The sequence below is a fragment of the Panicum hallii genome, chromosome 4 (assembly GCF_002211085.1).
Source record: "Panicum hallii strain FIL2 chromosome 4, PHallii_v3.1, whole genome shotgun sequence".
In the NCBI taxonomy this organism is placed as follows: Eukaryota; Viridiplantae; Streptophyta; class Magnoliopsida; order Poales; family Poaceae; genus Panicum; species Panicum hallii.
In genome coordinates, this window is record NC_038045.1 from 48,316,045 (window position 1) to 48,384,033 (window position 67,989).

The 67,989-nt window shown below is 48.6% G+C and overlaps 7 protein-coding genes across 9 annotated transcripts; 3 read left to right on the plus strand and 4 right to left on the minus strand.

The window, feature by feature from the left end:
• Window positions 1-7,621: 7,621 nt before the first annotated feature.
• Window positions 7,622-11,921, plus strand: LOC112890678 (3-oxoacyl-[acyl-carrier-protein] synthase I, chloroplastic-like). The gene is made up of 7 exons (XM_025957526.1): window positions 7,622-8,155; window positions 9,623-10,054; window positions 10,308-10,481; window positions 10,949-11,062; window positions 11,141-11,242; window positions 11,349-11,415; window positions 11,501-11,921. The coding sequence occupies exons 1-7, from the start codon at window positions 7,724-7,726 to the stop codon at window positions 11,566-11,568; spliced, it is 1,389 nt and encodes a 462-aa protein (XP_025813311.1). The 5' UTR covers window positions 7,622-7,723; the 3' UTR covers window positions 11,569-11,921.
• An 877-nt stretch (window positions 11,922-12,798) lies between these two features.
• LOC112890091 (flocculation protein FLO11-like) lies at window positions 12,799-16,229 on the plus strand. 2 transcript variants are annotated; one of them, XM_025956944.1, is made up of 4 exons: window positions 12,799-13,275; window positions 13,919-15,329; window positions 15,685-15,768; window positions 15,880-16,229. In XM_025956944.1, the coding sequence occupies exons 1-4, from the start codon at window positions 12,886-12,888 to the stop codon at window positions 15,927-15,929; spliced, it is 1,935 nt and encodes a 644-aa protein (XP_025812729.1). In that variant the 5' UTR covers window positions 12,799-12,885; the 3' UTR covers window positions 15,930-16,229. The 2 variants fall into 2 exon arrangements, with proteins under 2 accessions (XP_025812729.1, XP_025812730.1); XM_025956945.1 differs by having other exon boundaries at window positions 13,919-15,308.
• Window positions 16,230-32,336: 16,107 nt separating this feature from the next.
• Window positions 32,337-35,699, minus strand: LOC112888834 (nucleolar GTP-binding protein 1-like). Its single transcript, XM_025955177.1, has 3 exons — window positions 35,569-35,699; window positions 32,712-34,767; window positions 32,337-32,629 (listed from the first exon to the last, which is right to left on the minus strand). The coding sequence occupies exon 2, from the start codon at window positions 34,735-34,737 to the stop codon at window positions 32,734-32,736; it is 2,004 nt and encodes a 667-aa protein (XP_025810962.1). The 5' UTR covers window positions 34,738-34,767; window positions 35,569-35,699; the 3' UTR covers window positions 32,337-32,629; window positions 32,712-32,733.
• A 129-nt stretch (window positions 35,700-35,828) lies between these two features.
• Window positions 35,829-38,701, plus strand: LOC112888835 (2Fe-2S ferredoxin-like). Of its 2 annotated transcripts, none has more exons than XM_025955179.1 (8): window positions 35,829-35,993; window positions 36,087-36,183; window positions 36,426-36,514; window positions 36,838-36,902; window positions 37,196-37,302; window positions 37,583-37,632; window positions 37,727-37,809; window positions 38,366-38,701. In XM_025955179.1, the coding sequence occupies exons 2-8, from the start codon at window positions 36,117-36,119 to the stop codon at window positions 38,478-38,480; spliced, it is 576 nt and encodes a 191-aa protein (XP_025810964.1). In that variant the 5' UTR covers window positions 35,829-35,993; window positions 36,087-36,116; the 3' UTR covers window positions 38,481-38,701. The 2 variants fall into 2 exon arrangements, with proteins under 2 accessions (XP_025810964.1, XP_025810965.1); XM_025955180.1 differs by having other exon boundaries at window positions 35,829-35,979.
• A 3,840-nt stretch (window positions 38,702-42,541) lies between these two features.
• Window positions 42,542-43,495, minus strand: LOC112890055. The gene has a single exon (XM_025956885.1). The coding sequence runs from the start codon at window positions 43,390-43,392 to the stop codon at window positions 42,733-42,735; it is 660 nt and encodes a 219-aa protein (XP_025812670.1). The 5' UTR covers window positions 43,393-43,495; the 3' UTR covers window positions 42,542-42,732.
• Window positions 43,496-44,620: 1,125 nt separating this feature from the next.
• Window positions 44,621-46,167, minus strand: LOC112888418 (peroxiredoxin Q, chloroplastic). The gene is made up of 3 exons (XM_025954628.1): window positions 45,813-46,167; window positions 45,588-45,725; window positions 44,621-45,160 (listed from the first exon to the last, which is right to left on the minus strand). Exons 1-3 carry the CDS (start codon window positions 46,017-46,019, stop codon window positions 44,852-44,854), a joined length of 654 nt encoding a protein of 217 aa, XP_025810413.1. The 5' UTR covers window positions 46,020-46,167; the 3' UTR covers window positions 44,621-44,851.
• Window positions 46,168-57,265: 11,098 nt separating this feature from the next.
• LOC112888528 (chaperone protein DnaJ-like) lies at window positions 57,266-59,550 on the minus strand. The gene is made up of 6 exons (XM_025954752.1): window positions 59,197-59,550; window positions 58,985-59,078; window positions 58,787-58,857; window positions 58,626-58,688; window positions 58,225-58,506; window positions 57,266-57,678 (listed from the first exon to the last, which is right to left on the minus strand). The coding sequence occupies exons 1-6, from the start codon at window positions 59,323-59,325 to the stop codon at window positions 57,502-57,504; spliced, it is 816 nt and encodes a 271-aa protein (XP_025810537.1). The 5' UTR covers window positions 59,326-59,550; the 3' UTR covers window positions 57,266-57,501.
• Window positions 59,551-67,989: the final 8,439 nt, after the last annotated feature.

The window sequence follows — 67,989 nt, forward strand, 5'->3', positions numbered from 1 at the left end:
ATGATGGTGAACAACGCGCACCGCGTGTTAACTAATCCATACTGTCATAAGAGCAGTTCCAACCAAAAAAACTATATAGTACTAGTGTCTATGATATACCATATTATGTAGATACCATTTAAGAAACTATAGTTCCCAATGCATAATTTGCAATTGTGGTTACACAGTAAATTCCTTCAATGACCTTTCTCCTCTCTCCTTCCCACTATTTAATTCTATTTTGATATTTATAATATCCAGGTATTATGTAAATTTCTTAGACTTTGATTTTTTTTCAAGAAACCATTTCACCCAGTTTCTTGATCTTTTCCTCTCTCTTCTTTTTAATTGCATTGCCAAATCAGCAAAACATCCAACATGGCACCATATTAAATGTTATGGAAACCATCCTAGTCACTGTATTGGGACTGCCCTAAGCATCATGAGGGTATGTACAACAGTTTAGACAGTTGTTGTCTATTTGACACACAGCTAAATAGACAACTTTACAATGGGTTATATGTTTAGCTGTCTATGTGATATTTAATACGTGTGTTGTTTTGCATGGGAGCACGGGCCAAAACAGTAAACGAGATTGTCAGAGGATTTCTCCAGCCAGGTGGCGGAGTGCGCCCGCCTAATCCTAGTTTAGGATGAGTTTGGGGAAGTCAAGGAACGCTAGATCAAAAGGCGTATGAACACGGAAAGCACACAAGGGATTTAGAGTGGTTCAGGCCGCCGGAGCGTAAAACCCTACGTCCACTGTGTGTTGTATTGCTTGTGAGTCTGAGTGTCTCTGGGACCTCGGAAAGCTTCTGTGTTCGTGAAACTTCCGCGAACCTGTGTTCTAGCATGCGCACTCTCCCTTTTATAGGCTCAAGGGGAGCGCAAACACTGAACGGGGTCCCGACAGGTGGACTCGGCGATATATTAAATAATGTACACATTGGAACCTTAAATGCTACGGATTTGGAAATCTTCCTCTTCGACTCCCGTGCGTATCCTCTACCAGGGTATTGTCATGTGCCGTCTCGCTAGCACAGTATCTGCTGTCAGTGACATGCGTTGTGAGAGACGTGCTGTCACTGTAGGGTCGATTCCCGCTGACAGGTGAAGGGGCTATGTTGTCCCGCTGTGCTGTAGCTTCCGCGCACTGTAGCAGCGCACGCCGCGGCCCTCCTGCAGCAGGTCATAATTACCCTTCGCTCACGCGCGCGGCGCTGTGATGTGACTACACGCCGCCCGCCTACGTACGCAGTGTGGTGATGCGACGTGCCGCCTCGGTAACTGGCGGGCTTACCGTAGTGTCAGCATACCTACCCAACGTGACAGTGGGCAGCCCATGCTCTGTCTCGGGCACGCGCACCCCACCTACCCGTATTTAATGCGGTAGTTGGGCTGGCTTCCCACAGAATGCTGGCTGCCACCAGACACGTGGCGGTGCTGGTTTAGCGGCTGCTTCCTCAGGGGCACGCGGAGGTACCGGACCTCTTCCCCGGTGGGCAGGGAGGTCCGGGTCGACAAGGCTGGCACAGGCGCGCAGGCCCCCTGGGGGTCCAGCTTCTACACGTAAGGGTTCGGACCACCCCGCGGTGGTTCGGGCCCGCGATAGCCGTTCCTGAGCACCTTGTCCACGTGGGCACGTGGAGGCGCCGGATCTGCTAGAGCACGGGGTGAGGTTCGGAGACCGTGACCCCAACTGTCAGGCCCGAGCCGTACGTCCCGTCACCCAAAGGCTTAGTGCGAAGTTACGAATAACCTCGCGCCTCTCGTGTTGGACACACTAGCAGGAGGTACTCCTATCTGTATCTGTATGTACCGACAGAGATAGTAGATAGCAACACGCTCTTTCCTCTTTCCTCATTTTATAATAGTTACGTTAGCTCATTTTGCTTACGTGGACTTGTATAGAAACTATTGTAGTCCCCCCTAAATTAAAGAGGTAACCCGCCCGACACATGATGATTTTTATAGCCACCCCTGTACCGCGCCTGTAGTGGAATCTACCTACACACCCACAAAATGGGCGTTTAATTAGTTTGCCAAAAGCTACCTTGATCATCAGTTGATTGTTTACTTGTCCGGCCCCCCAAAATGGCTAAACTTTCAGCACAGTCCCGAGTCGAAGAGCGCGCGCGCGCACACATGCAACGATTCCTGCCTGAAGGCTACGCACTGTGCACGTCCGAGGAGGATCCCGCTCCGCGGCAGCGAGGAAATCCGCGCGCGCGTGTCCGGCCGCGACCCCGCAGGGCGCTCGGAGCTCGGAGGCCATGTTCCGCCCGTCCCCTTCACCTCCGTGCGAATCGTTAGTTTGCCCCGCTGTTCCACGGCAAAAACAAAACTGTGCTGGGGAAAGCCGTGCTGTGCTGTGCATGCATCTGGATTCTGGACCTCAATGGGCAAGCAGCAGGCTAGCAAGCTGGTTCGCCGATCGAGCTGCTGCCGTACGTGCCGAGGCGCGGCGGCGGAGCAGGGCCCCGGCAGCGCATGTGCGGCGCCAGAGGCCGGAGTCGCCGGAGGGATCGGGAGGCGCTCGACTCGACCGCCGGTAGCTAGATCGATCATCGATGGCGCGCACCATGTGCCTGCGCGCGGACAGATCGATACGACTATACGAGAGCGCTCGTGCTCGTGGATGCGTGCGCTCAGCCACTTGGACCACGCGGCGGTTAGCTTAATCGAGCTGCGTGCTCTGCCTGGTGGTCCCTCCGCTGTCCCGCGGCTGCTACGCGCTCCCACGACCTCGTGCCGCCGCCCGCCCGCCGGCCGGCCGGTTGCGGCAAGAGCCGGGGCCAGCTGGTACCTTTGCAGGGGGGCCGGCCGGGCAATCTCCGTGAGCTGTGACATCGCTCGCATCTGGGATCCGACCGTTCATTTCCGATATAATCTCCGTATGCGAAAAGCGGATGGTACGGCAGTACGTGCGGGCATGAGCCCACGTACGTGACGTACTCTTCTCCTTCATGCAGCCAACGTACGTACGCCTTTTTCTCGTTCCCCTTTTACAACGTCCTTGCTGACGAGGGATGATTGCTGTACAGGGGACGGTACGTGTCCGCTGGCTTTCGAAGATTGCATGTACATACAGGAGGCAGCATGATCGACGCGGAAAATCGTATAAAATCCTCTGCATCCCTACCGGTATCTACCAACAGTGCGCTCACTGCTCGGTAGCTAGCTGGCTGGCTGTATTGGTTTCCGTCGACGAGACGGCGGATGAGCACGCTGCACCGTTAGCTGTTGACTTTGACCGGATCGATCGGCATGCGTGATTGGATCTTCTGACACGGTGAACAGTGAGTGGCGCAGGGCGCGGGTCAGGTGGTAGACGCATTGACGCGTCATGTGCCATGTGGAGGCGGTGTACGTGGGTCCGTACTCGCGCCTGTACCCATGCATCCCGCTATACGAGTCCACAAAGCAGGTGGCCCGGCCCGGCCGGCGGATCGAATGCTGCCGGCAGGTCGGACGGTCGGATCGACACGACGGCAAACGCGGGGTAGATGCAGTGCAAGCGCGCCGCCCGGCCTAGATGGACCTGCTGCCTTGTGCTAAAAGCTTGATCGATCTTCGGGCCTTTCGTGTCGACGAACTAACGTTGGTGCATACAAGTTAATATAGTATCAAAATCAGATATCTCAAGTTCGAATCTTAGCGGATGTGAGAAAGCCTGCATCTGAAGGGAGTATTGGAGTACAAGTGAATTGACTTTTTCCTCCCATCAGTTTAAGATTTTAGATTAAATTAGTTGGTGCATGCAACTTAATAATATTACGAATCCGTCGCTGGCATCGTCTACTACCTCCGTAGCTCGATTGGTCGATCTGCTTGTAGCTAGGCCCCAATGCGAGCTGCTGCCTTTTGAGTCCGGCCGGCTACACGTTTAGGTTCGGGACCTCTAAGCCACGTCCTGCAGCTCCGTGCATGCATGGGCTGTCGAGAAGATGGCTCGTGCCCAGCAGGCCAGCAGCGACATCTGAGCGACTCTCTCTCTCTCTCTCTCTCTCCCAGTCTCCCTCCAGACGCGTCTGTTTCAGTGGTGTGGACGCTAAAGCTAGGTAGTCGACTAGCTGCAGTACTGGTCGGCTGAATCTGAAGTGCCACAGGACGGAGCAGCAGGTCGGTTTGTGGCGATCTCGTAGGGCCTAGAGAGCTAGAGGGGATCGGTCGGTCCTGGTTCGACGAACAGACACGATCGTGAAAGGTTGAAAGCTTGCTGCCCTGCTTCGGGTCCCGGCCGGAGATCTCGAGTCTTGTCAGAATCAGTTTCGAGCTCGAGCCGCCGTGAGTCTGAAAACATGAGCTCGTTCTCAGGAGAGGACTTGGGCGGGGCGACACGCTGTGTGATCTGGGATATTTTCAGCCTGGCTCAATGCCTTCAACCACGTCCACCGGGATATTTTCGGGTCCGATTAGCAAACGCGCAGAAGCGCCGCCGCCAGTTTGTGGGGCCAAATGCTCCGTTCTTCTCGGGCCGCCGGCCGGCCGGCCGGTGGGGGAAACAAAAAATTTTTGTTGCATCGCAGACCAGAGCTGGGAAAAGATGTAATTGGAACTGAAACTTTTGTTGCATCGCAGACGAGACTAAAAGTTTTCCATTGGAACAAATATAAATTTTTTTTACAATGGAATAAATTTTAGAATTTGTTATTTGAATTTGTTGCATCCAACTGGACCATTGGAACAAATATTAGAATTTATTCAATTGGATCCAATCGTAGCATTGGAACAAATTGTTCCATCGGAACAAGTACTAGAATTTGCTCAATTGGATCCAATCTTACCATTGCATCCTAGTGGAAAGAAAAAAAGGTAAAAGAAACAAAAGAAAATGAAAGTAAACCTGGAACCCACGGCATGACCAGCAGGAATCTGTCACGGTGTCAGTAGAAGCATCCGAGCCTCCGGAGAGCGCACGACCTCATGACGATGTGGGCTTGGGAAAGAATAAATGGGCCAAAAATAACAGATGAAGCCTGGTAGCGCTGTCTCTCCCACGCGCGCGACTGGGAATATTACCGGATATTTTCAGCCCAGAGAGACAGGGGGGTTTGGGCGGCGGCGACACGCGGTATGATCTGGGCCGGATGTAACCGGTGGCGCATCCGCCTGCAGCCCACGAAGTTAGAGCTGCCGCAACCGGTCCAGGCCCACCATGCGTCCCATCAGTAAAAACCGGCCCGCCGTGCGATGCGTGGTGGTGCCAGCAGCCGGGCAGAGCTCCCTCAAAAAAAAAAAAAAAGCAGCCCAGCAGAGGAGGAACACTGTGCTGTGCTGTGTGCAGCGCAGCGGCGGCACGCTAGCACCGGAGCAAGCAGGTTCGCGGCGGCAGGCTGGCAGGATCGATGCCCGCCGGCTGTCACGTGCTGCTGCGGTGCCTGGAGATCCAACTCTCTGATCTGAAGTGCTGTACCGTCTGCACTGGCGGGCTGGCCCAGTGGCCCGCCCATTCAAAAGGCGCGAAATCTGGGTGGCCTGCGCAAGGTATGGACGTGGGGGTCTGCTCGTGCGCTCTGGTTACGGCTAACCCCTCGCCCGGATCGAGCCACGCAGTGGCAGGGAAGATCAAGATCAGATCGATCCTCGGAGCCTCAGGGCTCAGGATCCGGCGAGATCGGCCTGCTCTCTATTTAATCTTCCTTTTATTATCTGTGGAGGTGGAGCTGCTGCTGCACGGTTCCAAGGATGCCCGGCACGCACTTTCCAGTTCGTTCCGCCGAACTCACCCCATCAACACGGCCCCCGTAGTAGCGTGCTGTGCTCCTTTTCCGGCCGGCCGTTCTTGCCCGATCTGTAACAAAACTCCGTTCCACCCAACCTGCGGTAGTATTCACTCGTTCAGTACCCGTTCCTCTGGCAAAATTCCTGCCAAACCCACCCAACATTTCCTGCCGTTGGTTCACGAGCCATGACGCGCCGCCGCCGCCCCGGATCACCCCTGGCCCTGCTGCTGGCCAGGTGGCCGCCGGCCGGCCCAATTGAATGCCGCGGCGCAGCGACGGACGACGAGGCCGACTGGCCCCAGGGCAGCTCACCGGCTCGCTCACGGCTCACCCACCGCGAACGCGGCAGCTAGCGTCGCCGATGGGGCTCGGCGTCGAGGTTTCCAATTGCGGAGAAACCGAGGGAACCCGGGTGGTCACGTGCACGCCTGTCGTCCCGTGTGATGTGGCCGCGCCCTCTGCTCGCGCGACGTGGCAGCTGCCCGAGCTCGGCGCCGAGACGGCGGTCGGGGAGAGAGAGTCGGAGGCGAGGTATAAATTTATCTGATTTTGACAGTCAATATGTTTTCTCTTAGTTTAATGTTGAAAATCAATTTTTACAATAGTTTAAACATGTAAATCAGATTTTTTCCTAAATTATAATAAAAAAGGCTTAAATATCAAATATTTCGATGAGAAAGGAGAGACATCATGTACTAACTTTTTAACCGATGTCTTCTTACTTCTTCAGTAAAGCATCGCACCCTAATAGAGTATTGTGGTGTAACTACGGCTGCGCTGAACAGTTACAGCCACAGCACAGCAGCTCGGCTGCAGCAACCTCAAACATCCACCATGCTGTTTTGCTAAGGACGTCTATTCGTCGCATTTAGCGAACCGCGGAAGCCTTCCCCCACCTCCCCTAGCTCCGCCGCCTCCGCCGCCGTTGCTAATCACATCCGATCCGATTTCCCCCGTCCGGTTCCCAACCCACCGGTTATCAAGCCACCCCCTTCCCTCTTCGCTAGCGGTAGCGTCCCCGCCGCCGACCATCGCCGCCCTGCAATCCGCCACCACCGCCAGTCTTCCTACCACCCTCTCCCCCTCTACGTCCGGCGGACACTGTCACCCCACGACAACCACTCTCCCCTAGCCCCGTCGGCTATCACCATCACGAGTGCGCGCCCAACACCTTCTGCGTTATTGGTGGCCAGCAACATATGCGGTGAATAGAATTTTACCGTTTTGCTGGTTGCTGCAGCTATTGGCGTTGTTGTAGTGCTGCAGGCGAGCATCTTGTTAGATTATCCGAATTCGTATGTGTAGTGGTGATGGGCCATGATTAGGGTTGATTTTTCTAGGTTGAAACGAAAACAATTTTATGGTTCAAAAGTAGTTAGAGGTACCCAGTTCCTTTAGTTCCTCACGCAATAGGGACAAACATAGGTTTAAAAAAGCAATAATTAATTTCAAACCATTTAGCTCGGTTATACTTTGCTTGAGTACCGATACACAATTATAACAATTATAATGATCATAAACTCTAACCAATAAAATCGACTCATCAATAGAAAATTCAAGTTAATTTGGACTCAATCAAAACCTCCGCAAATATCACTGCTTGCAAAATGCATTGAGAAATAAAAAAGAGAGGCTCGAGAATACCGTTTTTCACTAAGGGCAGCCATAAGCTCTGCAACAGTGCAACATTGATCGATGCAATACGTGCTCTCGTGGCAAAGAAAACATTGATCACAAGCGCAAACAAGAAGCACCATTGCAAAGTCCGCCCCCGTTCCGTTGAGAAAGAGGTAAACCCGATGCCCGTCTCCGGCGCCTCCAAAGCCCCACAACCCCCCAAACCCCCTGTGGCCCCCACGACCCCACCCTCCATACATACACGCGGCCACGGGCACCCCTCGCACCTCGCGGCCAGCGCACAGCACACCACTCGAACCCCTTCTTCTCCCCTCCCCCCTCCCCCTCCGCCTCGATTCCATCGCCCGCCACCCTCTCCGCCGCCAGACGCCGCCGTCGCCATGCAGAGCCTCCTCCTCCCCACGGCCGCGGCGGCCCCGGTGGCGGTTCCGCGGGGCCGGCGGCACCCTCCCAGGCGCGTCTCCGTCCGCGCCTCCGCGGCGGCGGCGGCGGCGGCCCCGCGGCGGGAGACGGATCCCAAGAAGCGGGTGGTGATCACGGGGATGGGGCTGGTCTCCGTGTTCGGGAACGACGTCGACGCCTACTACGACCGCCTGCTCGCCGGGGAGAGTGGCATCGGCCCCATCGACCGCTTCGACGCCTCCAAGTTCCCCACCCGCTTCGCCGGCCAGATCCGGAGGTTCTCATCCGAGGGCTACATCGACGGCAAGAACGACCGCCGCCTCGACGACTGCCTCCGGTACTGCATCGTCAGCGGCAAGAAGGCGCTCGAGGCCGCCGGGATCGCCCACGGCTCCAAGCCCATGGAAAAGGTAGCTAGCCCTGGAAACACATCTCGATTGTTGTTTAAAATGCTGCAGCTTTTCTGGCAAGTAAACTTGTCAATTGGCAATTAAAGCTGGGGGCTTTTCGACAGATAAAGTGTCCCGGGGTCTTACACTCTGGATAGATCAGGAGACGTTGGTTTGTTGATTGTGTGCTGGTAACCGCTTTTTCCTTCTTCTTTTTTAGATTGGTTGTTATCTATGGGGATAGTGAGAGTCATTACCTTGATGGGATACAGAGACGTGAGTAGATTAGTGAGAGTCATTACCTTGATGGGATACACAGACATGAGTAGTGGTAGGATATGGCATCTTAGCTTGACCAGAGGAGGAACACATGCTCAATCTAGATTTGCGAGAGTAACGATCTCGATGACACAGGTAGGTTTTAAGTTGCAAGAAAGTAAATGTGCCATCCTGGATCATTGATTATAGTTGGAAGTGAATGTGGGTCTTCTAGTTGTGCTCTTTGATGCAGAACAGAGGCTGAAGCTTTTCTTATGGATTGAGCGGGTGAATATTAGTATCGGTTTGCATAGTGTTCGATTCTTTAATCAGGTCTTCTGGTCTTGTAGGGCCTAAAGGAGAATAATTTGGTTTTGGTTGTAAGGGTTGGTTGAATTAAATCTTGCTTGCGACATAGGAACTCCTGAACTCTGTGAGCATTGCTAATTTAGAAAACGTGATGGCTATCAAATTTAGCAGAGCCACTCGCGTCAGGATTTGTACAACAGTACAAATGTATAGTGTATTCTATATTCTTGGGTTATTAGGGTGTGGGCCATGCTACAGTTTGTTTGTACTAGCTAAATCATAGATCAATTTACATTGCAACCATTCTGGATTAGAGGCCAAAAGTCTTCAGTTGGAATGGCGTTACATCTGCTTTGTCTTTTGGTGTATGTCTGATTAAAAAACTTGGTGTTGGATGGCAAATATAACAAAGGGGTGTGTTCATATCAGTCAAAACCAACTGTCATGTATTTGGAAGCTAGGCTTGTGAGAGTAACGTGCTTTGGGTTGGTTCTAACTTTCAAGTTTCTATAAATGGAAGGCCACGTGCTTTATGAATCATGACCCACTATGATGCCTTTTTCCCCAAACTACATTTAGACTTAGTTGGGCTCAGGATGATATGTCTGTAACTGGTTGAATTGGACCAATGGAGCACTTCAATTAAAAGAGTGATTTGGCATAACTGGTGAGACTGTAGTAACACATGAGCATTGCAAATACCTGTTGTTTCATTTGATTATTCCCTTGCATTATTGTGACTTCTCCGAATAAATTAACTTGCCCTTTAGCACAGAAAACTAATTTGGTCTGTACAGTATTGATAGTTGTTTCATTAGCTAGTTTTAGTATATTTACTAATCCTAAAAGATTTGCTTTTGTTGTTGATATTATACTTGGCGAAAAGGAGGGTTCTAATTGGTAAAACATTCTCTCTGGCAGATTGACAAGGCCCGGGCTGGCGTGCTTGTGGGCACTGGTATGGGTGGCCTCACGGTGTTTTCTGATGGTGTTCAGAATCTTATTGAGAAGGGACACAGAAAAATAACTCCTTTCTTCATCCCATATGCTATAACAAACATGGGATCCGCCCTGCTTGGAATGGACATTGGCTTCATGGGTCCAAACTACTCCATCTCCACTGCCTGTGCTACCTCGAACTACTGTTTCTATGCTGCAGCAAACCATATTCGCAGGGGCGAAGCTGATATAATGATTGCTGGTGGCACCGAAGCTGCAATTATTCCCATCGGTGTTGGTGGTTTTGTTGCATGTAGAGCACTATCACAGAGGAATGATGACCCCAAAACAGCATCCAGGCCTTGGGACAAGGACCGTGATGGTTTTGTCATGGGTGAAGGAGCTGGAGTGCTGGTATGATCTATTAACATTATCTGATATTTTTGTGCCGCCTATGAACTGTAAAATAGTTTATTCTGTCTCAACTCCATTAGAATGCCTTTTAGTGATTTCCATATGCTCAGGATCAATCTCTAGTTACTGTAATCCTTCTTTTGGTGATAAATATTTTCTGGCATTCGATTTTATCACATTTATTTTTGTCAAACATCTTCTGCCATGCCCTGAATGTGATAATCTAATTCCTAATTCTTTCGACTTGAACAAGGTCATGGAGAGCCTAGAGCATGCAATGAAACGTGATGCACCGATAATTGCGGAGTATTTAGGAGGTGCTGTGAATTGTGATGCTTACCATATGACTGACCCAAGATCCGATGGCCTTGGTGTTTCATCATGCATTAAGCAAAGTCTTGAAGATGCTGGTGTGGCGCCAGAGGAGGTAATACAATTTTTCAGACCTTAACATATACTCCTATTCATATTTGTTCTGTTTATGCATAAGCTTGTATTTCTAGTGTAGCACCTTGTGATCCTTAAATAACTATCCATAGTTGATTTTACTAGTTTTGTATTAGGATTGCCACCTTTTTAATTCAATTATAATTTTTACTTATTGAGCTGGTGCATTTTTTTTTTGATAAGGAGCTGGTGCGTAGTTGTACACTATAAATGCTAATTTCTGATACATTTCGTAGTTTACATTTTTAAGGTTGGTAAGTTTTTTTCTGTAAGTTATAAAACTAATTCTTTTGGTGTCAGAATTATAATATTTTAACAATAAACTAAGATTGTGTTTTAAAATTTGATATACAATGTTTCTGTTTTCTAAGTGCTGTTTTTGAGTTTTGACTTGGCAAGTCCTCTGAAGAAATCCTAATTAAATGGATTATTTACATCTATTTGCAGGTCAACTATATCAATGCTCATGCCACATCCACCCTTGCTGGTGATCTGGCGGAGGTGAATGCCATCAAACAAGTCTTTAAGGACCCATCTGGGATCAAAATAAATGCAACCAAGGTACTTCATCCTCCTATGTTTTTTTTTTTTACCTCGGATTGATTCATCGCCCATCCTGATTTGATGTTCCATTTGCAGTCCATGATAGGACACTGCCTTGGTGCAGCAGGTGGTTTGGAAGCCATTGCTACTGTTAAAGCCATAACTACTGGATGGGTGCATCCAAGCATAAACCAATTTGTAAGTGTTGGTTTACCACGTCACAGTGAATTTAGCCGACAAACTAGTAGAATCCGCCAGGTAAATAATCACTAGAAAAACTGATCACATTCTCTCTTGATTCCAGAACCCGGAGGAAGCGGTTGAATTTGATACTGTACCTAATGTAAAAAAGCAGCATGAAGTGAATGTTGGTGGGTATCAGTTTCCACTCACATTACTCCCAGCCAACCTCTTTCTGTCCGTCCTCTCCTTATGGTTGTTTGTACTGCTATGCAGGTATCTCAAATTCCTTTGGATTCGGAGGTCACAATTCGGTGGTTGTATTTGCGCCATTTAAGCCATAAGGTGTTACTTGCTTCACAAATCTTGGTCAGAACAGTGAAGGTGGTTCTAGGAATTATCATGCGTTTTCTTTGAGGGCAGATTTGTTAGCCGGCAATGTTACAAATGAACTGAGTACTGAGGCACATTGCATTTTAGATAACTCCATGTTCATTTAGATTGAGAGCGGCTGTATAACGTTGTCTGAATCATTTGTAATTGGTTGTACTCTTTTTTCATGTAATGGAAGGTGTCCTGTAGAAGCACATTGGACCACCTTAGTTCAATACCACACAAATGTATTCGAGGGCAGGTTTCTTGGTAGTTGGTACTGCAGTATCTAGACTGTTCTGTGCAATCGCAATTCTTTTTTTTATTCGAGGGAAAGAAAGGAAATATCCGAACAGTTTAACAGATCCGTAAAGATCATATTCAGAAGAAATGCCTATACATTTGAATTAAATGTGCATGAACTCAAGACATGACGTGCGATTTGAGATGATATATATAAGCTTTACATGCGCGAAGTCGTGAATGGTAGATCCTCAGCAGATTATGTTCATGGCGTGCTGCATGCAGATTCCATGGACTTAAAACGCACCCAAAGTAACAAATATTTGAATTCGAAAATAAGAAAAAAAAATTAAGTTCGTGGTGTCTTGCAAACTTCCGATTTTCCGAGGTACTATACGCCACCACACCGGTGGCACTAGCTACCGTGCTAACTGTATCTTCGTCGAATTTATTAAAAAAAGGCTCATCTTCCATGTGATCTCGTGCTGGCTCCTACTCCACTCCATCGTCCAACCATCTCGAGATACATTTGCTACGCATGCACAGGCGGCACACAGCTAGACAAATCGATCGATGGCCAGCATGAAGCAAGCCCTCTGCTGCTGTGGCAGTTTGGCACCGGTGAACCCTCCAGATCGGCTACTACAGTTGGTGGCTAGGCTCATTTTAATCTGCATCAATCGGCCCATACCGGCGCTCCACTGACAAACAAATTGGCCCAAAAACAGGAACGTGCACAAAATAGATGCGGCCCAGTTAATGCCGGCCGTTTCCACACAAGCCCATATTTATAGCCGACGACCACACGACCCACCAAACAGAACAGCCGACCCAGCAGCAGCCACGCGCGACACGCGGCGACCCAACTCGCGCTCGGCGAGCGTGTTCTTCCGCCCGGCGCCGGCCGGCTCGAGCCCACGACCGCGTCCAACTCCAAGCACAAAACCGACTCCTCCAACTCCAAGTGCCCCCGCCACGTCGCTCACGTAGCCCCGCGCTGCCACCGGTATCATCGCCGCGAGCAAACGCGGCCGACGACGACGACCATGTCGTCGCGGGCGCCGCCGGCAACCGCCGCAACGCGCGGAGCCGAGGGCGCCACGGACCACCTGTGGGCGAAGGCGGCCGAGCTGGAGCGCGACTTCGAAGGGTACAAGCGCCGGCTCGCCGAGCGGATGGCGCAGGCCGCCGCCGAGGTCGCGGGCGGCCGCGCCGACGAGGAGGAGCGCCGCGGCCCCGGGGACGCGGCCGGCAGGGGGAAGAGGTACGAGGAGTACGTGAGGAGGAGGGACGAGCGGCTGCGCCAGGAGTGGCGCGCGCGCATGGAGCGCAAGGAGGCCGAGGTGCAGGCGCTCTGGGCGCGCCTCGACCGCACCGGCTCGCGCCGCCGCCGCGGCGGCGACGGCGAGCTCGCGGCCGCCATCCACGCCAGAGAGGTAACCTCCCGCATGCTTTCTTTCCGACGCTTTCGCTCCCTTCCTTGCAGCTGCAGCTGACATCGAATTGTTTTCCCATCACAAGTTGTGATTCACAACCTACCTTTTCCCTGCGTTTCTTGTGTCAATTCTTTTTTTTTCCAAATGGTCGATCTTCTTTTTTGCTTTTCATGTTTCTGGTACCGAAAGTTGGAAATGGTACGCTCTAGACAAATTTTCACAAAATGATCTTCTTTTTTTGCTTTTCATGCTTCCAGCTTCGTCTTAATCCTTGCGCTGTAGGCATACTTTTGTGCCTTTCTTGTGATCCGTTATGTTTAGTTGAGCTTTCGTATTACACAAGACTTTTAGGTGAGACCCATAACATGTTACACGCCATATACTCCTTTTTAGTTCATCTGTGACTATCCGGTGAAAACTTAGCTAACAGTAATTTGTACTTGCATGGTTAGTCTTATACTATTCTAATCTTGAGAGGTATATATGATTGTAATGTAAATCTTTCGACGAAATTTACTTGAACTTTGTTCAATATTTCCAAAAAATCTTGTTCTCGGAAAAAAAAGAGATGGTAATTGAAGTGTTGATTATCATGCAGTAATAATTGGACTACTAGCTTACATAAGTATATTCACTTACTCAGGATCATGGTCATCTGCGGCAAAAGACCGGGAACCTGGAGGTGAAAGTGAAACCAGCCGCCCCTGTCACGCCAAGATGCGGCCCGGCCACGAAGCTCTCGCGCCCGCGGACCAGCATGCCGTCGTCACCGGCGGCGGCCAGCTCGAGGCTGTCCACCCCTGACCCCAGGCGGCGTCCGCCGCACCTGCACCGGGAGCAGCCGCAGGCGGAGCCACCCGCCACGCCACGGAAGGAGAACAGGCTGCCGCCGCCGTCCACCGCCACCGTGGCATCACCCGGCACGCCGAGGCCGAGGACGATGCTGTCACGGAGCAGGAGTATGTTCAAGGACCGCGGCTGCTCGTCCGTCACCGTCAGGGAGAGCCCCAGGCCGCCGCGGTTCCAGTCCCCTCGGTCGAGCTACGACAGTGCCGGCAACCTCAATGAGCCGTCTCTGCCACTCCACGCCGACGCTATTGCCGTGATGCAGAGGAGTAGTTCGTGTTCCAGCAAGCAGCCTGTTCTCGCCGATCTCAAGAAGTCTTCTGCCGTTGCTCCCGAGCCGTTTCATCCTAGGAGATCAGGCCATGGCGTCGAGCCCGCGTCACCACCTCCGGTGATTCCGAGGGACGAACCTGGCAGCAGCGAGATTGCTCCGGCCAGTGATGGAAATGCTGACAACGAAAGCAACCACGAACACGCGGATCAGTCTTCAGACAAGTTCGGGAGTGTAGAGATCACCGGTGACTCTGACACCGAGCCGAGCTACGTGTACATCAAGAAGGATAGGGATGAGCAAACTCCACGGCCCTGTCAGGCATCGCCTGGTCTTGGGACATGTCCAGGGTCCGAACAACCGCGGTCTGATAACAGGAACAGCGACAATGTCGACGACACCATGGAATCAACCGGCAGCGACGACGTCTCTGGAGAAACCACGGTGACAGACGCAGAAGAAGCTTCCCGGAGGAAGAGCTCTGAATCTCTGTACTCAAACGTTCAGTCTTCGTTCTCCCCAAGATCAGAGCTCGACACATCGGCCACCGATTCCCCGCTACCCAGCGCCACCGAGAAATCGCCGGAATCCAGCGCTTCACCACGGCCACGGACGGAGGTTGAGGATGCCGAGAAGAGCCTACCAGTCCCGACCACACCGAGGAGCAACGTTACCGTTTCCATCACCGTGCAGTCACCGATGGACGCCGTGACCGGGCTCAAGCGGTTCCTGACCTTCGGCAAGAAGAACAGCAAGGGAAGTGAGGCCGCCGCCGTTGTCGAGCGCACTCCGCATTCCATGGCCCCTGCCCCTCCGCATGGTGATGGCTGCATGAGTGGAGAGTGGCCGGCAGGTGACTCTGTCAAGGTGCGATCGGGCTCCTCCGATGTTGTTTCGGCAGATGATCTGGACCACAGTTATGTCATCTCTCCACACGGTAATTCTTGTGGCCTCTGTATCCTAGTCATTAGCACTCAGCAGATCAGATTCAGATGCTGTTGTCTGAACAAGTAAACATCTTTGGATAGTAACTGAACAATTTCCATGTTTAAACAAAAGAGAGTAACTGAACATCAAATTTAAGAATAACTACAAGCTTCCAAAATGTTCCATTTATCTGTTAATAGGCACGCTTATCGCCATTGCACGTAACACCAGGCTTAACAGTTTTTCAATACCGTTTGGTAATCCTCGTTTACAAGAAACAACGCATGCATGCTTAGGAGATTGTTATGCTCCCGTTTGTCAAAATTGTTTTTCTACCAAAAATCTTATGGATGTGATGTATGCAGTTCGGTCTTTGCAAAGCTTTGAGCCATCTTATCCTGCAAATCCTGAACTGAAGGAACCGGTTCTGCACGCTAAGTCACCAAGAGGTTTAGCAAGAATTTCACATGCATCCATTTCATTATGCTAGCGAAAGAGTACGCACTCTGATTCATTTCACCGGCTCTCTAATTGTGCCCTCTTTGTTTTTGTGGTTGCAGTACACCGATCGTTTTTCTCATTTTCATCGTTCAAGTCCAGAGCAATTTGATTTCAGATTCGAGGACTTGTTGATGTGTATTTCACATATCAGAACTTCTTGGATCACCTGATACGGCAATCAGTGATAGATGTTCAGAATTTATTGGTTTAAAGCATTGGAGCAACAGAACAATTGGTCAATATGAAGCCTGAATATTATGCCATGTCTAAAGTCCTATATATGGAGCCTGAATACTGTGCCGCTTCTAAATCTACCTGCATGATACTTCTTCTAGCAAAACAAGCAAAGTACCCCTATCAGTAACAAGAACATGACGTTTTGAACGTTGTTTCTGTCAGATTTATGGAATCTGGCCATAGTACGGTAAAATATTCATAATAAAAATACGAAAATCATATGTGTTGATTTATCTTTTAACGTAGATTTATAATATCATAACTGTATGGTGCTTTACATGCATATGTAAATAGAATAGGTCATGATTTTCATGGCGTCGTCTAGGCGACAAGGCGCTCCCCTTGTTTTGGGCTAAGGCGTCGCCTTAGCCCGCCTAGGCAGCTAGGCTAGTGTGACACCCTGAAAATTTGCAAATTTAAAACTACGCGTTAGAGTACCCTGGCCGAAAATGTATTCGTCGTAAAACCCTGATTCTCTCTGTTTCGCCGTCACGCTAACGCCCGACGCGAGCCTGACCGCCGCATTGCTCGTTCGCTAGGGTAATCCGTAAGAACGGTTCAACGTCGAAACCCTAAAACCCAACCGGAACGTTGTCCCGTTCCGTTTCGCTCAATGGTCTATTACCCACGCGCGACCGCCCGCCGCGATTAGCGCCGGCGCGACTCCTCCTCTTTTTCCTCTCTCCTCGCGCGAATCCTGCGCGCGTGGCCGACCGGCCGCGGTCACCGCCGCGACCGGCGCCGGCGTTTCTCCCTCCCCCTTTTTCTTTCTCTCCCTATTTTTTTTCCCTTTCTTCTTTTCTTTCTTTTTCCTTTCTTCCCTCCCTCTTCTTTCTCCTTTCTTCCTTCCTGCTTCTCCCCTTTCTCCTCTGCTTCCGCGTACCGAGCACCACGCCGGCCACTGCCCCGGCCACGCCACGACGCGCGCGCCCGCGCCGCGCGTGGCCGTGCGTCGCGCCGCGCCGCCCGTCGCCACGACCCCGCCCTGGCCCGCGCCGTGCCGCGCCGCCCGCGCGCACGCGCGCGCCGCCCGACGGCAGCCGCGCCGCCCGCCGCTGCCTTCCCTGCCGCGCGCTCGCCCTGTGCCGCACTGTGCCGCCCACGTGCCCGCACCGTCGCGTCGCCTCGGCCTCGCTGCCCGCACCACCGCTCGGCGACACGGGCGTCACGACGCGGCCGCCATTAAGACCTCCCGAACCGCTCGCCGGCTCCCCCTCACCGGCCACCGCCCTCCGCTGCCCCGGCCGCCTATAAAAGGGGCCGAGGAGCACCCCCAGCCTCCCACAAGCGCCGCCGCACACCTGGCCCCTCCTCTCCTGGCCTCCACCGCCGCCGCGCCGAGCCGCCGTGAGCCGCCGCCGCCGCCCCCGTGGGCACGCTCCCTCGCCCCACCCCGGCCCGAGGTGAGGCCGGGGACCGGTTCCCCTCACCCTCCCCTTCCTTTTCCCCCTACCCAGGGCCGCCCGTGGGCCCTGGCCGGCCGGCGCCACCCGCCGCCGGCGCCCCTGCCCCCCTCCTCTGTTTCAGTCACGGGGAGGAGAGGTGGAAGAAGGGATTTTTGCCCAAAACCCCCCCCTCTTCCACTTTATTGTGTATAGAATTTTTTTTCCGTCTTAATTACTTCCTTTCGCTAAAAGGACCCTGCCCTTCTCGTTAATTCAAACCAAACCCTCCGTAACATAGACCCAAGACATACTCTACACTCTTTAGCATGCCCCGAGTATTTCTGAGAATTACAAAAAGGTCCCTGCTATTTCCAGTTATTTACGAACAAGCCCTCGAACCCCCGTTTGAGCCCTGAAACCACCTTTAGCGCGTCATTTTATGTGCGAAACGACCTCCGATTGACCCGAGACCTTACCACTCCGTTCCTAGTATAGTTTTAGCCCTGCCATTAAGAAATCACCCAGAAATATTAACCCTATCTCCATAATTAAATTATTTCCGACTCAAGCTCAACGATAAAAGCTTTTAGTTCTTGCGCTTGATTGTGTGACTGCTTGTTTGTGACGTAGGACACGGAGTGAACGAGGAAGGTCCCGACTGTGACCAAGCGAACGAGGAGCAGTTCCGCGACTCCGAGCCCGAGGGACAGTGCTACGATCAGGACTTTCCGCAAGAGTTTGACGATGGCAAGTTCAATTCCGCCCTTTGATGCATGTTTCTGTCCTAGTTTTTATAAACACAACCCAGTGGCCTGTTTTATAAAATTGCATTGTTTTGCGTGTTGAAAACATGGTAGGATAGCCACCCTTGCCGTGATAGCCATACCTTGAATACCTGATTTTATAAAGAAAAATGCGTGTGTGTGGGAAAGGGTAAAGTGTGGATTTGAGAAACGAGTCGGACGGGATGGATGGCATTTCTGTGTGAATTGCCGTTGGTGTGCTCGTACCTGTGTGGTTGAGCGAGGAAGGGAGATATCCATCCTGTCACCCCTAAGGACCGAGTTGATGTGACATCTCACCTAGCTTCTTGTCGTGCGAACCACTTGACCGTTGTATGGGCAACGGCTTAGCATAAATCCCACTAGTTAGCCTGATAGCCATCAGGAGAGCTGAGAGCAACGGGTGATCAAGGAGACGGGATAAGCTCTGTGTGACTTATGCCCCGGTTAAACCTCGGTGATAGGTCGAATGACCCCTTGATGGATCCCGTGGTGGCTAGTCAGGTCTAGCTAAGGTGGGTAATGGCTTTGTTGGGATCTGCACCGGCACTAAGGTGTTCGTGCTGTGGTACCCCACCTGTGGGTAAAGTTGCACACCTCTGCAGAGTTAAAACCTATTCGAATAGCCGTGCTCACGGTATTGGGCAAGTTATGGTGTGGTCACATAACTAGTGATTCTCTCTGGGAATGAATGGGCTGGCGTGAGTTGTTTGGAAAGTGTCCGGCAGTTGTGCCGTGTGCTACGGCGGACGGGGAGTCCGGTAGCAGTTTAAAACTTGGATCCTGTATGGATCAAAATCGTGTGCTCCTTGGTATTAGAAAACTCGTTTTGGAAATCGTTTTTAAACGGACCTTTGCATACAGTTGAGTTTTTCACAAATGAACCATAACCTATCCTTGGATTATCCTGTGCATATGATTACTGTTATACCCCCTCCGTGGGTGTGATTGGACTTGCTGAGTACGTTTGTACTCACCCCTCTCTTACTTTTACAGTGGAAGACCCAGACTACATCCCCGAAGACAACGAGTAGGGTTTCGTCCTGCACCCAGTCTTGCCTGTGGTTGAGGCCACCGTTGGATTCCGCATGGCGCAAGACTCTGATGACCCTTTGTTCGTAGCTAGTGTAGTTGTGTGGGTTCTGGTTGTAATCCTCGCGATAATGGCGCTTCACTGCCCATTACCGCGTAGAGTTGTACGGTGATGTACCATCTGATGTAATAAAAGTGTTATCAGCCTCCTGGGACTGATAAATCAACACTTTTAAGTCTTCCCTGATGGGGGACGCTTCAGGTGGTATCAGAGCCGTAGGCTGGCCGTAGGACGTGACCCTAGGAGCGAGACCCCTTTTCAGGCCCTAGAACTTATCCCGATTCAGAAATTTTCTGCACAAACACTCACCACTGGTTTTTGCCTTGTTCCAGATGGCTGGCAATGGATGGGCTAGCGGAGTCTGCCACGTAGAGCCCGGCCTCCCCAAGTTGCTATTGCTCAGCCTGGAACGCGTCGGGGTTATGGAACCACCGGAGTATGCCTACCGTGAGTACATCGCCGGAGGCACCCTTCGGTGCGACATAATGGTTTTTGTGGAGAAAAGCACCCGCTACCCTGATGTGGACCCTTGGTTTATCTCCACCACTGGCTTTCGCTTCCCCGACACCTATCGAAAGGCCGCCCGCAAAGCCCTGCGACGGCTGCGTGTGCTCTACAGGCACCATCTTCAGCGGACTACTATGGGGTTTTTCCCACCCGCTGAGGGACGAGGACGCACTTGGATTGCCCGAATGAGGGGCCTTGGACGAGAAGAAGAGGATCTCGAAGATACGGTTTCCCACCTGTCCATCTACCTCACTGGCTTGGATGCACTCTACCGCGAACAGGCAGCACAACTGAAGCAGCTAATCCATGGGGTTGAAAAGTTAACCCAGGAGCTGGAGGAACAACGGACAAGAGCCGCAAGCGCCGAGTATTCCTTAGCTGCCCTCCAAGCCCAAATGCAAAAATACGAGAACCGCAACGGGATAGGTGGATGGATCGAAGAAGAAGAAGAAGAACCCATGGAAACCCACTGGGATAAGGGTACTCAGACCGAAAACGAGATGGATCGGCTCCTTCCAATAAAGAAGCGCTCTATCAGGACCGAGGAAGAATCCCCATGATAGGATTAGCACCCCTAGCAAAAACCCTACCCTAGTGACCACGTATCCATGAAAACTGTACCACCTTTGTTGTAATAATAAATATCATCTACTCGCTTTTGCACCTGTACCAGGTTGTTTACCCTACTTCTGTTTCAGATGGCTGAGGAAGGATGGACTCAGGGCGATTGCCAAGCTGCGCCTGGATTCCCCAGCCTCTTGATCAACACCCTGGAAGACCTTGGCGTTACGGAGCGCCCAAGGTACTACAGCCGAGAGTACGAGCACCATGGTACCCTCCGCTGCAGGGTGATCCTGGTCATCGCCAGGAGCAACCGCTACCCCGACATCCAGCCTTGGCGAGCGACCGCCACAGGATTTAGACACCAAGATACCTACCCCCTGGCCATCAGAAAAGCACTCCGTTATTTGTGCCGGATTTTTGAAGAACACCTCGCCCCCACGCCAGCGAAGTTCTTCCCGCCGGCCATCAGGACCCCAGTCTGGGAAGCACGCATGAGAAACCTGGAGCGACGACGCCACGAAGAAGGCCCCCTGTACCAAGTGGCCACTTACCTAGCCGCCCTGGACCAACTCTTTGATGAGCAAGCCAACCTTCTAAGGGAGCAGACCCATCGAGCCGAGCAAGCAGAGCTCGCAGTAAGACTGCAGCAGATCCGAGCCGCCCATGCTGAGGCAAGAGCCGCAGCCGCGGTTAGCAGCGAAGCCGTAGCCCAAGAGAGCCTCAGGCAAGCTCGAGACCGGCGTATGCAAGATTGGACCCGAAGCGGAACGCCAGTCCCGGCAATTGGAGAAGACCATGTTTTACTCGGGACACCCGTCATAGGATGGGGAACGCTCTTTGGAAGCACACAAGCCCCACCCGAGAACCCTGAAAGTTCCGCTGCTGCCGCTGAAGAAAATGCTGCGGCGCAACCCTCGACCGATGGAAATCCAGAGGATGGCGACCAAGGATCCCTCACGCTTTCCGCCCCAGAAGAAGGCACTCCCCGCGAGTAGAATGACCGACGCCACCCTAGTAATGTGTCCCCAGCCACTTTTGTTGTGGTACCTGATCCCAGACGAAGTAGTACGATACCTAGCCTTACCTTAAGTTGTAACCCCCCCTTTTGCAGTAATAAAATGGTTTGTGCTTGTTGTTTGTGATGTTGTGTGCTGGTTTGTTGTGTGCTGATTATTTATATGAGTACCGGCAGGAGGTAGATTCTGCCTTATATATATATACGAATTAAACAACTTAAACATCACATAAACGTAACCCCGATTTACCCGATCAACAGGTGACCCCCCGGAACGTCGCGAGGGCCTCCCGTGGCCGGAACCCCGTAGCTGCTAGTGTCGGAGCACACCCCGTTGAACAAGATCCTCCCCAAGGAGAACAAGAAGTAAGCCAGAACCGAGGGGGAAGTCAAGAAGGAGAACAACTACCACCACCCCCACCCCTCGGAGACCTGGCGCAGATCATCCATAACCAGACCCTCATACTGGAGACGCTGGCCAATGCCCTCGTTAACCGGCAACCCCGAGGGCAGAACATGAACGACAAGCTGACAGCCTTTCTGAGGACCAAGCCACCTACCTTCGCCGGATCCTGCAACCCGTTGGATGCTGACGACTGGTTGCGAGTAATTCAGAGGAAGCTCGAACCATTCGAATGCCAGGACCGGGATAAAGTCCTTCTGGCAGCTCACCAACTCACCGGAACAGCATTATCCTGGTGGGAAAACTATTGTGCTGCAGCCGAAGATGCCTCTACCATCACCTGGGGAGAATTTGTAAGGGAGTTCCGCCGCTACCACATCCCTTCGGCCACCATGAAGCGCAAGGCGGATGAATTTCGCGCACTACAACAAGGAAGCATGACGGTGGAAGAGTACACCCACCGGTTCATTGAGTTAGCCCGTTATGCACCAGAGGAAGTGAATGACGACGACAAGAAACAGGATATGTTTAAGAAAGGACTGAGCCCAGAACTCCGGACCCTGCTTACCCCTCAGATCTACCCTGACTTCAACACTCTGATGAACAAGGCCATCCTTACGGAAAGGGCCAAGGCTGAAGAAAGAAAGGACAACAAACGCAAATTTCTGGAAAGCAAGGCCCGCCAGCAGGACCGCTTCCAAAAGCCGAGAAACTCCAACTACACTACACCAAGATCTCAGGCCCCGATGCAGTATAGGACTCAGTCGCAAGTGACAGGACCACAGGCCCCGCCCAGGAGCCAGAATACCACGAGGGCCCCGCAGAGCAATACAAGCCAGGTCACCCCCGACAACAACAATGTTAGGGCCTGCTTCAACTGCCGTGAGATAGGGCATTATATTGCCAATTGCCCTTATGCCAAGAACAAGCCGGCCACATCAGCCTTCTCCAACTCGGTGAATGGACCCAGACCAGCCCTGACCGGTGCCAACCGAGTGCCTGTCCGCAACAACGACAACAGCCAGCAGACAAAGCAGCCCTAGCAATCCTTTGGACGAGCCCGCGTCAATCACATCGATGCGCAGGAGGCTCAAGAAGCTCAGGGCGTAGTGCTCGGTGAGTACCTAGTCAACTCAGCCCTAGCAACAGTATTATTTGATTCTGGAGCATCGCACTCGTTCATATCCTCAAGCTTTGTGGGAAAACACAAAATACCCACAGTACTACTAAATACACCCCTATTAACCCGGACGCCTGGAGGCGACATCAATTGTCAATTAGGCTGTCCATGGGTAAGGATCAATTTAAGTGGGGTAGAATTTCTAGCAGATTTGGTAGTACTTAAGTCTGGGGGAATAGACGTGATTCTTGGGATGGACTGGTTAAGCCGACACAATGGTCTCATAGGCTGTACTGACAAAGTGGTACACCTAACAAACCCTGAAGGAGTACAAGTGATCTGCCATACCCGGGATAGTAAATTTGACCCCATGGTGTTTAGCATGGAAGCCCAGCCCTTAGAAGGAGTCCCGGTAGTGAACGAATACCCAGATGTTTTTCCCGAGGAACTTCCCGGCATGCCACCAGACAGGGATATAGAATTCGTCATCGACCTTAACCCCGGAACCTCCCCTATAGCCAAGAGACCCTATAGGATGGCGGCCTCGGAATTGACGGAATTAAAGAAGCAACTAGAAGAACTACAACGGATTGGTTTTATCAGACCAAGCTCGTCGCCATGGGGAGCCCCGGTTCTGTTTGTCAAAAAGAAAGACGGGAGCATGAGGATGTGTGTGGATTACCGGGCACTGAATGAAGTTACCATTAAGAATAAGTACCCCCTCCCCAGGATTGATGACCTGTTCGATCAGCTAAAAGGAGCCAAGTACTTTTCCAAGATCGATTTAAGGTCAGGATATTTTCAACTCAAGATTAGGGAAAGTGACATCCCTAAGACAGCTTTTGTCACTCGCTACGGGCAATTTGAGTTCACCGTAATGTCCTTCGGACTAACCAATGCCCCTGCCTATTTTATGAACCTCATGAACAAGGTATTTATGGACGAACTGGATAAGTTTGTTGTAGTCTTTATCGACGACATACTTATCTACCCCAAGAGTATTCAGGAACATGAGCAACATCTGCGGGTAGTATTGGAAAAGCTAAGGACACATAGGCTATATGCCAAGTTCAGCAAGTGCGAATTTTGGCTGGAGAGAGTAGCTTTCCTTGGGCACATCCTAACCGCGGAAGGCGTAGCCGTGGACCCAGAGAAGGTCGAGGCAGTCTCCAACTGGCAGCGACCAACTAACGTTAGTGAAATCAGGAGCTTCCTTGGGTTAGCCGGGTACTATCGGAGATTTATCGAGGGATTTTCCAAGATAGCCCGACCCATGACGGAACTTCTTAAGAAGGAGAAGAAGTTCGCCTGGACGGAAGGTTGTGAAAGAAGTTTTCAAGAATTGAAACAAAGGTTGACAACCGCCCCAGTGCTGACCCTACCGGACATTCATCGGGATTTTGTCATTTACTGTGACGCGTCCCGACAAGGATTAGGATGTGTGCTGATGCAAGACGGGAAAGTCGTTGCTTATGCCTCCCGCCAACTCAGGACTCACGAGCAGAATTATCCGACCCATGACTTGGAATTAGCAGCCGTAGTGCATGCCCTCAAAATTTGGAGGCATTACTTGATTGGGAATAAGTGTGAGATTTACACTGACCATAAGAGTCTGAAATATATTTTCACCCAGTCAGATTTGAACCTAAGACAAAGAAGGTGGTTAGAGCTAGTCAAGGACTATAATTTGGAAATCCATTACCACCCCGGAAAAGCGAATGTGGTGGCCGATGCCCTGAGCCGGAAGACTTATGGACCCAAGGATGATAACCTGCGCGAGGAAATGGCACGATTAAATGTGCACATTGTTCCTCGAGGTTCGAGCCATGTGCTGAGCATTCAATCAACCCTAGAGGATAGAATTAGAGAGGCTCAAAGCTCGGATCAAGAGTTAATGAAGATCTGCAAACAAACTGGAGAAAACAAAGCGCCGGGCTTCAGAGTAGATGATAAGGGAACGTTGTGGTACGAGAATAGGATTTGTGTGCCCCAGGAAGGAGACTTCCGGCAATTGATCATGGACGAAGCCCATAGCTCGGTCTACTCCATCCACCCGGGATCCACCAAAATGTATATGGACATAAAGCAAAAATATTGGTGGAACGGAATGAAGGCGGATATTGCAAGATTCGTGGCTCATTGTGACACTTGTCAAAGGATAAAAGCCGAGCATCAAAAGCCGGCAGGATTATTGCAACCCTTGCCTATTCCGGTGTGGAAGTGGGATGAAATAGGAATGGACTTTGTAGTGGGACTACCCCGAACTCAGAAGGGACACGATTCCATATGGGTAATTGTGGATCGACTCACTAAATCGGCACATTTCATACCCGTAAGGACCACTTATGGCGGAGAAAAGCTGGCAAAACTCTACGTGGAAAATATAGTAAAGTTACATGGAGTGCCTAGCAGAATTGTCTCGGATAGAGGGACCCAATTTACCTCTAGGTTTTGGAAAAGCCTGCACAAAGCCATGGGCACAAAGTTAGATTTTAGCTCCGCATACCACTCACAGACGGATGGTCAAACCGAAAGGGTGAATCAGATCATGGAAGATATGCTGAGAGCATGTGTACTAACCTATGGGAATGATTGGGAACAGAGTCTGCCCTACGCGGAATTCTCGTACAATAATAGTTACCAAGCCAGCCTGGGTATGTCGCCATTCGAAGCCCTCTACGGAAGAAAGTGCAAAACTCCCTTAATGTGGTCGGAAGTCGGAGAACGTGACCTAGTAGGACCGGCACTTATAAAAGAAGCAGAGGAAAAAGTAGCGGAAATCCGCGAGAAATTAAAAGCGGCTCAGTCCCGACAAAAGAGCTACGCAGACAAGAAGAGGCGGGAAATGAGTTTCAATCCGGGAGAATTTGTCTATCTCAAGGTTTCACCCATTCGAGGAACACGGAGATTTCAGGTATAAGGGAAATTGGCCCCTCGATACATTGGACCGTATCGAGTTCTGAAGAAAGTCGGAGCAGTGGCTTACCAACTAGAGTTACCAGAAGAAATGTCAGATATACACCCAGTATTTCATGTTTCGCAATTGAGGAGGTGTCTGAAGATACCCGAGGGAGAACATGTGCCGGTGGAAACAATAGATCTACAGCCGGATCTGCGGTACCAGGAAGTACCGGTCAAAATCCTGGACACTGTCACTAGAAGGACAAGAAACTCCGAAGTACGGATATGTAGGGTTCAGTGGAGTAGACATGGAGTAGAAGAAGCGACATGGGAACGCGAGGAGGCTCTCAAGAAAGAATTTCCCCATCTATTTAGGAGCCAGCCGAATCTCGAGGACGAGATTCATTTAAGTGGGGTAGGTTTGTGACACCCTGAAAATTTGCAAATTTAAAACTACGCGTTAGAGTACCCTGGCCAAAAATGTATTCGTCGTAAAACCCTGATTCTCTCTGTTTCGCCGTCACGCTAACGCCCGACGCGAGCCTGACCGCCGCATTGCTCGTTCGCTAGGGTAATCCGTAAGAACGGTTCAACGTCGAAACCCTAAAACCCAACCGGAACGTTGTCCCGTTCCGTTTCGCTCAATGGTCTATTACCCACGCGCGACCGCCCGCCGCGATTAGCGCCGGCGCGACTCCTCCTCTTTTTCCTCTCTCCTCGCGCGAATCCTGCGCGCGTGGCCGACCGGCCGCGGTCACCGCCGCGACCGGCGCCGGCGTTTCTCCCTCCCCCTTTTTCTTTCTCTCCCTATTTTTTTTTCCCTTTCTTCTTTTCTTTCTTTTTCCTTTCTTCCCTCCCTCTTCTTTCTCCTTTCTTCCTTCCTGCTTCTCCCCTTTCTCCTCTGCTTCCGCGTACCGAGCACCACGCCGGCCACTGCCCCGGCCACGCCACGACGCGCGCGCCCGCGCCGCGCGTGGCCGTGCGTCGCGCCGCGCCGCCCGTCGCCACGACCCCGCCCTGGCCCGCGCCGTGCCGCGCCGCCCGCGCGCACGCGCGCGCCGCCCGACGGCAGCCGCGCCGCCCGCCGCTGCCTTCCCTGCCGCGCGCTCGCCCTGTGCCGCACTGTGCCGCCCACGTGCCCGCACCGTCGCGTCGCCTCGGCCTCGCTGCCCGCACCACCGCTCGGCGACACGGGCGTCACGACGCGGCCGCCATTAAGACCTCTCGAACCGCTCGCCGGCTCCCCCTCACCGGCCACCGCCCTCCGCTGCCCCGGCCGCCTATAAAAGGGGCCGAGGAGCACCCCCAGCCTCCCACAAGCGCCGCCGCACACCTGGCCCCTCCTCTCCTGGCCTCCACCGCCGCCGCGCCGAGTCGCCATGAGCCGCCGCCGCCGCCCCCGTGGGCACGCTCCCTCGCCCCACCCCGGCCCGAGGTGAGGCCGGGGACCGGTTCCCCTCACCCTCCCCTTCCTTTTCCCCCTACCCAGGGCCGCCCGTGGGCCCTGGCCGGCCGGCGCCACCCGCCGCCGGCGCCCCTGCCCCCCTCCTCTGTTTCAGTCACGGGGAGGAGAGGTGGAAGAAGGGATTTTTGCCCAAAACCCCCCCCTCTTCCACTTTATTGTGTATAGAATTTTTTTTCCGTCTTAATTACTTCCTTTCGCTAAAAGGACCCTGCCCTTCTCGTTAATTCAAACCAAACCCTCCGTAACATAGACCCAAGACATACTCTACACTCTTTAGCATGCCCCGAGTATTTCTGAGAATTACAAAAAGGTCCCTGCTATTTCCAGTTATTTACGAACAAGCCCTCGAACCCCCGTTTGAGCCCTGAAACCACCTTTAGCGCGTCATTTTATGTGCGAAACGACCTCCGATTGACCCGAGACCTTACCACTCCGTTCCTAGTATAGTTTTAGCCCTGCCATTAAGAAATCACCCAGAAATATTAACCCTATCTCCATAATTAAATTATTTCCGACTCAAGCTCAACGATAAAAGCTTTTAGTTCTTGCGCTTGATTGTGTGACTGCTTGTTTGTGACGTAGGACACGGAGTGAACGAGGAAGGTCCCGACTGTGACCAAGCGAACGAGGAGCAGTTCCGCGACTCCGAGCCCGAGGGACAGTGCTACGATCAGGACTTTCCGCAAGAGTTTGACGATGGCAAGTTCAATTCCGCCCTTTGATGCATGTTTCTGTCCTAGTTTTTATAAACACAACCCAGTGGCCTGTTTTATAAAATTGCATTGTTTTGCGTGTTGAAAACATGGTAGGATAGCCACCCTTGCCGTGATAGCCATACCTTGAATACCTGATTTTATAAAGAAAAATGCGTGTGTGTGGGAAAGGGTAAAGTGTGGATTTGAGAAACGAGTCGGACGGGATGGATGGCATTTCTGTGTGAATTGCCGTTGGTGTGCTCGTACCTGTGTGGTTGAGCGAGGAAGGGAGATATCCATCCTGTCACCCCTAAGGACCGAGTTGATGTGACATCTCACCTAGCTTCTTGTCGTGCGAACCACTTGACCGTTGTATGGGCAACGGCTTAGCATAAATCCCACTAGTTAGCCTGATAGCCATCAGGAGAGCTGAGAGCAACGGGTGATCAAGGAGACGGGATAAGCTCTGTGTGACTTATGCCCCGGTTAAACCTCGGTGATAGGTCGAATGACCCCTTGATGGATCCCGTGGTGGCTAGTCAGGTCTAGCTAAGGTGGGTAATGGCTTTGTTGGGATCTGCACCGGCACTAAGGTGTTCGTGCTGTGGTACCCCACCTGTGGGTAAAGTTGCACACCTCTGCAGAGTTAAAACCTATTCGAATAGCCGTGCTCACGGTATTGGGCAAGTTATGGTGTGGTCACATAACTAGTGATTCTCTCTGGGAATGAATGGGCTGGCGTGAGTTGTTTGGAAAGTGTCCGGCAGTTGTGCCGTGTGCTACGGCGGACGGGGAGTCCGGTAGCAGTTTAAAACTTGGATCCTGTATGGATCAAAATCGTGTGCTCCTTGGTATTAGAAAACTCGTTTTGGAAATCGTTTTTAAACGGACCTTTGCATACAGTTGAGTTTTTCACAAATGAACCATAACCTATCCTTGGATTATCCTGTGCATATGATTACTGTTATACCCCCTCCGTGGGTGTGATTGGACTTGCTGAGTACGTTTGTACTCACCCCTCTCTTACTTTTACAGTGGAAGACCCAGACTACATCCCCGAAGACAACGAGTAGGGTTTCGTCCTGCACCCAGTCTTGCCTGTGGTTGAGGCCACCGTTGGATTCCGCATGGCGCAAGACTCTGATGACCCTTTGTTCGTAGCTAGTGTAGTTGTGTGGGTTCTGGTTGTAATCCTCGCGATAATGGCGCTTCACTGCCCATTACCGCGTAGAGTTGTACGGTGATGTACCATCTGATGTAATAAAAGTGTTATCAGCCTCCTGGGACTGATAAATCAACACTTTTAAGTCTTCCCTGATGGGGGGACGCTTCAGCTAGCCACGCCTTGCCTTACCGCCGTAAGAATCACGGAATAGATGGCACCTTGAAGACCATTGCATTGTTCAAAGCATTATGTACTCGTAGCTGGAGGATGTATGGATGCATGAAGTCAAACATTTCAAAAAATATTAATATCTTTATGAATTTTACACTAGTATGTGTTGGTTTGCTTGAACATCATATTCATGTAATTTTACACAGGTTTGTGAACATATTTCAATATTAATTATATTTGGATTTTGGAGATGAATTAAATGTTCAACGTGTGAATTATTTCAAAATGGAACGTGACATATAATAATGCAAAGTTGGTATCATGGTTGAAGTTGCCAATAGCTTTTGTAGGTAATTTATAGGATGCAAAATATAAAGAGATCGTGAACACAGTTTTCATGAATTCTAGAGAGTTTTTATCACCTTCACATTGTTTGGAAGTTCGGTGGAGAAGAGCATAGAGGAATTCATAGCAGGTGAGTCCAAGGAGTTGGGCTTGATAAGGTGCAAATTCTTGCTATGTTTTATGCAATATTTGGTTTTTATATATATTAGAGTAAAATACATGAATGACCATCGTACTTGTCAACATGTTTCAATTTGGTCATCAGATTTAGAAAAGTGTAAATCGTGGTCATTAGATTTATTGATGTATGTCAATTTGGCCATTTTACTTAGCAAGCTGTAAATCTAGACCACTAAACTTGTCTTTACTAATCTAATATAACAATTGGTTTCTCAATACTATATAATTGGATGATGTGAATTAGGTTTGGTTGTGTCGTATCATCTAGCATGATCAAATCGTGATATGGATTGGGATGTCTTTTTTCTTGTTAGGCAAATAGTTATAGGCCTAAGAATTCTAAGCAATGGTAAAATGATCAGTCTACTAATTGTATACTCTATTCATTGTCCTGACTCTCTTATTTCTATTCAAATAGGGAAGAGCTAAGAGAGCTCAAGTTGTGGTAAAGAATAGATAAATGGGCAGGGTATGGAGGTGAGCTAGAATCATGGTTAGTAAGCATTGAACTTTGCCCCAGGTCACCTACTTCGCATATGGATGTATGTCTCTACTCATCGATCTTAACGCTTGCCAAACACCACCGGCAACACAACCGCCTTTGTTACGGGCCTCCCTCCACAATCACTATAAGAGGCTACACAGAAATATTATAGAAGAAAATTAAAAAGAAGCAGGGAAGAGGATGGTATAAAAGAAAAAATAGATTATCAATAGAAATATGTGAGTTGTGATCCACCACATTGCATGATAAGATACGAAAACCTATCCTACATCATCTAACTATGTGTGATTAACCGTTAAGGAGCCAACAACCATACTGATATAGTCGGGCAAATTTAATGGCTATAATTTACATTTCCTTAAATATAATGGCTGAACTGAAACAGGGTGCCAAGTACATGGCTATTCATGTATTTTACTCTATATATTAATGCAAAAAAGTTTCCTTCCATACTATAACCGGAAGCACTCCATTGGAGAATAAAATCAATATGGAACAAAAGGTAATTCGCTAAAAAAAGTGAATGTATTAGTGGCGTCCTAAGGGATGAACCGATTCTATCTTCACAGCCGGTGAACAAAGAAAACTGGAGACCATGGGCATACTAGTAGTCTGGGCCGAACCAAATGGCGGCAACTGGATCTCCGGCTCGTCGCTTATCTGGCGGAGGAGGACCGTCGGCTCGCCTCGAGTCCCCGTGCTCCATTCGCATGCCGCGGTAATCACCGGTGATCGTGTCGAGAACTCGCTTGGTGCCTCGCGGAAGGACAGGCTCGTAGGCCTCGGCCGAGACCGAGGGGCCCCGGAACTCCATCCACGCTCCCCCCTCCGGCGGCGGCAGCGGCGTGCGCTCCTCCGTCCACCGGCGCGCCGCACCTCGGGCTCCCCGTCGCCGGGATCCGTGAACCTGACATGATCTGTGCGAAGTGTAAAGGCACGGTTTTTAGTAAACGCGTCTCATGGACACGACCTGCTTCGCGGTAAAGAGAAGTCTGACGTGGGATCGATCATCACCTTGACATCCGTCGGGCGGATGACGGGCATCTCGGCGCCGAGCTCGAGAGGCAGGACCTTGTGGCAGGACCCCCGCGCCGCCCCCCGCAGCGCGCTCTCGGGGCCGGCCGCAGTCGTGAAGACGACCACGGTGGCGGCCATGTGCTCGCAGAGCGCGACCGCCTCGATGGCGCACGTCCTCGACGCGTGCGCGCGGCGGGGCGCAGTCGAACAGGACGCACCGGCGGTGGAGGTCGGGCGCGCCGCCGCCGGAGAGCTGGGTCGCGACGGGGGCGAGGAGGTTGCGCGCCAGGGTCACGTTGGCGCCCTCCTCGCCGAGGACACGCCGCATCTTTGCCACCACCGCGCTCATGCCCAAGCCGATCCGATCTAGTGGTACCTTCCTCGTCTCGCCCGTTCGTCTCCCCCGTGCTCGCTCGTTCGGCTGCTCGGTGCCGACGTCACGCCGCGGCTTTCGTTCCTTCCGTTTCGTGGTACCGTCGATGTCCTGTGCTTGGCGCGTATATTCAGAAGTTGAAGGAATACAGGGTCTCCTTTTTATATTCAGAAATCTTTAAAAATCCTCTTGATAATTGTTACTTGCTATAATCAAACTCAAAGGTTTGAAATGGACGGAGTAATCATCATCAGAGTGTCCATATATGAAAACTTCTTCTAGGAAAGTACTTAGTACACAAACTAGACGATCGTATGTTGCCCTAACACGGTACGAGACCTAGGTGCGCATATGGCATTGAATTTTTTTTCTTTTTGATAGACTATAGCATTGACGTTTGCATGAAGACAAAGGCTTATTGATGAGCGCCAAGGGGCACGTTGATCGTGGACGTGGCTCCTAGCTTCCGGACTACGACGGCAGCGAAGGTGAATGATAACAATCCTTGAACACGGCTAGCAACAGTCGCAAGGAAACTGTTAAAGACCGCTAGTAGCAGGCATGCTGGGATGCACGACTGCGTCACTGCAACATCCAAAAATTCACCGTTGTGTTTGAAACGCCAAATAAACCAGACAGGAATCCGACGGCAACAATTTGGTTGAAACCGACTTCGTACGACCCAACAGAATTAATGCCACACGGCAAATAGTAATAGTAACACATCAAATTCACTAATAAAAGTAGTATCTAGCAAAACTATGTCTCAAGAGGGCCACGAGACAGCAAGATAAATAGCAGTATCATCGGAGCCAGTAGGACACTTGAGCTCCCTTTGCCCGATTGCCAGCACCATAATTCCAGGAGTCCTGTATTTCCTGCAGCACTGGACACAGAGCAAATTATCAGCACATAGAAGTAGCATGTAAAGCCAACAGGCATAACATTTGGTTGCAAGAATGACCCACCAGATCCAGTAACGTGCTGCGCTTATCGCCTGCTTGTCTTCCCAAGAGTCCGTTTCCCAGAGAAAAGATGCTTTGGTTTCAAAGTGGGAATGACGCGGTCGGCCTCTCCACGGCGAGCATCCTTGTTCCTCTTCTTCGTGGCATCCTTGGCTTTCTTGATTGCCTTCTTCTTCTGCTCAGAGTCCTTGAATCCTTCACCAGGAACAACCTCCTCAGGGGCCCGTGACCTCGACCTAGATCTTGACCCCAGTCTCAGTTTCTTGTTAGATTGCTGTCCGTCAACCTCCATGGCATCAGCATTAGCAGCAGCTCTGCTCAGTGACCTCTCACGCTTGCGGCCTCTGGACTGGCTGCGAGCTATGGCTGCACTAGGATCCACACCCATGGAGGAAAGCTGCCTTCCCATCCTGTTAGTTGTGAATTTCCTATCTTTGTCAAACTTCCTAGGAACAATAGGACGGCTTTCTGCAGTTCTCTTCTTCATTCTATGCTCTTGGATGAGTAGTGCCTTCTTCTTCCTGATCTGAGACAAAATCTCCTTCTGTTCATCAGTTAATTCATGGCCATCAATCTCAAAAGCATCTTGTGCAGCTTGCTCTTCCAGACGAAGCCCCTCCTCTCGTTCCAACTCTTCACACCTTTCCAGGATATCTGGATCCAGGAAATCAGCAACATTATGCCCATCCAATATCTCAGGGAGAATGTCCTCCTTCCATTCATCATTGGCCAACATATAATGCTTCTTGAGGCTGGCAGAATAGACACCAGCACCTCCATTCTCCTGCTCAAGGTCCTTCTCGAGCTGCTTCTTTTGCTTCGCAGCATCATTCGCTCTAGCTTCCAGAACAGCCGGAGGGATGCAAACAGGCCTCTCTTTGTTGTCGCGAGGCTTTGGAACAGCAACATGGAACCTATTCAGGCAGTCAACCATCTTCTTTGATTTCATCTTCACATCCACCCTCTGTTCAAGAAGCCTCTCGCATGCAGCATTTTTAACAGCCATAACACCATCATCTGTTAATGTGCTCATAGTCAACAAAACACCCTCTTCATTTGGGTCACCAGCCTGGGTTATAGTCTTCATAGCCTCTGCCTTCATCTCCATTACAAGCTTCATGTCATCCTCAGAAAGGCCTTCAAGGGGCTGCAAGTCAGTCTTGTTGCACACAATGACCAGAGGTTTATTCATGAAAAGAGACTTTATACTGTGGAAGAGTGCGGCTTGCTGAGCGATGCTGTACCCACAAGACCCAGAAATGTCCAGAAAGAACAGCACAGCAGCCCTCAAGTGTGCCAGAGCAGTGATGCTGCACATTTCTATGATGTTCCTATCCTCAAAAGGCCTATCAAGGATACCAGGTGTGTCAATAACTTGGTAGCGCAGGTACTTGTAATCTGTATGACCAACAAACAGGGATTTTGTTGTGAAGGCATAAGGCTGGACGTCCACATCTGCCCTTGTAACCTTGTTCATGAAAGAACTCTTCCCCACGTTTGGATAGCCACAAATCAGCACGGTACGGGTGTTTGGGTCAATGGATGGAAGCCTGGCCATGTGCTGCCTGATCTGCTCCAAGTATGCCAAACTAGGACTGATCCTCTTCACAACAGTGCACATGCGACCTAGTGCAGCCACCTTCAGACACTTGCACCGGTACAGGGAGTCTCCATACTTGAGCAGCCTCAAGTAGTCCTTGGATATCTTTGCAATGATGTTCCTAGCTGTGTTGATCTGACCCAAGGCAAGTTTGTAGTGATCCTTGTTGTAGAGCACATGGAGGAGATCACCATAGAAAGGGTGGATGTCATCCAGTCGAGGGAACTCATCGATGATGGTAGACAGCTTTTCATAGAAGTTCTGCTGGGAATACCTAACCTTGCGCATATAAAACTGGCGAATGCGGGAGATAGCATAACCCTTGTGGACAACAGTCGGTGTCTGTCTCTGAGTGCGTGACAGGATAATGTCGATGAAGTCCTTCCCAGGAGGGACAACAGTGATCTTCTTGAAATTGTACTGCACCATCTTGTCGATACAAAGTTCAGCTAACTATTCCTGTAAAACAAAAACACATGTGAATGCTTTACAGCGTAATAACAAGGAATAAGATCATTTCTAATATGACATAACAGAGAAATAATCAAGCAACCATTCGTTTGAAATTATAATCACAAAGCATCAATATGCATCTTCATAAGATATTACAGATTAAGTGGACAGCATGAAACCAGACAACAAAGCCAATAGGATTTTCAGATTAAACTTGAAGAAGTGAGCAACTACAGCTTCAGAATACTCCAAGGCAATGAATTGATATAAACCAAACCACTTCAGCACCTTGCTATGACGTGCAGCAACAATACAACAGAAAGCAAAAGCAAATGATACTAAGCGCCAGCAACAACTTTGGCAGGGTATCACAAACCTTAACCTATGCATTCGAGAACAACTTCAGCACGCAAGCTTAAATTTCCGTTTGAAGCTAAGGCAAGAAAAGCAAGATGACAGTACGAGTCTAAGACATCATAGGCGTCACTTGCACCGCTAAGAACAGTTGCAGTGGCCGTGTTCGAAACACCTAAGAATCCCGACATGGACCTTAATTCTCGCAGGCCACATCAAATCAGCAGCTACTTGGTAACTACAACATCCATCGATCAAACAACTACCGCACAAAACCAAGAATTCATACCTAGCCTGAAACTATGGATTACAGGGGAAAGAACGATATCAGAACTGGAAGACAGCAGATGTCCGGATACCTCAACAAAATTCTAGCCAGCTCCGATCGAATGACGATGAATAAGCACAGGCACAGGCAGGGATGAAAGGTGTAAGACGCAAGGCACTACTCACCTTGTGAGGCGGGTGGAGGAGGAGGCACCGATTCGGCGGCGGGAGAGGTCGCGCCCTCTCCGGTAGCGGCAGGTTGCTGGTGGAGGCGGCGCAGGCGTCCCCCTCTGGCGGCGGACGGGGAGAAGAGAGGGTTAGGGCGGGTTTCTCCGAGGCTCTTATAGCCAGGGCAGTGACGGGCTGGGCTTTCATTGTCCAATTTAGATATTTCTGTTAGTGGGCCGCACAGCCTAGCCCATTTCTTGTGGCGGCGGCGGGGGTGTGTGTCTCTCCACGCCACGGCGATTCGGCGAACGGCGGCTCACGCGGCCTCACCCCACTCGTCGTCTTCCCCCTCCTTCCCGCCGTCGTGGAGAGGAGGTCCCCGCGGCTGGCGCCCGCCGCTTCCTGACGGTTCGGCCCTCCAGCTTCGCCGTGAGTTCACCTCGGTCTGTGGAGACGCCGAACTGAGCCCTTGCTGCTTTGTCGCGCAGCGCGAGGTGGTTGTTGCGCTGATTTCGTTGTCTCGTGTGCTGCTCTAGGGTTCGGAGGGAGCAGGGCCGGCTGCCGCGATGTTCTCCAGGATCTCCCAGCTAGGGGCGCGGCTCCTGCGCGAGGCCAAGGCCGAGACGAGAGCTGGTTCGTGCCTTCACTTCTCCTTTTCCCCCCGCTATTACTGATTATTGCTAGTCAGTGGCGTGTGGAAATTCGCGAATTTTGCCCAGCTCTATGGTTTGGCGGAATGCTGAAATTCTAGCTGGGAGTAAGGTTTCTTGAATTTTGGATTTGGAACACTCCTGAGTTGGTGCATGCTAATGTAGCAAAACTGAAGGCTTGGTTGCCTCCTCGTTTTGTTGATTGTTGTTCCTTTTTTATGGCAGGAAACTTGCTCAGCAGTCGAGGCAGTTTGTATCAAGGTCATGTCAGCCAGCATTTGACTCCAGTTGTAACTCCTACTGTACAATCATCGGTAAGAACCCAAAGATTGGTTGCTGGTGAAGAATTTAATTTAGATGAACATGTCCCTCCTCGTTAACGTCTGTTTATGCTATTACTGCTGATATAACTAGTTATCCATTTATGTAATCTACGGATACTGTTTTGGACTATATATGGTTTTTATTCTATTTTCCTATCTGGTCATTTGATGTTCTGTTTTTTTAAGTATCAACATTCCTTTTGCGCTGCCAGTTAGCTCTTTTTGGAGAACTGCAAACAACTATCTTTTATACCTGCAGAGGTAATGCTTTGTCTCAGTGTATTTGTACTCATTGCCTGTTCAAATTTTCTCAGAGGAACGTCCTCTTTTCAACTGCAACAAGTGGTGATAAGGATGAAAGCAGTCAGGAGAAGGAGAAGTAAGCGCATTTGTCTCTTTATTTTCATCCTTTTATGTATCATGAAATTAGAGCGCCTAGTCATGTTTGTCTCTTGGAATTTAATGCTTAGTGCCTCAGTCCACACCTTTCTCTGAAATTCTTTTGTTAAAATTGTCTCTCCTTTTAAAGCTCTGTTCCCTCCAAATCTGGAGGGATAGCTGCCATGAAACAATTTCTTGATCGGTTTGGCTGAATGTTAATACTCAACTTTCAGAAATTATTCTGTGTAGGAGATAGTCCTCTGATGAGCAAATTTCCTCTGAACTGCACAGAATTTCTGTAACATTTGTCAACAAGGATGGCTCAGAAAAGACGATCAGTGTGCCCATTGGAATGTCCATGTTAGAAGCTGCTCACGAAAATGACATAGAGCTTGAAGGTACAAGTTCATATTTGAAAATTTGCAATTTTCCCTCTGAAGTGATTCCTTTTAGTGCCTGTATTGTAGTAAATTTATGCTTGCTCTTCTCTATTTATTACTTATAATTTATAAATGAACTAGTTATACTCAATCTCCTGGTTCTCCATCAATAGTTCATTGTCTGCTCCATGATTTTACCATTTTACATTAATACAGGAGGCATTTTAATCATTGTTGTTATGTTATATCAATTGATATTCAGCTGTAGTTAATAACCTTGATATTTTGGCTACTGCAGGAGCATGTGAAGGCTCACTTGCTTGTTCTACTTGCCATGTAATAGTTATGGTATGCTCTATAAATACTTATGCAAATTTAGTACAGTTGTAGATATTGTCATATTGAAGTACCACTGCTGACTATAATTTCCAACCTTATCCAGGATGTAAATGATTATAATAAGTTAGAAGACCCAACAGATGAAGAAAATGATATGCTTGACCTTGCATTTGGGCTCACAGAAACGTAAGTGAAGATCCCCTTATTGAATTTTTTTTTCTCTTGCTATATCTGTATTGTGCAAACAAGAAGTTAAAATATTTTACTTCCACCTATGAGTTGTGCATGCCCAGGGAGGCATTGTCAGAATCTCTTCTGTATTTGACAACCTTGGGTGTTGAATTGAGATTGAAAATGCAACATAACTGGGGGCCTCCAAGTAGAAGAGGGAAGAGAACTGCTAGGGGATTCAGTCGATTCCATTATAACCTTCAAGGATCTGTGCAGTCTTTATGAAATAGCTGCTATTGCAGTGGTAACTCGGCCTCATACTTTGTGTATGAAGAACTGAAATTAAGTGAATTTCAAACTTATGTTACAAAATAGCTGATTTGGATTTTCCCATACAAGTAACTCATTAATGTGCAGACATCATACTTTCTGTTTTACTATACAGCAAAATGTTAATTCCAGGTTTAGTACATGAATCACAAAAATGAAGATATCCATGCCAAATTCCCAGTATTACTGAAGGTGGATTGTACTAGTTTCATCATTCTAATCTGACTTCCAAATTTTTTAGATCGCGGCTTGGCTGCCAAGTGATCGCGAAGCCGGAGCTTGATGGCATGCGGCTGGCGTTACCTGCAGCCACAAGGAACTTTGCGGTGGACGGCTATGTACCAAAACCACACTGAAGAGGCTGTCATCTACGGGGACACGGATTCTTACAGCAGAGTCAATTTTGTAGCCTACAATCTGTAACTTGATGATAGCTTTGGACTTTCTTGTTGAGTGAGGATTCGTTCGTGGACGAGCTCCTTGGTTACTTGCAGAGACCAGTGTTTCATCTGGTCGAATAAACATCTCCGTTCTGTATGAGCGTACTCGAAAACTTGTGCATCATATTATTTCCCAATATTTGGTCCTCTGCAGCATCTGCTGCTTCAGTCACAGGAATAGATATACCGTATTAGCCAGTTTTTGACTTGTAGTAAATGGTATGGCCGCCGTGCAAATTTCTCTTTTCTTGGATCGACCCAAAACTTGTCAAATTGAACTAATCCGAATCATGGGATGCAAATGAACTAAGGGTGTGTTTGGTTCATGGGAGTGATGATCAAAACTGCCCAATGGTCATCCACTTGCATCTCATGGCAAGATACAAATGGCAGAAACAAGGAGGCGAGCGCTCCAAAATTGTCCACAAGTCGCACGACGACCCTTTTTATTTGCGCAAGGTGATGTTCAGCTGTTCATGACTGCAAGCGGTGGTGCTCGACCTTCCATCGCCGCTTGCAAGGAGGACGGCCGAGGCGCGCGCGCGGAGCCGCGAACGAGGCAGTTGGACGTGCACCCCTCCCTCGTCGCGTAGCACTCTCGCCGCGCGGCAGCTGGGGGCTCGCAGCAATGGCAACACCAGGCACCCCGATCAGGCAGGCTCGCGTATCGTGTGATTTTATTTGAATAAGTTAAATATATCTTTAGGATTTTACGCCTTGAAAATGAGGCGCCATGGCTTGGCCATCGATCCGTGCTGGTGACATCGATCTGCTTCTGCGAGAGCAGGATTAGGCGCCATGGCTTGGGACCACCACCGGCGCGGCGCCGTCGGTGAGGACCAGGCCAAACGAAACCAAACAGCGACCCTGGGTGTACCGCTCCGGTTCTAAATATACATGTCAGTTCTACTTATATGTTGAGTAAAACACGCACTTGTACCAACCCCGCTTACGCTTTCGTTCTCGCTTCGTGTAAAAAGGTTAACCCGGGGATTGAAATCCACTTGTTACTTGGGTTTATACGCTGGTGAGTCTCACTCTCAACTAGCCAAGGTGGGACAACTTTCTACACATGCCATGCCACTCACACTTGGACCACCAGTGAGCTCAAATTCATCCTTGTTGGGCCGGGATGTCACGTACACCCCCTAAAGGACCTGACGTCCTCGTCGGCAACATACCCGCGTCGTCCATGCGTCCAGTACCGGCACACATGCCATGCCGTGTGACCACACATGCCTGTGTAACCACGAGGGTTGGCTCTGATACCCATTGTAACGCTCCAATTCCAAATATGGCTCAGTTCTACTCGCACGTTGAGTAAAAACGCACTCGCACCAATCCTGCTTACGCTTTCGTCCTCGCTTCGTGTAAAAGGGTTAACCCGAGGGTTGAAATACACTTAGCACTTGGGTTTATACGTCGGTGAGTCTCACTCTCAACTAGCAAGGTGAGACAACTCCCTACACATACCATACCATTCACACTTGAACCACTAGTGAACTCAAATTTATTCTCGTTGGGCAGGGATGTCACAGTGGGTTCCCTTTCCTGACATGCTCGATAGAGTAGCGCGTGCCCGGCATCAGCATACCTGGACACGACAGCGACGGATGGCCGAACGAACAAGCCGGAACACGTACATCCACCGCCCGGCCGGCCATGCATCTTGGCCACGCGAGACTTGTATAGTGGGGATCATTCGAAACGCGCGCCCCAGGGAAGTGTACTCTCGGATTTTGGCGAGTGCTCGAGCAGTAGCTAAGTAGCAGCTTAGGCTGCGTTTGGTTTGGCGTTTCCAACCTGCATTTGCGTTTTCAACGCAGAAGCCGAACCAAAGGACCGCCACGCCACCGCTGCTTTTTCAAACGCAGCAGCGTTCCGACGTGCAAATCTCGCAGCGACATGGTACCTGCTTTTCCAGCGTTGGGGGCGAGCGAACTTGCAACAATTTACCCGCCTGCCATCGGTAAAGACCGCGTACCGGTTCGCTCTTTTCTCTCCGTCCCGTTCTTTCTCCCTCTTCTCTCTTCCGCATCTGTTTTGAGATGAACAATGCACTTATTTATATATGTAATATATTTTCGTGAAACATATGTCATCAATACAAAGTTTACATCATTACGCTCATTTTACATATAAACAACATATCAAGGTCTCAAGAGCATTACGGACATTTTACATCAATTCACATTTTCACAGCAGGTTGAACCAAACGGTGTTTAGCTTTCTCACAGCAGCTTTTTCACAACAGGTTTTCCACTGCAGTATTTTCACAGCTCACAGCTGAGCCAAACGCACGCTTAGCTAGCCGTGCGTCCCGTCTAGAGCCTCGCGGCGTCGCGGGCCCTGCCGGCGGATCGGACAAGGTGAGCCAAGCCAAAGCGAACGAACGTCGTCGCCGCCGATGCCGGTGCGCGCCGCCCACAGAAAATTACGCAAAGATCATGGCCCCGTCGGCCCTTTGAGCTTCTGGGGGAATCTCCCGAGCTGGGGCGTGATCGCGTTCGGGCTGCCGGCGTTGATCAGCAGCGCGACGAGCTAGAGACAGCCCGTGCCTGATGTCTCGTCTCCGGCCTGCACCGCGGCGCGCGTGCCCAGCCGCAACCACATACCCCCACCGCCCAAATTCCGCGAGAAGGCGGCGGCGGATCGGAAAGGCCACCAACAACACCGACGCCCGCGCCGCCTGCACGCAGGCTGCTTTGCCGCTCCGTGCGGGCTAGCCGCATGCTAGGCGGCATACGACAAGATGGGCTCCGACATCACGGTCATCCTGATACATCGTAGATTCATACGTACGCATTTCAGACCACGTAATCTTTTTTTCCTCGATCGCTGAAAGCAAATTAGAGTAGCAGCAGCAGTGAGCGTACGTTCGTCTCGACACGGCCGACAGCGACACCGCCTTTACTTAACCGCCACCAGGGTGACGCTCGGGCGGCGGCGGCGGCGACGACCGACCTGCCCCACCACGAGGCAGGTACGACCGTACGAGAGTCGAGAGCCACAAGTGGCTAGAGCATGCGCGACCACCCACGCCGGCCCGGCGAACGTCGCTGCATCGGCGTTCGGCGGCTACTAGCTGTTCCACGCAGCTTCTTCCGGCATTGACGACGGCGCCGGCCGCACAACCACCGCCACCGTGAAGGCAAAAATAAACCATCTGGTCCCGACGACACGACATGCTTCCTCGCGACTTGAGCGTCGATTCACATGTCAGGACGCAGGCCTCGCCAGCCAAAGACGCCCCTGTTAGTGCAGGGTCGTGTCCGCCGAGCACGTCTGGCTGGCCGGCCTCATGCGGTGCCAGTGTGCCACCGCTAGCTGGCTGGCTGGCGCTGGAGACCCCTGTCCCAACCCAAACCTTGGCGCGAGGAAGGCTTCAGCGGCGATGGCACGCGTGCCCAAAGGCTAGCGTGCCAATGTGGCGACGTCACGCCCGGACCACATGCTCCGGCACCAAAACTTCACCGGCAGCCGCCGTGCGCTGTTGGTAACCTGGTGCGGCGAGCGAACGGCGATCCGTCACATTCCGGCTTCTCAGGCCCGAAGCGGCGCTCAACTACTGCCGCCACCTGTCGACTGCCCGCCCTGCCTCGCAGTCACAGGTGTGCCGGGCTCAGAGACCGCCGGACAATCGTCGGCGAGCTGGACGGGACATGTGGCGCAACGCCGCGCGCAAGCCGCCACGGCGCCGGGAGTAGTTTACTTTAAATCGATCGTTGAGCGAGAGGGAAGGGGCCTTCTGGAAGCCTGCAAAGGTAGGTGAGGCCGTGAGGTGAGGCGAAGCACGTTGAGACGCGTGAAAGCGACTCCTGCTGGAGCAAGCCCGTCTCGTCGCCCTCGCTTGGTGGCCGTGCCATCAAAGAAGCGTCATGCTGACACCGCTCCGTGCCCATCACCAGGGAGCACTTGATCGAGCCAAGCAGAAAAAGATCAAACAATGGCGTGCAACCTTTCATAACACTGAATCGAATGTGAACGGGAGCTCACAGCACTGATGGTGGCGCCAAGGAGGGAGAGGGATGGAAACTTTAGGCGAATGCGGGATCATATTTACATGTTGGCAGAACAGGTTCAAGCGAGAGCGGTTAACAGCTGCAGGATCTTGTTTGTTGTCCTCCCCCGACAAAAAATGCCAAATTTATTGCTAATTTGCATGAGTTCAGAAGCCCGGGGCGGTGGCGACGACCCGGCCCCTCCGCCGCGGGCTCGCCGTCGGCGTCAACAACCCGCCCCCCACGACCTGGTCCCACAGCTGCACCACGCTGCCGCCGAGCGCCCTCGGGCTGCGGTACCGCCCCGGCCCCAGCCCCACCTCCGCCGCCGTCGGGCTGAGTGGGAGCGATCGAACCACCGGCTCCTCCCATCCGAACGGGTCGGAATTCGTCGTCTCCGATGGAGTCCGGTACGCGCCGACGCCGCAGTCATCGTCGTCGTGTTCCTCCGCGTCGTCCTCCCGGTCGTCGTCGTCGTCGCCGCCGTCTTCGTCGCAGCACCCGACGCGGCACGTGTCGCGGTAGTACGCCGTGTACCGCTCCTTGGGCGAGGGCGCCGCGGGCGGCTCCGACCAGCGCTCCGACGCGGTGAGCGGCGCCGTCGGAGCCTCCTCTTTGGGGCACGGATCCAGCCCCAGAGGCTTCGCGGCGGCGGTGGCGACAGCGGTGGGCGCGGAGGCGCGGAGTCGCCAGAGGCCCGCGGCCGCGGCGGCTGCGAGGACCGCGGCGAGGCAGGTCCACGCGGCGGCGCCGGTGGCAGCCGAGGCCTCCGGGAGCGAGTAGAGGCGGAAGGCGACGGCCTCGAACGGGTGCTCGAGGAGGTCCATCGATCTCGCTCGCCGACGAGGTGCGGTGCGCGCTCGCTCTGCCTTCTCTGGTTGGGTTTGCTGCGTGGAGTGGAGGTGGAGTAGAGGAGGCAGAGGCAGTGACGACTGACGAGGGGTATTTAGAGGAGTGGGAGGGGGAGCTGATTGAATCCTGGCCGTTGGATGCTGAGGTCGCGAGGGGAAAAGCGGAAGATGCTGAGCATCGGAGACGAGCTGTGAGAGGGAGATGCTCGGGATGGATACCGGATTTTGCTTGCCGTTTTTTTTTTGGTTCTTCTCAATTTGGTCTTGGTGGTCTCCCTAGATAATTATGCTACGTGCACCCGGAAGACATGTGGAATCTATTCCGCGGTGAGCACCATTGCCCTCCTCTCGGCTAGACATACGAATGATCGATGTGTTCTTAGCATTGTCGAGACCATCAGTAGGACCTACTCCTCCTCTCCATCCACCGCTTGCTTATTCCCTTGTCTGGAGAGAGAAAAAAATGTTCGCCAATCAGAAGCCTTGAAAGCCTGAAATGGAAACTTTGACCAGGATTCGGAAATTTAGGAAAAATATATCTCTGTATTTTTTTCTTATTTGCAAATTTGCAACTCCCAGAATCAAATTCCAATAGAAATGTGAAAACACCCAAACCAAAATCCGAAATGCCAATGGAAATGCGAAGAGAGTTCCTGCTGCTGGCGCCCCCTAACAGTTTTGGTAGCCGCCAAGTCGGTCCGTCCGGTCCGGATGCCGATGGCTTTCGGCAACCCGGCGTGTCCGCTTGTGGCGAGGCGAGAGTAGTGACTAGCGAGTGAGGTGAGCTGAGGCCGAAACGAGGCTGGCGGCTACCGGCAAAGGGACGGTTGGTGCCTGGTAACAGGTTTTACGGAGAAAGGATTGATGTGCCGTGCACGGTTTTTTTTTCTTTAATTCTCAGATCTGGATACAAGTTGTAGTAGTATCTGAACGCTGCCGTGCACGGTTCTAGCTGACTGCTTGTTCATGGTTCCAGCGTTGTGCTTGTACCAGTTCGGCCTTTTCCCCAGGGGGCGTGGCCGTAGTGGGGTGAATTTCGGAGTGCCTTACTGCCTTGCAAAGTGTCCCAGAGCTTTGCTGGATTCAGACTTTGGTGCCGCAATCAGAAACCTCCAGGTTTCGTCGCGAGAGACGTCTGATTCGCAAAATTACCAGTGCCGTTCAATCTGTTCACGTTTCAAACCAGCTGTCATTTTTTCTTTTCTTTTTTGCAAGGGAAGGCTGCATGTGTTATGCATGCATACACAGAATATCTGAATTCACTGATGAACTGCAACCAACATCTGAGACTGCAAGGGACAAGCACGAAAAGGCCGGTCGATCAAACGAGCCAGAGCCTGACAGAACGAAGCACTGAACGAACAATCACCTCTTCATCGTATACGGTTCCGGGTACGTTTACAGCGAGGGATGCAGTGCAGGCCTATCAGAGAGCTCAGAGGCCCTGCAGGATCTTGAGGGTCTCGCCGATGTGCTTCTCGGGCTGGAACTGGTTGTTGTAGATGTACTGGACGACGCCGTTCTTGTCCAGCACGTAGGTCTGCCGCCCCGGGAGCGTCCCGAACAGGTCCCCGGGCACGCCCCACTCCTTGCGCACCCGGTTCCCCTCGTCGCTCAGCAGCGTGAACGGCAGCCGGTACTTCTGCGCGAACGCCTTGTGCGACACCGTGTCGTCGCCGCTGATGCCCAGCACCTCCGCGCCGGCCTTCTTGAACTTCTCGTACGAGTCGCGGAACGCGCACGCCTGCGAGCAGCGGCGGCAGTCAGTGTGCGTGCGGGTTATATAGATTGCTGCAGCTGGGTCATTGTGTGTTCGAGCAAGTGCTCCACTGATGATGGCGACGGATACAAAATCATCATCACATTAGAACGAAGCGAGTTCAGTTGGTGGTAAGGAGTTTTCCAACGGCTAACCGCGAATTTTTCAAGCATCAATTCCAGTTTTACATTGTGACTGCTGCTACAAGCTATGGAAGCTCTACTGCTCTAGTCTTGCAAGAACTAACTTTCTGAACAAGATCATTTACTACTAATACATAACTCGCCACAGGGAAATGGTTTCAGAATTTCAGAACTTCCTCTCTTTTTTTTCTGTCTGGGACAAAATCAAACGGGTGGTTTCAGAGTTTCAGAAAAAGTGTTGGCTGGCATTTGCACGAGAAGAAGCTGACCTGTTTGGTGCATCCGGGCGTCTCGTCGGCGGGGTAGAAGTAGACCACCACCGGCTTGCCCTTGAACTTGTTCAGCGACACGGGCCTCCCGTTCTGGTCCTTGAGGGTGAAGTTGGGCGGCACGCTGCCCTTGGTCACCTGCACGCGAGCAGACCGCGTCTTACCAATCGCCACGAATCCACAGCCATTCCCGGGGTGAGCCGAGCTATCAAGCTACGCGCGTACCTTGCCGCAGACGATGCCCGTGGACGCGCCCGCGCGGCGCCACCGCGGGGCCGGCGCGGCGGCCGCGGGCGCCCGGAGGCCGTGGAACGCGGAGGTGGAGGCCGCGCAGAGGAGCGCCTGCGCACGGGCCGACGAGCCGCGCGACGGCGCCCGGGGCGCCACCAGCAGCGAGGGATTGCAGCAGGCCGTGGCGGGCGTGAATGCCATGGCGGATGGAGCTTCAGGTGAGGCCTCTGTTGCTGCTCTCTCTGGCTATACCTATGGCGGCCTTCTCTTCTCCCTTCCCGTTCTGCTCTCTCGTGATGGTTGGCTGGTAGGGGATATCAGGATGAGATGGGGAGGAGGGGTTCTGCGCCGACGTGGCACGCCTTGCTGCCCTTTACTGCTGGTGGACGGGTGGTGAACTTTTGGGTTTTTTCCCTTCCTGTGCCATATAGCCTACTGCCGCTGGCCCATGGCATTGGCACGCAACCCTTCTTTTAAACACAAAAAATTCACCAGTCGCCTACAAATGTAAAAGTGTGGCTTTGAAATCGGATTTTAAAAAAAATCAGCTCAACTTTTTTTAAAATAATAATTCAGAACATAAAGCGTTTAGCTCACAAATTCATCGCAAGATGTTGGTGGATGAAGACAAGCAACACACAGAAATCAAGATTTTGTTGAAAAGGGGATGGTCAGTCATTTTTAGATTACTATCTTGTAAATTTGCCTTGCTAATTCAGCACCGATAAAAGTGAACTTTTTCTTAGAAGTTAAAGATCCTAACAACTTCTCCATATCTCAATTATTCCCAATCCTAACTAATTCAAGATTATCTAAAAATCTATTCCCTCCATTCGAATAATAGTTTTATTTTGACTTTGTTCAAAGGCAAACTTGACTAGTTTGGCTAAATTCATAGTAAAAAGGACATTATATTTAATATCAAACTAGTCTCATTAAATCAACTATAAAATATATCTTGATAGTTCATTTATCTGGTAGTATAGATGTTAATATATTTTTTCTACAAGCTTGATTATTGTTAAACTTTTTGACTTGGAATAAAACTAGAGTGAAATTGTGAAATGTAGTTTGAAACGGTCGGAGTAATTCAAGCCGTAGCCCATCCCGTCTGCTGCCTCACTGTCGGGAGCTCCTATCTATCTTTAAACCCATTTACTGGCCCAGCGTACGACCCACTAATCGGGTTTCGTCTTCCGCTGCGAAAAGCTGGCGTAAATTTTTTCTTTCCCAGTTGCTGCAGCAACAGGTAGCATGCAGCGCACGGCGGCACAGCCCCGACGCAAGAGCGAAGCTCACTAGAAGCTGGGGGAGATTACACGTAGATGTGTCTCTTTTTTTCCTTCTTCTAGTATCCATGGTCTATAATACATATTTCATGCATTTCAAAAGCCCTTGACATTTCAACGTTCCATGAGGAAAACATTGAGCTAATGTAGTCAACATTCTGGTTTCACTAGCTCATTCAAATAACTACATATTTCAACATTTAAAAAAAAAACTCGATTCAACAATCCAAGAGAGTTAGTTCAACATTTTAGATAAACTAGTTTAACATTTAGTTAAAAAATTGTTGAAGTAGTATGTTTAAAATGTCGACATAGTTCATCCAAAATGTTGACTTTTTAAAAAAATAAAATATATTCATATTGGATCTCATTGTGTTGGATTAATTCTCAACAACACTGTAATTTAAACGGATTCAAAAATAAGTTCATGGTTTGGAAAAAAAATGCATTTTTAGGGTGTGTCTGGTTGGGCTTTCCAACATGCTTTTGCTTTTGCAAAAGCCAAAACCAACCAAAGAGCTCAAAAGCCCTATGTACTTTTACCCAAAAGCAGCTTCCACTGTAGTACAAATGCAAAAACACCTCTCCCCTTGCTTTTAGTGTTTTTTAGGGCAAAAAATTATCCACCTGCTGCTGGTTATGAAAAAAAGATTCACTCTTCTATTCTCTCCCATCCGTACGACTCCTCCTGACTCCCCATCGCCTCCTACCTGCGGCTAGAGGTTGGGCCGCCGCCGCCCCGGCCGCCGCCCCGGCCGCCGCCCCTGCGCCGCCTCCAGGGCGGCCGTCGCCCCTGCAAGTAGTCTTTCCTCCACTGTATTTTTTCCCTTTATCCAAAATTGTTACTCTATAAATTGGAGATTAGGAGAGAAAGTTTGATTCAAGAATGTATAATTGTTTGGTGAATTGGAGGATGTGTGATTAGTACTTGTTGCATGCAAATTGATTGGAAAATTTTTTGTTTGGCTCAAGAATGGGTAACAAGGTAGATTGGGCTGATATTTTTTTGAGGCATTTGTATGATGCATGAAAAGAAGAGATAGAAGCTGGGAACAGGCCTTTGGGAATTTTCGCTACTACCGGTTGGAAGAATCTTGTATTCAAGTTTGCAGAAAAATTTGATGATAAACTTACCAAAAAATAATTGAAGAACAAGATAGATGCTTTGAAAAAGGATCATACATTTTTTATGGAGTTCAATAATCTTGCTACTGGGCTTGGATGGAATGAGTCTAAACAAACTGTGGACTACTTGAATGAACGGTGGGATGAACACCTTGTTGTAAGCGGAATAATCTGATTTTGACATTTTTTCACTAATATTTGTTATATACTGTGGCTTGATGATTTTATATTTATTTAATTTTAGAGGTGCAACGATAAAGAGAAAGCAATCAAATACCCTCATTCGAAGTTCCGAAAATAAGACCCAAAGTTTCTTGATGATATGCATTATATGTTTGGCAAGGCACATGTTAGTGGGTCTTCCGCATCATATTCTGGATATATATCTGTCAGACCCGAGGATACGGGACTGTACACGTGGCATACTTTTCTTAGGATAAGGGTTGGGATATGACCCACTCCCTACATCTATGTAACTACTCTTAGCCTAGTAGAACTATTTCTACAGTAGTAAAACTAGTCAGATACAGTAGGGAACTACCAGAAAAGTACTCGGGTAGGACTCTAGGGCATGTATGCCACTAGGACTTCCATATAAATCTGTCCCCCAGACTATATTAGGGCAGACAGAACCCCTCCAGGTGGGAACCCAACGATCATCCAAGGAATCACTCAGGAGATCACCCAATCATCATCATCAAAGGCAATACAAACCACACAGGACATAGAGTATTACACTCTCGGTGGTCCGAACATGTCTAAAACCTTGTGTTTCTTTGCACCTTCGAGTTCCTAATCTCGGCGACACCCTACCTACAAACTCACCACCTCGGAGTATCCCTCGCTGGGCGTAGCAGTAAAACATCGATAGCTAGCACTCCAGGTAGGGGCGTTCATCGAGCATCCACCGGAGAATTCGATGGCATCTCTCAGCTTCACCAGCAACGTGCTCAACGAGGGCACAAACTTCATCTTCGGCTCCTGGATCTGCGTCGCCAACGGTTTGGCTGGCCTCAACAGCCACCTAATCGACTCCAGGAAGCCGGAGGTCCCTACAGCTACTCGACGCAACAGCCTCGACTCCTTCATCGACGATCTCGACAAGTTGCTGCTCCCCGATCTACCCAGGCAGATCAAAAAAATGTCCGTTTTCAACGCGAATTCAATTTGTGCTGCAACAGGACTACTCAGATTGGACTCAAACCGATCTGAGGAGGTTTCGCGATCCAAGTCCCTCCCGAACTTGGAGGAGGACATGAATCGCCTCTTCAAGATTCGAAATGAGGGAGCCACAGCGCATCAGAGGCCCCCTGTTCTCGACTATGACTTTGATTCCAACGAAGAGTCGGCCACCTCGCCGGTGCCCATCCTCAGCTTCTGGGTCTGCATCGCCAATGAGGTGGTGGCTTCAACTACCATCTCGCTGAAACCGGGGAGCCGACGGCATCTGCTCCAGCATCCTGCCGCGACATTGATGATCTCGCCGATGATCTTAGCGGAATTTGATTTTGCGATCTAATTGGAAACCGTGAGGACGAGTCTGCATCCAAACCGGCTCCTACTCGTGATCGACTCAAATTCAGCCCGTGCCATAACGATGACGCGCCATCGCCGCCCACTCTGACGATGCGGCGCAACTTCAACTAGCGCCGCAGTGTAGACACACTGCTGTCAGCGGCTACGACTATTTCGAAAAATCTGCGTCGCCAACGATTACTTCAACTACTCGTCTCGACTAGAAACTGGTCATGGACGAGTTTTAAACTACTTGGCGACTAGTTCTGCACGGTCAACAACTGGTCGGGATCAACTTCGACTACTTGGCTCCATCAACAAAACATCGCTGCTACATTGATGACTGCTGCAGTTTCCTTGACAACCGTCCACGAGTGGGCATGTTTCGACTACTCTGACTGCTTGTTTCGGCAAGAAAACTAGTCGGCAGTGGGCTTCACACTGTCAACAACTAGTCGGAATCGACTCCGACTAGTTGGCTTTATCAACAAACCATCATGGCTCCATCGACGACCGCTGCGGCTCGTTGACACTCGTCCACGAATCAAGCTAAGTGACTTATACCTTTTTCGACTTGTTCTTCACAAGGTCGGATTCTTTTTGCACAACGCGCATTCTCCTCACAGGCCATGTCATGCCTGTTCCCGACTGCCTACACGGTCCGCCCTGCAACATAGACGATCGGGTTACACTCTATAAGTGTGCTCCACGAGCATTCTCTTTTTTCGCGCAGCGCCGATTGTTTTAGTTTCCTCTTAATGCTTGCTACAATATCTGTGTAGAGTACGCTTATCGTGATACCTTGACTCTTCTGTACGCCTATGCAACTACGCGTGCACGCGGCCAAGCTCCCTGCGCAACAGTTTACGATAATCAGGGATCAGGTGCTTACCATAACAGGCTACCTACCCGGCGTCATTATGCAACCGAGCAAGAGTACAACGTGAAAAATTTTACATGCATTTTACAATGCTGGGATTTACTCCCAACACGATATCATATATATCAATTACAACATACTTTTAGGTTTATTGTAGGGGACCTGATCTGGATTGTGCTGCTGGACGAGTCGGATTCAACTCCGAACAGTAGGCGTCATCAAAATTCTCCAACGACTACTCCAATTTTGTGAGAACGCACAACTACATGTCGCTGACTACAGAGACTACTTGTCGAATTTAACTCCGACTAGTTGGGCTCATCGTCAGCCGTCGGCGACTACTAGACTTCGTGAAGAATGCACGGCGACACGCTGCCGATTACTTCAACTACTTGTTTCACCTATAAGCTAGTCGGAATCGGCTCTGCTTGGTGACACGATGGCAACTACTTCGACTACTAGGCTCGTGTACAAAACTAGTTGGAATCAATTCCGACTAGTCGGCTTCATCGACAGTTCAAGATCCAGAGGCGATTGGCTCATACCTAGGGTCGAGGGCTGGCGCCACCGACTACTAGGCATATACTATGCGACTTATCAAGCTCCCAGGCTCGGATGCTGGATATGACACGGCACTCAGCAATGAAGATTGCATGCCACGATTATTTGGACCCTTTATTTCAAAACTTGGGGATTTGGATTCAAGGCTCGGGGGCTGCGGGACACGTGTCATCAGCGACTTATTTTTCAAATCTGCGAGAAGATAAGCACAGAAGACTCAAGATTAAATTGACCCTCAGCCTGATTCTACGAGTCAACCTAAGACTTGGGAGCTACTCCATACTCCATAAGGAGTGCGAATTTAATCGCACCCCATATAAAGAAGACTGGACAACTACTCGGGGTATGAGCACCTTATAACTTCGACACAGCCAAGAAAGTACTCGGAGGGCACCTTCAAGATGAAGTTTGGAAGAACTCAAAGACGCCTTTAGAAATACTCGGATGCCTGCAGTACTCGGCTACGAAGAGCTTAGGGGTTTGTCAGACCCGTGGACACGGGACTGTACGTGTGGCATACTTTTCTTAGGATAAGGGTTGGGACATGGCCCACGCCCTACATCTGTGTAACTACTCGTAGCCTAGTAGAACTACTATTAAAGTAATAAAACTAGTCGAATACAGTAGGAAACTATCAGAAAAGTACTCGGGTAGGACTCTAGGTCATGTATCCGACTAGAACCTCTAGGGGGGGGGAACCCAACGATCATCCATGGAATCACCTAGGAGATCACCCACTCATCATCATTAAAGGCAATACAAACCACACAGGATGTAGGGTATTACGCTCTCGGCGGTCCGAACCCTTCAAGATACCTAGAGGGGGGTAAATAGGCTAATCTAAAACTTAAAACACTTCAAACATAGTCAGTAACACAGATGTCCAAATACTCCGGATATATGTCCACATACTCTGGACTTTGTGTCCGGAGTTTCCGAAGATTATGTCCGAACTATCCGGATATGAAACAATCTACACAAAAATAAAGATATTGATGCTGTAATTTTGATCGAGTAAATTTCGAAAAGCTAGAGGTATTTTTGGAGTGTTTCTCAGCAGTTGTCTTCCTCTAGAGACTTGTATAATAGTAAATTGACCTCAAACCCAATAAAGTTAGTCTCACAAGCAAATAACTAATAAAACAAGTAAGGAGCACAAGAGAGCGATACAATTTATTTTCCGAAGTTTACTTCCAAAGGAGCTACGTCTCCGTTTAGGCAGGATTCAAGAGACGGTGCTCAAGAACCCCTATACTCCTCTCCCAAAGGTAAGACCAACACTCAAACCCAAGGTCACTTACTATATGTTCCTCCGAGAAGAATAACGATTACAAACTTCCCGTGATGCTCACAACTTGCTTGAGCACTCACGAGCGATGCCTAGCCGTCTAGGAGCTTGAAGCTCCACGAGTAACAAACTTGAATCCACCGGCTAGACCAGAATGATATGCTCGAAAGATGGAATGGAAGCTCACTAGTACAAATGTTTGCTCAAACAATAATCTCACTTGAATCCCAAAATGAAATCACTCAAGAATGAAGAAAGGGAGAGTGAGAGAGTTCTTCTTTAGCTTATGGGCGTTTCTGATCGAAGTGAGCAAGAGAGAGTGTGAGTGAAGGGGTGTGGGGGTTATTATACCCACTCTCACAGAAAACTAGTCGTTGGCGAAAGAGTACCCGGATACTTAGGGTATATGTCTGGATACTTCGGACATATCTGTCCGAACATTCCGGACTCAGAGAAATTTACGGACGGGGAATAGTTACCCGAAGACTCCGGGTATATGTCCGGATACTACGGACATCTCCGTCCAGATATTCCGGATCAGGACCAGGACACTCCGGGTTCAGTAGGAGATTTCACAAGAAGACTATTTATAGTGGTATGTTTTATTCTCATAGTTTTTATAAGTTTTTTTGAGCACAACTACCACGTCAACATCTGTAGATCAAAGTCCCTCTTGATAGTACGGTATTCCTATACTCAATTTCAAAATAAAATCTAAGTTTCAAGTAAATTTGAAACATCGCTTTTCATTTCTTTTCTGAGAGATCGTGCTTCATCATATGTTTTGTTTTCTCAACTTTAGCACCTGCACACATGCTAGATAAACACGATTAAAACGTACATATATTTTATCATCTAAACCCAAAACCCAGTAAGGGGCCTAGATATCTTTCAAAAATCTTGTGTTTCTTTGCACCTTCGAGTACCTGATCTCGGCGACACCCTACCTATAAACTCATCACCTCGGGCGTATCCCTCAGTGGGCGTGGCGGTAAAACACCGACAATATCATCTGATGATGCAAGTGATGAGGATGAGGATATGGTACCAAAAATTGTAGAGAATGTTGAGAAGATAAGAAACATAGCAAAAAGAAAATGCAAGGGGGCATCCACTAGTGCTAAGGAGAAGGATGAGAAGAGCCCTTTATTTTGTTTGTATAAGAATACTTGTCAGAAGATAGAAACTGCTACAGAGAAAATCTCCATAAGTGTTGATGCATCATCCGCTCCTCCAACCAACCATGTTCCTACCGTTGCAACGACTATGAAGATGGTAAAAGAAAATAGAGTGGAAGAAGGAACTGCTCTAATGTAGACAGACACCTCACTTATTCTGAAGCCAGATTTTAGGAAGCTTTTTAACTCTCTGGAAATAATTGAGGGAAGACTCGATTTCATTAAGAGGGAGCATGACGGACGCTGGTGATTTCTTGTTTTTATATTTTCATTTTTTAATGTTTTCATGTTTTGAACCATTTTATTGAATCAAGGTTACGTACCATTAGCATGTTTCAAAGATCTGAACCAATTTGGCATGTAAAATACTAGTTTCTATTATTATGTTGTGTTGAACTAAATATGTTGTTGTTCTTCCGTAGATGGATGGAAAATTGGCAGATATTATTAAAGAAGGGCAAAAGTGATCGTCGATGTTAGCTGAACTAGCCCAACATGCTGCTATTATGGGAGAAATGGGGAGTTGTACAATGAGCGGTATTTGCACAAAGATAAATACAGGGAAACAACAAAAACTGAAATTCAATAGGTGATGAGATGTATGGGTCGTCCAAGGTATTTTTATAAGATGTTTCGGATGAGCGTCAATATTTTTATGGCATGACGTGCTAGTCTCTACCAACGGATTGACCTCTACCAACAATGTTTCATCTATTGAGTCATTGGTGATGCTCTTGTGGATTGTCAAAGGATCACAATCATTTTCACAAGCTGAAAATCGTTTCACTCGGTCGCTTTGGACGGTTCATATGAAATTTGATGAAGTGTTGAAGTGTATGCGCAAGTTACGTAAAGATAATATTATTCCGAGAGATTCTACTTTTTCTATAGACCATGCAAGGGTGAGAGAGAACCGTTTTTGACCATACTTCAAAGGTACAATTGGAGCAATAAATGGTTCACAAGTGAAAGTCGTAGTACCAGTGGACGAAGTGGTTAACCACACATATCGTCACGGATATACATCTCAGAATATTCTAGCAATTTGTGACTTTGACATGAGCTTTACTTTTGTTGTTGCTGGTTGGTCAGGTGCTGCACATGACACGCGTATCCTCAATCATGCATTGATAAATTTTCATACAAAAACGTACCTCCTAAAGGTATGCATGGTACATTATTTCCTTCATTTTACGTTAGTTGTACTTATATTATTTATTTTGCCTCACCTGCTTATTTTTATAGGAAAATATTATCTCGTGGATTTGCGTCATCCAAACCGAATAGGGTATTTTGCACCTTACAAAGGAAGCACCTATCATATATCCAAATTTTGGCATCGTACAGGCCCTCCTTAAGAAAAGTATGAGGTGTTCAATTTCTTACATTCGTCTCTTCGAAATGTGATTGAAAAGTCTTTTGCAGTCTTGAAGCAGAAGTGTCATATTTTGAAGAGCTTGCCAAGTTTCTCACCTCGTACTCAGAAGCATATAATCATAGCTTGTTTTGCTTTGCATAATTTTATCTGCGATAGCAATTTGCGTGATAAGAAGTTTGAGAGATGTGATACTGATGAGCAGTAGTACTCAGTATCATCTATAAGTGGCACAACAAGAAGATGGGAGTGAAGATATAGAGAATGAGGATATCATAAATACCATTCGTAACAAGATCGCTGATGATTTGGTTAGTGCGAGAGGAGGATAGTTATGTTGATATATATTATTATTTTATGAGCCCTTTGGTCTGTGTAATTGCTGCAGTTCTATTTATGTGGACCACATAAACTTTGAAAATTTAATATTTTTCTTTCAAAAAATTACATTTACATGCGACATGGTGAACATATTATGTTTGTACGTGTATTTTGTATATAGACGGACCCACCTTCAGAGGTATTACAGATATTTCACCCACAGCACACAATTTCTCACGGCTCACAGCTACTCTAACCAAACGGTGTTCTACTTTTTCCACAGTTCACAGCTCGTAGCAATTTTTCTAAAATCCACAGCCCAACCAAACAGGCGCTAAAGTTGCAACCCATGAGCGAATGCCAGAACCAACCATACATGAACACGTAGCAACCCTCAAAAGCACCTATACCTGGCTAGCTCTCTCCCGTTCCCGCCAGCAGCAGATGCTGCATTTTAATCGGAACAGTTTACAATGCGCGCACGATCACGAACATTGGAAGATGGGTAAGTTTTATTATATAGGATCCTCCCTCACTGTCTTTCCCCACAAGGCCGAGTCCGGCCCACTAGAGACGGGAGACCGGAGGGAGAGAGGATGGCAGACCGACTGGTGGCGGCGCCGAGCGAGCTCCTCCGCCCAGGAGAGACGTGAGAGAGGATGGCAGGCCGACTGAAGGGGCCTGGTATTTTTCGGCTGGAAGGTTGGGGTCTTATACGGGCCCAAATGTCGGCGAAACGACAGACACAGACGACGGATGTGCTTTCCCGGCCCATAGCGGGAGCTACGACCACGAGTGGGAAACGGTGACAAGGCGGAAATCTAATATTCCCAGCAGGTATCCTATATGGCGGGATTGAATTGTTACCACCCAGCAGCCGTCCCATATACGATCCTAAAATCGGAGCGCTCTCTTCCGACTTCTATTTTCGCACCTTCTCTCCTATTCGGATCTCAACTGCCGGTCCGTACCTCGCCGCTGCCCAGTTCTAGATCCGGCCGCACACCGCCACCACACCGCTGGCAGCACCACGCCGGCGCGGGAAGCAAACGGCCACCTCGGCGGGGGAGCCAGCAGCGGTGCTATTTCATGAACCTGCTGGAGGCACGATGCGGAGATAAAAACGGAATAAATGGATCCCATACCAGAACAGCCTTTACCATCGTGCGCTACATGGCCTCGTGGTGCGCGACGTTACCGCGGGACGCAGTTGCCTGCTTGTCTACGGCCACCCACGTGCAGCTATTAATTTGCTTTCTGCTTTTCCTTTCCATTTTTTTTGCTTCACGTTCTGTAGTGGCAAGTGTCATCTTTTTTTCTTTTCAGGTTTTTTCTTAACTTCTATTATGTTTTCTCTGGAGAAGTTCTTTTGACAACTATTTTATGAAAATTGTACTAAATAAACTATATCGAGGATGTGTTTAGAATTTATATAGTTAACTTGTGCAAAAAGGTTGTACGAAGTATTTTTTATAACATCTTCGTAGAAGTTGTGCTAATAAATTATCCGCTACAAGCTCTTTGTAAAGAGTTACGCATTAAAATTGTAAAAACTGTACCAAGAAATTATCCTTTAAGAAAGTGTCAGAAAAAAGTTATACATAAAAATTCTATGGATCGTAAAAATTATAATAAAAATTTATTCTCTCAAGAGTCTTGCGCAAAAAGTTATACGTATAATCATATTTAAATATACTATAACTATGCAAATATAGAAAGATGTGGAGAAAAACTTCCCATAAAAAGAAACGCTGCCCCACCTGTCGGGGATCGAGCGTCGCGAGTGCTCCTTGCGCGCGCTCGCGGATTAGCAGGCCCGTGACAAGGCCGTCTTGGGCCAAAAATTCACGGATTTCCGTTGTCAACTGATCGCTACGCCGAGGTGCTACAGTTGGGGACAAAAAGGAGTCGAGTATGGGTGTCAACATTTTTGTCAGCCACAAGCCGAATCGAAACGATGACGCAGAGGATTAACAGCAATGGCTGGCTCGGAACAGATTGGACAGCGCGGCCAGCCATTTTTTCTCTCTCCGGTGTTGTTCTATCGGAGCTACAACGACTGACGCGAGTGGAACAAGCAAATCGAAGCTTTTCGAAAAGAAAAAGGAAATCGAAGAAAGAATCAGAGCTCTAATTGGGGCTGGGGGGAATTCATTGCCACAGCGCTGTACCGCCGCCCTGGCTCTGCCGGAAAGACCGCGGCATCCCGTCGCCGGCGACGTCGCGGCTCGTCGACAGCCTCTGCTTCCGGCCGCTCCTCCTGTCGCCGCCGCCGCCGCCCACCTCGCACGTCGTCCACGGCGCCTGCATCGGCCTCGTCTCGCTCACCTGCACGCGCGTCGAGCAACAGGACCAGTTAGTCAGGCGCAATTGCAACGCGAATAATCTCCTTCCCTGTCGTCCACCACGGACGCGGAGACGACCTGTCCAGAACCTCCGCCCCCCTTCTCCGTAGCTGGAGAAAAGCCAAGCCCTCACGGCAAGCGCACAGCCAAGCCAAAATCAGGCGAGGCCGCGTAAAGCGCGGCAGGTTCCTTTCATGCCAGGGAAATTCTTGGTTGCAAGAAAAAACCATGTACAAAGAAACCTCATTTCGTGTGGCCTACGTGGATGGCGAAAAAGGCGCACCTTGGAGCAGTTTACGCCTTGTGCGCACGCATACGGTTACTTGTGGACCTCGCATAACTACTACTAATTCCGCCATTCTCGTAACATTTGGAATAATCAAATCAGTTCATTTTGATCAAATTGGTTTAACTTTTAAAACTAATTAGCTCAGTCCAAACATCATAAATTTAAAAACTGTTCGATGCCCATGGTGTTGCTGTTACAAGCAGTAGGTAAAACCGTGAGCGTGGACTGGCTTAAGCTTACCATGAAGCAGAACCCGGACAGGCCCAGGTCCGGTTCCAGGCCGCCTCGGCCGGGCCTCGGCCGCTTCGCCGGCGAGCCGCCCCGCCTGTCGACGCCGCCGTTACGTGCCGGCGGTGCTCGCGCGTTGCTTCTACCGGGAGGCCGCAATGGCGGCGGCGAGGAGGTGCTGGGCGGGCTCTGGGAGTGGCCCCTGCGGCTTGGAGGAAGGCCGCCGAAGAGCCCCGGATCCAGGTCGTCCTGGAACATGTCCACGAACAGCTGCTGCAGCTCCTCGAAGGTCTCCTGCACGTACGGTACGATTCGCTCAGCCTCAGCGCACGAGGTACGGTCCCGGCGGGGTCTCCAGCACCAGCAGCGATGGCACGAGAATATTCTGGACGCGTAGCTGTGCATCTGCTTACCGTTGGCGTGGCCTGGCTCATCATGTCGGCCATCTCTCCGAGGAAGTCGCCCATCCCCGACAGCTGAGGATCATCACAGAGCAGAAAACCCCGTAAGCAATCGAATTCTCCTCACGGGTGAAACCACTCGAGAAATTAATTGACCCGGGTGCAGGAATTACGTCGGCCTCGTCGTCCTCGCTGTTGTAGACGCCGACGTCGTAGAGGAAGCGCTTGTTGGAGTCGGAGAGCACTGCTCGGATCATCAGCACGGAGCGCAATTAAGAAATTCTGCTTTGGCTAAGCGCCGAAGCTGACGAACAATGGAGGAGGAGCAGGGAGAGAGGGGAGATGGGAATTGCTAGCGGGTGATCACCGACCGGAGTAGGCGCCCTGGATCTCCTGGAACCGCTCCTTGGCCTCTTCGACGCGCGCCGAGCTGCCGGACGCCGAGCACCGGTCCGGGTGCCATATCTGCATGACGCGGCCAGGAGTGAATCGTCTATGTCCAGCGAGAGAGAAGACGGCGAGCCGAACGACAATGATCTGCATCTGCAAGGGCTAATGCCATAGCTCCGACTCTGGAACGTACCATGGCGAGCCTCCGGTAGGCGCCCCTGAGCTCGGCGTCGGTGCACTCCCTGCTGAGCCCGAGGACGGCGTAGAGGTCGGCGCCGGGCGCGTCCTCCGGCAGGCTGCCGCCCCCGCTCCCGGCTGCCATGTCGGTCGGTCGGCGCCGGCGCGCGCGCGCGCGGAGGCTGCTGCTGCTGCTCTGTTCGGGAGGCGGCCGGCGAGTGGGGGTTGCGGGCGAGTGGCGTGCGGGAGGTGAGGGGGGCCCGGCCACGGCCAGAAGCAAACAAGCGGGGGGAACGCGCGCGCAAGTTGCCGGGCCGGCCTGCGGTTCCAGGCGACGCGCGAAGGCTCCAGAACCGGGGACCCGACGCCGACGGCTCCTCGCGGTTTTAAAGCCGAAAAGCGTGTGGTCGCCGTCGCCTGCTTAGCCGAGATATTTACCAAAGGCATGACCGAACCAAATACCCTAATTAATCTACTGGTGATGTTATTAGAAAATTACTGTACTCAATGGGATAGCTTCATCCTACGTGAGTTGGTGCGATCTACCGAACTAAATAGTGGAATCATCATCTAGCTTGAGATCATTTCATGCATGAACCAAATGATACATGTTATAAAACACAGTCGATTACAGTCTTACAGCTTCCTTCGCTAAAACAGTTTAAGATAGGTCCTGGAAGCATGTGCCAAGCTGAAACGAAAATTGCCAGTAGTACTACTACAAGTTATCTGAAGGACAGGAAGAGAGTGCTAGAGAGACCGGGATACATTGAACGGGCGCACGTCGGCAGGACAGCAGGACATGGGCACACGCATGCATGCGCATTTGCACATTGTTGCCTAACCCAGATCATTAGGGCGAGCGAGACCGCGAGATTAATTAATAGCCCAGTTGCCGTACGTGTGGACCGACGGCCCTTTTTCTGGAAGCATCCTTGTTGGCGGGCTAATTGTGTGCGTCCGGCGGAACCGGTAAGCGACGGTGGCAGGCAGGCCACGCCCGGAGTCCGCGAACCACCCGACCACCTTAAACCTCGTCCTCGGGCCCGCCGGAGCCCCGCCGCTCGCCGGCCGCCGGGTCCCGCCGCGCACGGCGGCATCTGCCGACGCGCCGAGCGCGAGCTGGACGTGAAGAAAAGGAAACAGAATGCTCCGAGCGCACACTGTTCTGAGGAAACAGTTTGGGTCCGCACCCTCGCCCGGCGAGATATTTACGGGGGCCGCCGTGGCCCCGGCCTCTGGAGAGTTCGGTTCCGGGCCCGGCCCCTTGGGGTTTATTTGACCGGTACGCCGGCCGCGCGCTTTGCGGCACGAGGCGTCTAGAAAGGCACGGTGGCATCTCTACGACGACGTGGCTGCCGGCAGCGAGTCGGCATCGCGCGCTGACGAGCGAGCCCAAAAGCGCAGGGCCGGAGGGACCCCCGCCCGCAGCAACGCGTACGCGAGCGCTCTCGCCCACGGGCACACGGCACCGGCACGGCGCCGCCCTGGCCGGACCGGTTCCGCCGGGAAAGCTTCCCGTATCCGGCAAAAAAATCTGAACGGGGGCGATCCGGGCGAAGCGTCCAGAGGCGACGCGCTTCCGTTTCTGGTATTACGTAGGATCTCCGTTTGCCTGCCATTTGTGGAGATGCTCTCGGAGTGGAGGATGGGTGCACGTAACGACGTGGCGTCCGGTCGGGCCGCCCCGGGCACAGTGGTCGGGCCTTTTGCTCAAACCAGAGAGTACAGAGCAGAATAGAATGAATAAATAATTTATTAATTGATTGAATGAACAGTATGATTATATATTTATATATGGTGAAAGATTATATCCAAAGAATACGTTCTTTAAGAGTTCAGACCCCTTCGCGAAAGGTCAGGAATTTTTTGTGAAACATCATATCTATCTACTAAGAGGTATCTCACTATGAAGTGGTGCGAACTAATTGATCACTAATAAATTTAATTCTAACACTCCCCTTAATCAATTAGCTCCTTATATGCTTCATATAATCTTTGCCCAATCATCCTTCATTATTGTATGGGAAAAACTCCTCCAAAAATCCTGTGGGAAAAATATGAGGAGAAACCAAATTGTATATTGATATACTATTAAAACTCCTTTAAACCTGGTGGGAAAATAGGAGAAAATAATATAGCACATATAGATTATTGTCTCATCGCAAACTCATATGAGAAAACCTTGAAAGGAGAAAATCATAAGAAAGTTTGGAGATAATAATCATGATTTATGGATCATAATCGAATAACCTTCCCCAAAACCCAATGGAAAAATATGAGGAGAAATAATATCTCTTAAAAACCCATATAGGACAAACAGAAGATATGACATCCAATATGCGTTGAATATCACCTTTAAAATCCCCGATGGGAAAATAGAAGATATGACATATATTCTTGTATTAATATTGTCTCATTAAAACCTTTATGAGAAACAGTTCTGAGAAAAACTCATATAAGAAAAAAGAGTACAATATGATGTTTAAATAGATTATAACTTAAGGAGAGTCTCCCCCTAAACCTTGCAAAAATCAAAGTACTTGTATACCGATTTTAAAATTACATTTCTAGAATATAGTTATTGGTAATACCTTTTTGAGTAAAATTCACAAAATTATCTTATAATTCAAATTTGCAAGATGTTGAGTAATACTACTTTTATATAACCTTTTATCATCTAAGCAATACAAGTCATATTATCCTTGTAGATAATATAAGTGATTTGAAGGAATCACAATTACTCATTCAGTGAAGTTATGCATATTCATATAATGCTTCGGAATGATAGGTGAAGTTACCATTACAATTTATTTTCATAACTACAAAAAATTTACTATAATAACATCTGCTAATAGTCTGGCAATATGAGGATTAGTTAGCCAGCGTCTTGGTATCCCACTTATCACATCATGATTTATACATAATAAATCAAAATCTTTCGCTACCATTTGATATCTATGGATATCCTTCTTGACTCCTACCTATAAGGTGTTATTGAGTTGCGCTATCTTGAGCTATAGCAAAATATCTACAAATGCACTATTAGGCCTATTGCAATTTTTAGGACATATAAGTGCTTTGATGGTACTAAGGATGTCATCCCACGGTTCTTATGGAAAATAATCCATCTTTAGGCATTGACTGACTACAAGTGTTGATGGATATAATCTTCCAATATTATTTGAATATTGGTGTACAATATCAATTCTATATTGGTAAATTGATGTTCCTGCTTAAGTTGTAGACTTAAGTATAGTTAGGTTTTACCCAAATTTCATCTCTCAAAATCCATCTTAAAATGATTGCTTGCTTGTTTGTATGTTGAGATGATAAAATTAATTTCAAAATTTCTTTATAGACACACATATGCAATCATAATAATTGGAGTATACTTGTATGGAGGATACTCAATTGGTTAGTTGTACCACATTAACTCAACATTTTTCAATTCCTCATAATTTGAGTTATACACAATATATGTTGCGACTTTAATTTCGATTTAGAAAATAAAATCCATTGTATATCTGAATCTATCAAATTCATTTGATCTGCCAATGATCTAAATATGGGAACATAATTTTCACATATACCATGCAGGTATGTTGCTTACTCTCTGCGTGAAACCATGTACTACAAGTTCTCTCTATTTCACCACCTTGCTTTCGTAAAGAATACATTATGAGAAGATATTTCTATCCTGGATACTTCTCCCTATTGAACGAGAACACTTATCCCTAATTGTCACCTTTTATTTAACCGATTTGAGTGTCAGGACACTCTACCTAGGACTTTTGGTTTGGATCCAGCTGAAGGGGTATGATAATTTTGATAAGGAGTATATATCGATAATTTGTATTCTTCATATCATTGATTCGATGGAACCAATATAGCTTGTGATAATATCCACCCTCCAGAACTCTATCTCATTTCCCACGATGGAGTTAGGGTGTTCCATTAACCCAGTGCGTGAATTTATGTGCACAAATACTGGATTTTTGAATGTTAAACATCATTCATAGGCTTTGGATTTGAATATCCACAAAGTGTCTAACAACATGTATGATGTTGATTCGCATTTACTATCCTGGAGGATGTCTTCCCCATTTCCATGGATGCTTGAAATAAGCTATATCCCTAATGATCATACTTCTCTTCCTCTTATTATGACTTGGGAGCTGAGTGATTTATTAGGTATTTCCACTCTTTTGGTACATTATCAGTAGGGATCGGATGTGATGACACTTTTGATGAGTAAATGCATGTGGCAGACTATTTGTAATGTGTTAAAAATATAAGATGTTCTGAACTGTGGTTCAGATATTCTTTGGTGTGTACGTGGATCTAAGAGTTGAATTTGTATATTCACTTTGGTTTCTTGGCATTATATATGTGGTATTTATCTTCCCCTAATGCTAGAAATTACCCTCAATAGAGTAGTCAGTATACAGGCTGTAAATTAATCCTCTATAAGCGATCAAAGGTACTTATGACGGATAATAATACCTTCTTATAGATCCTCAATGCCATGAACGTATACTGAGGTGATGATATCATTATGCGTAAAATATAACCGACATGGAGATGGGAAATAGTTGGCTGACACCAATCCTCCACGTACTAACTGCAACGGAGGGAGCCGTATGATAGTAGTCTAATGAATTTGTTATAATAATATGGTGTGTAAGTTCGTATTTACCAAGATAAATTGCAATTCTATTTCATTAGTCATACATTTTAAATTATCTCTATAAGAGATTCAATTAATTAATAATTAATATGGATATAGATTACTCAACGTTATAGTTCCCAAAACCAAATAATTTCATAAGATTGGATTTAATCCCTTGTCCGGGATAATTTGCTCTAATTAAATTACGAGCAATGAATTTGGTAAAATTGTGATGCCTTAGGAGTAAGAGACACATGTAAAACTATTTTTAAATACGTTAACAAGCATTTTAGAGTAACTAAATAATCATTGAATGGCATATTTTCTCATATTTTAAGATAATAGGATTTTAAAGTCAATGTCCTTATGACACATGAGGTGTACATAGAATCTGAGGATTACAGGAATATATGCCATGACCAATAGAATTGATAATAATTTTTCTTATCATCCCTTATGCAAAATGACCAAGACTACCATGCCAAGTCTTCTATTAAGATTGAAAAATTATTTTGCATGGAACATGTAATATGGGATTGATGTATGCATAATACACCCCAGATGTTATGAAAAGATTTTTTATGAGTATTTAGTTTTCATATCCATTGTACCAAGTTGAGTGCTATATTTCATCATCACTCTTAGTAATAGATTTCAATATGAAATCATATAAGTGGATATTGTGAAAACATATAGCGGTGATGCATGAGTGCATCCATGATTAATAACTGAATACCCATAACGAGAGTATGATCTCCATGTTCATGCTAGCGGTGCAATACTTCACTAAACAAATTTTCTTTTCTATCTGGTTGGATCCCAAATAAACTTTAGTATGAAATTTAACTCATACAAGATATGAATACCATGTATAGTTACATGATATTTATAATGGATAATATACGACGTGTATAGTATAATATTTAACTAATGTTAATTCCAGTATAATATGAAAATTTTTATGGATCTCATTTGTTAAAGTGAGCTTCAAACTTATCCCCTTAAACTTGACTACCTCCAATGGATTGGAGGAATGATTCAATCAAATGTTTAATTTGGTATGCATGTAAGCTATACAGCCACACCTTTGGACAAGTGTGAGACTTGCCATTACAGACATCATATGTGTTTAAAAGATCCATTGCTTTGTAAATTACCATTTAACTTAAAATCATGATAGGTGACTAAGTAAACAATTACTTATATTTGGACAATATTACATTCTTTGTTAGCAATTCTGAATGGAAATTGCAAAAATTGATGGACCTTACTTCTTTAAATACCCATCTTTCTTAAAATAAATTGAGTAGACAGAACACACTATGTTGCATGTGTAGTTACTTTAGGAATATGATGGAAATTCTATTAGGTAGAGCTATGGTGGCAATGCTGTCATGAGCAGGCCAATGATATTATTTGTATATAGTGCCTCTACTTAGAGAATTAATCCCATTCAATATGAGTTTAGAAAAAATAAAATCCATTGCCAAAACATTAGCCATGTCCTACGTGAAATGATCATGTATATAATTAATTTACTTGGATCGTAAATTACATATCGTAAAATATTTATGTGCATATTTCTTAACCAAGGTGACACTTGAGTATAATCGGACTATCCAATAATTGACAATGACAATTGACAAAAATTCACTGCAATTGTTTTAAACTCTATTCTATGATGAATAGACAATGCAAGAATCATTATCAAAATATAGAATTTGCTTATTTAAATAAAAATAGTCACCAAAATATGTTGCACTATTTTCTGCTATTTAACTAATAAAAGATGAATGCTTTAAACTATGAATTTAAGATGAGTCTTGAATTAATATATGCAAAATTTATAGATCCAAAATGCTACTTGATCTACGTGTAGTGCGTGGACCTCAAAGTCAATAGACGATAAAATCGCTGCTATTATCAAAGATGAATGATACTCATTATCTAGATATCAACTCTGTACTTGCAATTTAACACATCAAGGTAGTCATCTAAATGGTGTAGACCTCACATTAGTGGACGAGAAACTCGTTGCTATAGGTATAGGTTGGCGTTATTGCAATAGGTGCCTTAGACTCCATTCGTATGTGTTATATTAATAGGGGGTGGTTACCATATTGGTGTAGACCTTATTTAAGTCATATTAAAAATTGGTTATGCACGTTGAGAATAGTAACTATGTGATAGCGTAGATCCAGTAGTAGTACTATGATACTATCTTGTGTATGGCCAATATGAAATATGAATTAAGATAATCACCGAAAAGAAAGGTGTAACCATTAATTATTTCAAACTTTAATATTAAGTATGCACTTTGAAGATAGTTAGTATATATATCCACAGTAGTAATAAGGTACTATCTTGTGTATGGTCAATATATAAGGTTTTGGAATTTTATATTGTACAAAATGATGAGGTGACACTTATCTTTTGCATATAGTTCCATTTCAATAAAGCACGTCATTACATGATATTTAGTGCTTAGTTAAGTTGATTTCTTTAATTAATCTTATTAGGCATTATCAAATATTTATTGCTTAATTTTCGTGATCATATAATTCTTCTTGAATTAAGCTCATTGATCATTTAATATGATATTTGGTGCTTAATTACGATGAATTATTATTGTTAAAATTGCAATAGGTAACAAATTGCAAAACTAATAAATCACTAAATGTATTGTATGCTATAGTGATTGCACATACACATTGAATTTGCATAGCTTAACAAATAGGGTCTAGAGTGTGAATTTGCATGGCTTAACACGGATGTAATCTGAGTTTAAGTCGAGGACTTAAACATTGAAATTAGTATGCACAAAATAACTAAAGTGTAGACCAATCTCATATCTGCAAAATATTTTCTTGGAAGCACATGTGTATGCAATCATCATAAGATGTAGACATCTTAGTGATAGGCAATTAATTTGCTACCTAAAAGCTTGGTCCCAGGGCAAATAAGTTCTTTGCAATTTACTTTGTAAGAACTCATTAATTAAGTAAACTTAACTAAGAGAATTTTATTTGTTAAAATACAATTTACATAGTAAATTGCAAAATTAACAAGGCTGACGTATTTAAGTTTTAGTCCAATAGTTAGTGCATAGGAGTGAAAAAAATACTCCACCATACAAATTCTTATCTCTTCACCGCTATAGATTTATGGTCCATCGGCAGCTGTCGTGGCGAGCGAACTCTACCACCGTAGAAGCATTGTCCAGCGAGCATGCCGGATCGTCGTCTAGGACCTCATGCAAGCCATCATGCTCGCAACTGGAGCAGGGCCGCACGGGCTTTACCTCCGTGATGGTGACCCTCTGTGACGGTGACAAAGCAATTTGGGGAGTATATGAAAGCAGAAGGCTTAGTGTAGAATTTGAAGAACCGCAGTGCCATGGTAACCCACCAAAAGTAAGAACATATTGATGTGCGTCCAATTTAAGGCCAATTAGTCCTCAATGCCTGTTTGATGAAGATGCTACTGGCTGCTTCCGGCGTCGAGGCCATGTCAAAGATGCTACTTGGCCCTTGCTAGTTCGCTGCATTCTTCCTTCTTGTCTTGCGGTCTCGCCGCTGCCATAAGGGCACGCTGGCGGGCACCGCCTCCGCTGCCAGTAATGATCAACTGCGGCACGAAGGCGGGCGGTTGGTTCTGGCAAGGATCTTGATGTTGTGGCCGTCGGCATCGTCGTCTGCTCGTCGCTGTTCATACAAGATCAGATACCTCTATTTTTCTCCGATCGATTCCATTCTTGTTCGAGCATTTCTTCATGAATGCAGGCGATTTGCCGTGCAGAAAGTAGAGAGTAGAATGGAATAAACAAATGATCCATTGATTAATTGAATGGATAGTGTGATTACATATTTATATATGGTGAAAGAGTGTGTCCAAAGAATCTTGAGAGTTCAGACCTCTTCGTGAAAGTACCGGAACCTTTCATGAAAGATCATATCTATCTAAAATTTACCTAAGAGATGTCTCTCTGCAAAAAGATGCAAACTAATCGATCGCTAGTAAACTTAATTCTAACACCTTTGTTTACTGAGCCGCAGCCGCCCCAGAACACTCCGGGATCCTTTTTTTTAATTTGTAAAAGCAATGCGACGGAATCCGGGCGGACAGCTACTGTTCTGT

Coding starts and splice junctions, on each gene's coding strand:
- LOC112888528 (XM_025954752.1), bottom strand. CDS start 59,325: ATGGCAGCCGGGAGCGGGGGCGGCAGCCTGCCGGAGGACGCGCCCGGC. Junction 58,689..58,786: donor GCGAGGACGACGAGGCCGAC/GTAATTCCTGCA, acceptor GATGATCCTCAG/CTGTCGGGGATGGGCGACTT. Junction 57,679..58,224: donor TGTCCGGGTTCTGCTTCATG/GTAAGCTTAAGC, acceptor ACGCGCGTGCAG/GTGAGCGAGACGAGGCCGAT.
- LOC112890055 (XM_025956885.1), bottom strand. CDS start 43,392: ATGGACCTCCTCGAGCACCCGTTCGAGGCCGTCGCCTTCCGCCTCTAC.
- LOC112890678 (XM_025957526.1), top strand. CDS start 7,724: ATGCAGAGCCTCCTCCTCCCCACGGCCGCGGCGGCCCCGGTGGCGGTT. Junction 8,156..9,622: donor GCTCCAAGCCCATGGAAAAG/GTAGCTAGCCCT, acceptor TCTCTCTGGCAG/ATTGACAAGGCCCGGGCTGG. Junction 10,055..10,307: donor GTGAAGGAGCTGGAGTGCTG/GTATGATCTATT, acceptor GACTTGAACAAG/GTCATGGAGAGCCTAGAGCA.
- LOC112888835 (XM_025955179.1), top strand. CDS start 36,117: ATGTTCTCCAGGATCTCCCAGCTAGGGGCGCGGCTCCTGCGCGAGGCC. Junction 36,184..36,425: donor CAAGGCCGAGACGAGAGCTG/GTTCGTGCCTTC, acceptor TTTTTATGGCAG/GAAACTTGCTCAGCAGTCGA. Junction 37,810..38,365: donor GCATTTGGGCTCACAGAAAC/GTAAGTGAAGAT, acceptor CAAATTTTTTAG/ATCGCGGCTTGGCTGCCAAG.
- LOC112888418 (XM_025954628.1), bottom strand. CDS start 46,019: ATGGCATTCACGCCCGCCACGGCCTGCTGCAATCCCTCGCTGCTGGTG. Junction 45,726..45,812: donor CGGGCATCGTCTGCGGCAAG/GTACGCGCGTAG, acceptor GCTCGCGTGCAG/GTGACCAAGGGCAGCGTGCC. Junction 45,161..45,587: donor CGCCCGGATGCACCAAACAG/GTCAGCTTCTTC, acceptor CGCTGCTCGCAG/GCGTGCGCGTTCCGCGACTC.
- LOC112890091 (XM_025956944.1), top strand. CDS start 12,886: ATGTCGTCGCGGGCGCCGCCGGCAACCGCCGCAACGCGCGGAGCCGAG. Junction 15,330..15,684: donor TTATGTCATCTCTCCACACG/GTAATTCTTGTG, acceptor TGATGTATGCAG/TTCGGTCTTTGCAAAGCTTT. Junction 15,769..15,879: donor GCACGCTAAGTCACCAAGAG/GTTTAGCAAGAA, acceptor TTGTGGTTGCAG/TACACCGATCGTTTTTCTCA.
- LOC112888834 (XM_025955177.1), bottom strand. CDS start 34,737: ATGGTGCAGTACAATTTCAAGAAGATCACTGTTGTCCCTCCTGGGAAG.